Source organism: Perna viridis, chromosome 14, assembly GCF_037379345.1.
Source record: "Perna viridis isolate PV_CMFRI_1.1 ecotype Kerala chromosome 14, ASM3737934v1, whole genome shotgun sequence".
In the NCBI taxonomy this organism is placed as follows: Eukaryota; Metazoa; Mollusca; class Bivalvia; order Mytilida; family Mytilidae; genus Perna; species Perna viridis.
The window spans coordinates 8,759,907-8,825,439 of record NC_142458.1 but is presented as its reverse complement, the minus strand read 5'-3'; the positions used below and the strand labels follow the sequence as shown (position 1 = coordinate 8,825,439).

At 33.3% G+C, this 65,533-nt stretch overlaps 4 protein-coding genes across 7 annotated transcripts; all 4 read left to right on the top strand.

Annotated features, from left to right (window-relative positions):
• The first annotated feature begins 9,833 nt into the window (after positions 1-9,833).
• LOC148598113 (uncharacterized) lies at positions 9,834-28,434 on the top strand. 2 transcript variants are annotated; one of them, XM_088560831.1, is made up of 12 exons: positions 9,837-10,079; positions 10,671-10,736; positions 12,067-12,212; positions 13,176-13,253; positions 14,258-14,341; positions 16,068-16,178; positions 16,538-16,672; positions 17,322-17,498; positions 20,532-20,613; positions 21,170-21,300; positions 21,618-21,857; positions 27,672-28,434. In XM_088560831.1, the coding sequence occupies exons 1-12, from the start codon at positions 10,016-10,018 to the stop codon at positions 28,269-28,271; spliced, it is 1,914 nt and encodes a 637-aa protein (XP_088416957.1). In that variant the 5' UTR covers positions 9,837-10,015; the 3' UTR covers positions 28,272-28,434. The 2 variants fall into 2 exon arrangements, with proteins under 2 accessions (XP_088416958.1, XP_088416957.1); XM_088560832.1 differs by lacking the exon at positions 21,618-21,857 and having other exon boundaries at positions 9,834-10,079.
• Positions 28,435-31,513: 3,079 nt separating this feature from the next.
• Positions 31,514-42,567, top strand: LOC148598112 (uncharacterized). Of its 2 annotated transcripts, none has more exons than XM_088560591.1 (5): positions 31,514-31,647; positions 34,201-34,235; positions 36,687-36,871; positions 38,030-38,105; positions 41,652-42,567. In XM_088560591.1, the coding sequence occupies exons 2-5, from the start codon at positions 34,223-34,225 to the stop codon at positions 41,789-41,791; spliced, it is 414 nt and encodes a 137-aa protein (XP_088416717.1). In that variant the 5' UTR covers positions 31,514-31,647; positions 34,201-34,222; the 3' UTR covers positions 41,792-42,567. The 2 variants fall into 2 exon arrangements, with proteins under 2 accessions (XP_088416717.1, XP_088416715.1); XM_088560589.1 differs by having other exon boundaries at positions 36,669-36,871.
• A 158-nt stretch (positions 42,568-42,725) lies between these two features.
• Positions 42,726-47,099, top strand: LOC148598111 (glycine, glutamate and proline-rich protein-like). The gene is made up of 6 exons (XM_088560588.1): positions 42,726-42,863; positions 44,252-44,314; positions 44,836-44,925; positions 45,371-45,495; positions 46,147-46,312; positions 46,929-47,099. Exons 1-6 carry the CDS (start codon positions 42,809-42,811, stop codon positions 47,063-47,065), a joined length of 636 nt encoding a protein of 211 aa, XP_088416714.1. The 5' UTR covers positions 42,726-42,808; the 3' UTR covers positions 47,066-47,099.
• Positions 47,100-47,239: 140 nt separating this feature from the next.
• Positions 47,240-60,969, top strand: LOC148598110 (uncharacterized). 2 transcript variants are annotated; one of them, XM_088560587.1, is made up of 2 exons: positions 47,240-49,489; positions 57,712-60,969. In XM_088560587.1, exon 2 carries the CDS (start codon positions 57,717-57,719, stop codon positions 59,418-59,420), a length of 1,704 nt encoding a protein of 567 aa, XP_088416713.1. In that variant the 5' UTR covers positions 47,240-49,489; positions 57,712-57,716; the 3' UTR covers positions 59,421-60,969. The 2 variants fall into 2 exon arrangements, with proteins under 2 accessions (XP_088416713.1, XP_088416712.1); XM_088560586.1 differs by having other exon boundaries at positions 47,240-51,355.
• Positions 60,970-65,533: the final 4,564 nt, after the last annotated feature.

Here is a 65,533-nt window from a genome sequence, read left to right as displayed (position 1 = left end):
TCACTATACGTGTCCAAGACGTAAAAGACAGGAGACAGAGACGATCTGCACACACACACACTGTAGACAGGAAGACTGCGGACAAATAACAAAAGCACTATGCAAAATTACCTTCACAAACAAAAACCGACATCTGGTGTTCCAGAAGTGTAAAAACAGATTTTGATCGGTTGTCAATCCAGAAAGACATGAATTCTGAGTTAAAATATTCAACTTCATTTGGGAGATATGAAGATCAAATCATGATGACGATTATAATACTTCTGAAATGTAATTCCAACATATGATTATAAATCCCCTGTCTTAGGAGCCTTTTGTCATTTTCCTCGCTGTATAAAGACTACTAGTGTTGTAATAAAAGTAATGAAGTGTTAGATTTAGCAGGGTTTTTCTATTTTGTGAGACTGTAAATTGTGATCAACAATCGTCTTTTCTTACTGAATCAACAACATTACTGAACATTAATCCGATCCAAAACGTTTAAATTTAAGTATAAGGTCAAGGGTTATTGTTGACGTAGGGTTGCGACCCTGTATCTTGGCATTTGTATTTCTGGAAATTGATTTGCATTATCAAATACAGGTTGTGCATTTTAGATGAGATCTATGAGTTCCTCGACTAGCTGTCATAATGGTCAAAAGACTTATATTTTAAGTAGCAGTCTTTATATAAATCAGACAGGAGGTGATTTATGCATTCTCTTTGATTTCTAATTCAGAAACAGTTACAGACTGTATAATATCGCCTTCAAATACGCGAATCCTTCTTACGAATCCTAACGAATGATAAATGCCTAGTCATTCGCAAGCATTCGTTTTTAACACGTGAGTATTAGTAAATACGGCAGCTCTTAACGACTAGCAGACATTCGTATCGATTCGCGATAGGAAATCACATTTTTTTTTACACTTGAGCAGTTTTTATCTAATTTTCTATCTTTAATGATTATTTTATTAAAAAGAAAAACACTGATTGAAAAAGACCAGTTCCAATGTTCATACTAATTTATTTAGGCTAGTGAGTAATTTAAATAACTCTCTATGTAGGAATCTGCCCTACATTATACCAATGTGTCCTACTTTATTACTTCAGAACACGTGTGATCTTTTGGACACTGCCATTTAAGTTTGAATAACTGTCAATTATGATGACCTTAACCTCTATATTTTACCATCCACCAGTGTGTTCGGGTAGTAGCTTGTACTATATATAGAAGTGATTTACTTCAGGCCTATTGTTAGTTTCAGTTACTTGATTGAACTGAATGCTTAAAATTCTTTTAAAAAGAATTTGATGCTCATACATTGTTAAACTGAGATACTTTCTAGCTAAAGTAGTTTTAAGAGCTTAAACTTATGGTAACATTCATAACACTTTTGCAAAATGGCCATATTTTTAACTTGCAATATAAATGCATGTACCAGTCCTTCTAAGGACCTTCTTAATATAAAACTTTTTTTTATAGTTGTTTAAGAAATGTTGTAAAATGATGATAAATACTATACATTTAATTTTTTTTCTTTGGTTTACAGTGACCGTGTATAAGAATGTCCTAAAATATAAACTGGAAAATGTACCAGTATAAAAGTCTAACAATGATTTAAATGGCCTCAGTGAGATGTAATTACTTGAACTTTAGAAGTTACATTGTAAGGTCATAATTGACAACTATTCAAACTTAAAGGACAAGTGTCCAAAAGATCACACAGGTGTTCTGTGGTAGTTCAGTCGGACACATTTGTAAAATGTAGGGTACATTTCTACCTATTTAAACTACTCAGTAGTCTAACTATATTTGTATTGAAATTGAAACTAGTCTATTTCAACTAGCTGTAACATTTGTGAGGCATTGTTATCCGAGGAAAAGAACCCTGAAAGCATTCGAAAGAATTTTTAGTTAGTTTTTTATACGACTGTTATAAAATTAAATTACAAATGGTTGCAAGTCTTTTTCGATAGTTTTTCGAACGAATTAACACGAAATTTATACGAGTAAATGCAACCGCACTGAAATACTATTACAGTTGGTAAAACCCTAAATCGCACATATTCGTAACTCGTTAGGTTATTGTGAACCATTTATTAATTATGCGTAGAAGTTTCACATACAAAATCGTAATAATTCGCATTGTACTCGCAATTATTATCAACAATATTGTACGTATTTGTAAATTACTCGTATTCAACCGCAATGCATTGTAAATTGTTATCGTAAACGCATCACATTCATTCTAAATCGTAAAATGAGAGTCAACACTGGTACCTTATTGTCAAGCATCCACAAATCAGTCGTAAAAGTGGTTTATTGGCAAAGATTCGTGTTACTATTACAAATCTAATAAATTTGGGGGATTTATAAGGATGCGTATGAAAATATTTATGTATGAAAATATTTATGTATATGAATGAGGAAAAAGATAATTTTAGTTTGTCACTATATAAATTTTGTATAAAATTGTTACTTTGAAAGAGCTAATGCTATTTATTTGGTTTGCATTCATTGATTTCAGTGGGAGATGAAAGAGTAATCAAGGGAACCAAGGTTATAGCGGTAATCAAAAGAATGCAATCCATGGACAAAGACCAGACATGGAAAACAGACATACACAACAAAGAACAATGTATACTTATTCCCCATGTTTCTATATTCAGATAATAGTCTTGAACTGATTGTCTCCAAAAGATCTTTCGAATTTTTCAGGATCCACATTGAATTAATACCACTACGGGAGTAACAAGTGTAGTGGTAGGACTGCAGACCCTCTTTGACAGTGGTAACTATAGAAGTTAAAAGTATTGAAAGAGGTTTGGTGGTACATTTTGCAGATCCAGCTATGAAACGTTTGTATGGATTCTTGTGGAGTTTAGGAATCCAGTACATAGACGGTAAATCACAATCATCGTCCTTGGTACAGAGACCAAAAGAGGAAAAGTAAGGTTTTCTAAAAAATACACATCTGAATAAAATAAGGACTATCATTACGTAAAAAATATACCTTATGTAAACCAAGCAATTGAACAAAATGTTTTTTGTTTGGTAAATTTTTCACATCATGAATCACCTCTGTCATAAGTAGTGTCGTAATTTTAAATGGGCTAGTACTTAAGTAATAATCGTTGTTTCCATCTACCAGCTTCTAACATAAAAAAAAAACAGCAATTCATCATTTGCACGCCCACGTTACGAAAGTGTAACACACAAACTGTGGTTCAAATGAAAAGTCATGAAGAAAAATGCTTTTGCATTGTCCATAGCAATGTCCATTTCCGGATGATGCCATAGAAATGCATGAAAAATATGTGAATATTTCAATAGGACATTCAAGATTCTACTGTTGACTAACTTCACATTTGATCCTTCGTGCCAATTTCACGCATCTTTCTGATAAAAATAGTTTGTAAGTTAATGGCCTTCTTTGATTTGTAGTTTCGTGTTTCTAACAAAACAAAGGACATTTACCTTACCCTCGCACATGGTCCATTTTCCCAGTTTTTTTTTGAGTCCGAGTTGCTCATTTACTTTTGTTGCTTTGTACGTATTGGTTTGGTTATTTTAAGTCCTTTGTTGTGTGTGTCTTTTATCCTATTTGTCCCTGAATTACATTCTTTGATTCCCGCTAGAATCTTGCTTCCCTTGATTACTTTTTCAGTACTAAGTGTTTGCCAAGGTGACTGCAACAAGAGCAAGAATATCAGAATCGTTAATGTTATGTCACAAATGTCACACTAGCAATGTAATACTTTATACCTATACTCCAAATGTGTTAGACCTGATTAAAGAACTGAATACAACAACAGGTAACAATTATGTAAAGCTCCATTTTACAGTGACATTTTTTGGGTATAAATAGACAGATTTATGACTATCTGCTAAAACAGGTTCACTACAGTGTATTATCATTTGTGTGGGACTATTGTTTGCGCACGTTTGAAGTAGCTGTCTTTGTAAGAATCATGCAAAATCTGAAAAATGTGATACACCCCCAAAAAAGGCTACATATTTTCATTTTCATAATTAAGTTCCTTTATGGGTCTATACCATGAAATGTATAATACTTCATTCAATTCTGCCTGCTCTTGAGAGATAACAATCAAATAGGTTCTATTGTATTTGAGTGTCATTTACAGAGTTATCTCCCTTAATTATGAAATCTACAGTGCATTTTATATACAATTTTTATCTCCTAAGAACATGGGTTATATGAAAAACTGAATGTTTAACCCATTTTACGGGTTGTAATGGGGTGTATAGTGTCAGCATTGGAGTCGCAAAAAAGATAGATATTGTGGCCGTTAAAATGGCCACCATCGTGTTTACCCCCGACATGGGTCTCACGGGGTCTACGAAGTCACCGCTAGAGTAGTTAACAAGTAAGAAATAGAAAACGTGAGGATATCCAATACCTTGTATAATCCCTAACGCACGGTTTCAGTGCAGCAGTCTTGGTTATAAACACTTCAAATTAATCTGATTTATTCAACTTATTTTGGTATCTAAACTATATTGTTCCAACTGTGTTTTAAATGTAAAACCATAAAATCCGACTTTGATTTCTGTTATTTTGCAAATATGAGAACATTTATCGGGCATCAGATGATTTTCCCGCAGATCAATATCCGAGGTAATAGAGCAAAAATGTTAAACAATTTGCTTTGCATACATTCGCATTTCACAATTGATTGAGAAATTGCAGACTTATACCTCTTGAGACAGTCAAACATTTAAAGTTTAATCATTTGAGCACCCAATATACATAAAATATGGATTAGATAAAGGTAACAACAATCTACGTCAGATAAATCAAAACTCTGGTATCGAAACTTTACAACCCGTGTTAGAGGTCAGATAAAGCTGCATTGGAGGTTTAGTGAATCTATTCCATAAGCAAGCTTTTCACTAATTCGCAATAATTTCCACATAGCAGTATGAATACTTTTTTGAATTTCTGACATCTTCTTCTTGACTCTACTCATATACAAGGTGGAATTAAGATTTTTGTCCGGCAGAGATATGCATATGCACGTTTTAAGCGGCCGCCTGATTGCAAAATATGAAAGGTACCTGCTGGGCAGAAATTGACAACAATACTTTAAAAATAAACGAAAAGAAAGAAGAGTAGTTTTCTTTTAGTCTTTTCTCCATAAGTGCGTGAAGTTAAAGAAGAATATCAACATGTTTAGTGCGTTATGATACATTAAATAATTTATATTGTTTTAAATATGACTGTACTTTATGAATAATTTTGTACATTGGGTAGGACATATAAATTATTCATACTTATAGTCGTCTCTTGTTCAATTGTCAATTCAGGGGTACCTAGCTTCAATGGTTGAGTTTCCGAATTATCAGCTTTTTCAATTGTCAATTCAGGGGTACCTAGCTTCAATGGTTGAGTTTCCGAACTATCAGCTTTTTCTAAATCTCTTTGTTTAATATTTGTATTGTCCTTTTGCTTATCGTTCAATTCTGTCTCCTTTTGAAAAATACCGCTTACTGCTACTGGGATTGCCAGTAAAGGCATTATATTCCGTCCAAACACCGAAGTATCTTTGACGTTTTTTAACCGAAAGTTGTGAAATTTCTCAAGCTGCTTTATCGTCTTTTGCTTCTTTTCTTGTTCCAGCTTGATTCTAATTGCAGGCATTGTTTTGAGAAATCTATCCGTGTCGTAATCCTGGTCATATTTTCCTGCTACCCAAAGTCTCTTACTGAAAATCCGGACGATAAACATTGCAGTCACTGCCCCACTGTAAACAACAATAACGGCAATAATATACTGCATTGCACCCACGTGGTCATACGGGTTCCTGTCATCTGCATTGTCAGTGCATGCTGTTGTGCTAGTGTCGTTTTTGTTGTCTGTACACATTATGGAAACTAATCCAAATTTCGCAGTTAATAATCAGGCCCAATTTACGTTTTCGACAATTAAAACAGTTATTTTTAATCAAATATTACCAATTGTCTGTGGACCAAGCACGGAGTAATAAATTCGAAATTTGTATCTGTTTGAAGGACCGAACATAGTCGCAAATAGTTTGATGGAAGATTAGACAACCTGAGTTGAACTGAATTTCGTTTCACCATTTAATCCTATAAATAACGTCTTCGATAATAAGTCGATATAAATTATAAATACCCTATTTGAGTAGTCTGTTTACGCACATACAGCATGAACATTAATGTATAAACTCCATAATTAAAGAGTCACAAATGAGTGAAGTCCTCAATATAATGAAATGTTGTAACATGTAATTTTCGAAACTGACATTACAAGCTTTAACTCTTACATTGTTATTTAGTTCCTCTTACTCTGTTTTCCATTTTGACACATCTTTTTCTTATTGAGAATTAAGGTTAGGACGTATTGAAAGCACTTCACAATCTGTATATCTATCTCAACCAATTAAACATGTGTGCATTGAAACGTATTTCATAGTTTTTGTTCATTGAATGATACATGGTCCTTCAACTTATTTTAAAGGTTTAACAAAAGTGAACAAAAGAAATCTCAATAAAGCTATTCATTATGTGTATATAAATTGGATTTATCAAATATATTTTAAATTTCATTAAAGATTTGAATGAAAACAAACCTATTATATTTAGCGTATACCTTTCAATGTAATTCATACAAATATAATTGGTGGCATTATTTTCTATTTATTAAATCCTATCTCAATTTCATTGTGGACTATATTAAAGTAAAATAAATGTTTGGTTGACTTCATATAGACGACCCAATCGAATGTTTACGCCATTGTGTTTAGTGCGAAATCCACTTGAATAAAATTTTCACAATCTTGACTATATTGTAATTCAAAGTTATTCGGGTAATGGTTGAGTTGGATAACCAAAGACTTAAAATAAACAGGTGAGACAGCGCATGAAATATGTAGAAAGGACGAAATGAAAACAATAGTATGTGTGATTGTTACAGTATTAAATTTTATTTTTTTCATATCTAAACGCAGTAAAAATTGCATACAATGCTTATTTTAATTGTGATATTTCAAGAACGGTCTTGTTATTGTTTATAAAGCCTTTAATGTATACTTTGAGAAATAATGAATCAATTAAGTAAATTCAATGCCTTTTCTCCTCCGTAATTATTGTAAATGGTCATAAACTTAAAATTTGAATGATTTTAGACTAGCGTCTTCAATGGAGGTCTTAGAGTTTAAAATTATGGACGCCACATTTCGTATTGTAAGTTATCAATTTGTCACACATTTATTTGGTTTTTTGGTTACGGTGACATCACAAACACGTAACAATAATCGTTTGGGTCAATATTTGGGACTAATAATACTGTCATAATTTAATAATTGAGACTTCTGTATATTGTTGACACTATGCTGCCACGTGAATATTAAACAACGTATTTGTCCAAAATTAGAGATGCAGACCCACAAATATATAAAGTATCCATCTGAACTGCCGAAATTGTGGAACAATCTCTTTTTTATAACGTTCCGAGTAAAGCTGTCTACATATTTGGGCCCTTTTTATCTTGACCTTTTACAATTATGAACGAATAATCAAGGGAACCAAATTTATAGCGGTAATCAAAAGAATGTAATCCAGGGACAAAGACCAGACATGGAAAGCCGAAATACATAACAAAGAACATAAAGTAATCATACATACAAAGTAACAAATGCTAATGAGCAACTCGGACTAAAAACTGAGAGCATGGACCAGGTGCACCGGTAGAGTAAGTGTCCTCTGCTTTTCTAGAAACCCATAAAAAGTCAAGTCCAGGGTAGACGAAACAGGAAAGGAAAACTATGACACGTTGAACAAATCAGTTTTCATGGCACAGATGATTACACCGTAACGACCCACGGGTTCGTGATGACGACCAAAAAGAGTTTTAGATATGCGAAGGACAACATTATCAGTTGTGGAGTTTAAGGATTTGTTTCATTGTTCTTTCAGGAACTGCATTCTCCTTCAAAAAGGTGCATTTTACAATTTGAATACCAAGTGGTAAAATTGAAGTTGCCAGCCTCTCTTATTTATTAATTAGTATTCAGTTAAATCTGCCTAAACCGAACACCTGTATAAAATGAACATATGTATAAACCGAAAACCTGTATAAATTGAACATCTGTATAAACCGAACACCTGTATAAACCGAACACATGTCTTAACTGAACATCTGTATAAACCGAACACATGTATTGACTGAACATCTGTATAAACCGAACACCTTTGTAAACCGAACACATGTATAAACTGAACATGTGTATAAATCGTACACCAGTATAAACTGAACATCTGTATAAATCGAGCACATGTATAAACTGTATAACCGAACACCTATATATACTGAAAACGTGTATAAACTGAACATCTGTACAAACCAAACAAATATGTAAACCGAACACCTGTATAAACCGATCACCTGTATAAACCGAACACCTGTATAAATTGAACATCTGTATAAATTGAACATTTGTATAAACCGAACACATGTATAAACTGAACACCGGTATAAAATGAATATTAGTATAAACTGAACACATGTATAAACCGAACACCCATATACACCGAAAACATGTATAAACTAAACACGCGTGTAAATTGAACTCCTGTATAAACTGAACGTCTGTATAAATCGAATACCTGTATAAACTGAACATCTGTAAAAACCGAACACCTGTATAAACCGAACTTCTGATTCAATTCTAAAGTCCAAAAGGTGGTTTTGTATAGACAGGTTAACCTGTAGCACATTTTACTAACTTTCAATTTGTATTTGCAGATTGTATATACAAAAATGTATGTGGTAAATTTAAAGTAGTAATTTGCATTTGTGACGAATTTAATGTGATGTCCTGTTTCCTTGGTAACAGCGTACAAGTTATATATATAAGGGCGATATTGTAAAATTATAAATAAAAGAGGACAAGGAACTTATTGAAATTGGACGTGAACTATGCACTACTTTTAAAAATCCGTAGTCAAATATCCTAGTTATTTTTGCCAACAAACAAATAATATATATCTCACAGGTGATGAAAGGATGTCTCAACACGAACAAAAATAGCGGTGAAATTATTTTCGAATGTAAATTTGTTCCCTTTACAAAGCCCTTTCGAATAAAATCATTAACGAAACATTTTTGTACAAAATTGGCATGTTTGTTCACAAACGATGACTAACTCCTTACAGTTTAACAAGTTTATGCTCTTAAAATATCTATTACAAATATCGTGGTGATATTGTATAATAAAGACAAGCCTTGAAATTCATTGATATGATTTTAAACATTTCTGTCCCGTCTCCTCAAAAATAATTTTGTAGAATACATCGTCCAACTCAAAACTTAAATGAACTTAAATGAAGCATATTTGACTTTTGATAAACTATTTTAGTACAGGTCAAAACAAAAGTAAGACAACATATCAATACGTGTTGTTTTTCATTCGAGTATAAAAAAACTACATATGAAGATTTCTTTTGGTTCTAATTGGTTTTAAACTATCATGTTAATTAGTCTGTATTATCACTTTAATAATTTGAAATGTCATACTATTTTAAAAAATATTTATCACATCTGCATAATGTTTAGATTGACTTATACCTAAGATTAAATTGAAGCGGTTGTACCGGATTTCCATATTGTGAGTGACAACCACTTTCAAAGTAGTAACAAATTTCAGATCTTACAAATTTATTCTGATATCTTATTCATACTTAGTTGGCCTATCAATAGTTTAACAATCAGACCTATCGATTCATTGATATCATACGGTCATTTATCTTCTTATAATACTTTGAAAATAAAATCAATAGATTCGTTTTTTTTCATGGGAATGTCATTACTTCGTGTTTACGTTGATGCGTATGTGTATGTATTGATAAGCGGGTGATTTTTGGATTTTTCCGTTTAATCTAGTATTTTTTGGTTTTATCATGTAAAGCGCACCTGACCTGTTAAATGGTTAGAATGCGACATTCGGTGAATCGTTTCTATTGTTTTGTACAAGGACATAGAGGACAACAATGTTTCGACCTCTAAAATTCGAACTGAGTAATATTATTTTACTGGTGTCGCTTATTGCAAGGGGTGAGTGTACGCTTTATTTTATATACAATGAATTTAATGTTAGGTGTTCTTCTTGATTAAAAAAAGACAGTTTTGCATCGTAATTAAAAGCATTCATGACATATACCTCTGCCTTTTGAAAAGGTTTCGAATTTGATAATTGGTATCATAGTTTCTGATAAGCTTAAATTAAACAATGAATGAATCATGAAAGGTCAAACTCTCAATAGCAAAAAAAAAAAAAAAAAAAGAAAAAAAAAAAATCCTGATCAGTGAAGGAATGACCAATGGGATTAACATAATAATTATCTACCTTCAACTCATTTGCAGATACATAATGATTTTATCAGTAAAGGTTAATTTTTTTACATTCATTCTAATTATGATGTATTTAAAGGATACATATCGCTTCCGAAGGGAGCAATTTCACATATGGTAACTCTCTAATAAAGTATCTGATATTCTATTGACCTCAAGCATATAAGCAAGATGACGGTCATCCGTTAGCTTCGTCTGTCATGGAATTGAATAGAAATATGACAATTAAGAACTTTGTTAATTGAACCAACAAAAAAAGTTTACACAATGTATTTTTTTTATTATTATTTCCAGTGTCAACAATATGTTCAACACGAAACATTCCCGCCCGATACTCGATAGATGAAGACGTTCCAATCGGTAAGAACGACTTTGAGACAAATGTTAATTCTACTTTACCTCACTTTGTTCAGGAGAAATATAGCTTTATTTCCCCTGATGCGTATACAGAATGGTGATAGGGATTACGAGATTAAATTACTAATACCTTCGAACATCTATATTCTACTGAAGTTTTTTAAATCTTTTTAAAAGCGTTTTTGTATTTCTTTTACTAATCAGTTGACACTATCAACGCTGACTAAGCATGTCGTTTGTAACATTACATATCAAGAAAACATAATGTACCTGAAAACAATGTTACCTTTCCTTGAATTTCACACATTCTTATTCATAAAGATGTTGACTATATTTCCCTTCCAAAGTAGGTAAGGGAGTATGAAAAACTGCCAAAGGCAGTTTTATGGCCAAATTAACGGTCGAATCTCCTATCCCCGAATTTCCATTCGACTGTCACCTGAAACTACAAATATACAAGTTCGAGAAATGAATATGAACACTATACCCTAAATATATGTAAGACAATTATTCAATCATTTCAGGTTAACAATGATAAGGGTGTTTGCCTTTTGGGGGGGAATAAGATGTGTGATAAGGTTATTATAATTTAAATTCATTGACCAGATATGATTATTTTCAAGGAATAGAAATCGTTAAAGGTTGATTTTATACGCGATTTCACTGATCTATATTCAAACATGCCGATATGCGTCTTATTACATATCTGTGATAAATCGAATCCTTTTTACATATAACGTTTTCAAGGCTGTTATCTATCATACATTTTGTTTTTTTTTTAGCATTTAGCTGACAGTTTTATAATTATTTAAGAAATAAATGAAGGTTATAACCGCTTCTTGACATTTTGTATCCGTCTGTCGTCTCTTTAGCCGACGCTGTTAAGTAGTATCAACAATGACAAGGAACGTTACTACGAATTTTGTGAAGATACGGAAAGGATTTCATAAAAGACCCCCCCCCCCCCAAAAAAAAAAAAAAAAATAAATAAAAATAAATAAAATAAAATAAAATAAAACAAAACAAAACAAAACAAAACAAAACAAACAAACAAAACTCTAACACAACGTTAACACAACGTCAAAACATTAAAAAGAGCTAAAATGCTAAAATCTAAAAATCTAAAATGCTGTAAAATAGATCAATTAATACACTCTTTACATCCGGGATAGTGAATGATCATCTAAACCCGGTGATACCCACAACTACAAAGATATTTATTTTTACTTTTGAATGTCGTCCGATGTAATTAATCGGACAATAGTTTATGGAATAGAAAAAGTTGCGCAACATCGCAATGCTAATTTGACGAATCCAATTCGAATTTTTTTAGGTCACACAGAAATATTATGGTCAACAAGTTATGATCCATCATGGGAAATAGAAAAACCTAGTTCTGGGTTTGTTGATGTTTACAAACAAAATGGTACCGATAAATTAGAGTTTTATCTGAATGTAACAGATAGTTCAGATGTTGATGTAAGTCTTTTTAAATAAGATACCCGGCGGATTTTGTCGCTTTAGAATGACAATGTAAAAATGCGATTTAGATTCTATTTGGTTAACTGTGTTTCGTATTATAATAAATTATTTAATTGGTTCATCAAGTGAACTATTTATAACTATTACATAAATTTAAGTGATTGCAAATATTCCAGACACAAATGTTCCAAATGGATCCCTATTTTTTTTGTCCAATGAAATGTAAAGTTGTAAGCTCAATTGACTACGTTGCCATAGTGATGTCATGTGATGTCAAAACTCAAAACCGACTGCGTCGGAATAATACAAGATGTTAAAACAAAACAAAAATGCCTGTAATTATATACTTATAAAATGTAATATATTTCACTTTATTCAGATTATTTTCTGATAGTTCCTTTTCAGCAATTTACACATCATTGTACGCTACTACTGCATGTATCAATTAACATCTTTTCTAAAATTAACTTGGCTTGTTTGAAAGTCTTGAAATTTTATTTAGTGTTTTACTTTGATAAACGAAGCAAAATATAAAAATTTCAAGAAATTTTAATCACTGTATTCTGTGCTGTTCATGTTCATAAATCGGTAGATTAATGTACATGTAACGTTACAATTACAATGTCTCAACTGGAATGCAGCATTGTGCATCGTTAGCAATATATAAGTTTTAAGATATATTTTTTCTCTAGTAATATCGGAAAATGAGTGTACTTTTTAAGATAGAAAATTACATTACATATATTAAGATATTTCACATGAAATGCATGCTACACATAATGCGTTTCATTAACTCATAAACATGTTGTGCTGCGTCAAAATTAAGAAAATGGTAGTCCTTTAGCCTGAATCACAGTTGTATGACAGTATGCTTTTGAAAAAATTGAATATAGAATGATTAAAAATTAAGAACGAGTACTACTTCGAACATTTCCATGGATAATGTTGTGTATATTTCAGAACCAAATACCGTGTGATGGTAGAAAGAATGTAAATTTAACTCTGAAATGCTACGACGGGATACATCGTGTTGCTGAGGTATACTGATATAATAATAATGTATTAGATAACAGATGGATTCGTGAACTACTGCATTTACATTGCAAGTTTTTAACAATATTGAAACTCGTATTATCATAAATTTGGATGTCATATGGACATTCTTGTCTCTATATTATATATGCAGGATAGATTATAACTTTATATATATATGATATAAGTGTTCTACCCTATATCACACCTCTAGACCTATATCGCATACCTTACATCGCACCCCTTCACAGACCATGCTTGAAGTATGTTTAAATAATATGATATAATGAACATGACGTGTCACAATCTGTATCACAAGCTTTAGCAACCATCGACCTATATCATCCCGCGGGCTGGTGGTCCTTTTGGTGACATAGGAGTCTGGTAGATACAGCGTGTGATACAAATTTTGACATGTAATTATCATGTAATTATTATTTAATAACACTGGAACTTGCAAGATGGTATCAGTCCCGGTCAAATCGCCGGTTATTGACCCGTCGTCAATGGTAACATCATTAATATCAGCCTGTCATCAATGGTAACCTCATCAGTAAATAAAGTAATGTTTTGATTGTAAATCGAAAAATTTGTTTACAGATGAAGAGATTACAGGTACATGTGACTTGAAATAATCACAAAGAGTAATTTTGTAATGATTCAAATATGTGATAAAAATCATGACGTTGCAATGTTCCATATTGTCCCTTGCATCAACCCTCGATCTATGATATGGTATGGAAACCTCGTGTTGATACACGGGCCGATACTGAAAATGCAATGTATTAATCAATAAGTCTTTCGATATTTTATTTTAATATTTGACTACTCATTTCGTTGTGAATGCGTCCATCTGTTTCATATCCCTTTTTGCCAAAAAAAAAAAAAAAAAAAAAAAAAAAAAAAAAAAAAAATAAAAAAAAATACATACATTTTGAGCTAGGAACAAATGCAGCTTAGAAACAGTTGACTTCATGAACGTTTTTCGTATGAATTTCATCTTTTTGTAGAAGGTAATGATATCAATATTTACGACAAATGACCACACACCAGAATTAATAAATAATAAGGGACTCACTACAGAAGTTAAGGAGGTATGCTTTCTTAAGTTTTTCATAAGCTTTTAGTCGGTACATTTTATATTTTGTACATTTTACTTAATTGACACGTTTTCATTGGTAATGACGAAGTTTTGTGACCTGTTTCATTACCTGGACTTTTTTTAGCTGACCTAGCCAAAGGCCATATGAGCTATTGCCATCACTTGGCGTCCGTCGTCGTGGTCGATTTTTGCTATTTTTAATGTTATTTATTTAAAAAATCTTCTCTTCTGACACTACTTGACCAATTTAAACTAAACTTGGTCTGAATGTTCCTTGGGGTATCTTGCATAGAATCGATGTGGGGATTTTTGATACGTCGAAAATCATGACCGCCATTACTATAAATAGACTATAGGGGTCAGACAGTCGTTTTTTGCATATATCTCCAACACCATTAGGTGTAGCTTAATTTTGACACGGAAAAAAGTATTCCGCATAATATTCGTTTTAATCTGTTAAGCCATGTTGAAGTTATTGCATCTTTTGACATTTTTTTGGGCTATTTTTAATGTTATTTTTTTAATCTTCTTCTCTGACATTATTTGATCAATTAGAACCAAACTTGATATGAATGTTCCTTGGTGTATTCTGTATAGAATCGATATGGGCACTATTGATCCGTCGAAAAACATGGCCGCTGTTACTAAAAATTGTTAATAAAAATAGAACATAAGGGTATCTTGCATATAATCGATGTGGGGATTTTTGATACGTCGAAAAACATGATCGCCGTTACTATAAATAGACTATAAGGGTCAGCCAGTAGTTTTTCGCATAAATGTCAAAAACCATTTGGTTTAGCTAAATTTTGACACGGATAAAAGTATTCCGCAAATATTCGTTTTAATCTGTTAAGCCAGTAGTTTTTCGCATATATCTCCAAATCTATAAGGTTTAGCTAACTTTTGACACGGATAAAAGTATTCCGCATAATATTCGTATTAATCAGTTAAGCCATGTTGGAGTTATTGCCTCTTTTGACATATTTTTTTGCTATTTTTAATGTTATTTTTTTTAAATCTTCTCCTCTGACATTATTTGATCAAATAGAACCAAACCTGATATGAATGTTCCCTGGTGTATTCTGCATAAAACCGATATAGGGATTATTGATCCGTCGAAAAACATGGCCGCTGTTACTAAAAATAGAACATAAGGGTCAGACAGTAAGTTTTCGCATATATCTCCAGGGTTAGGTTTAGCCAATTTTTTTTAAATAGCTGAAATGATTCTTATTATTAGGACTACAAAAGTCTTAAAAGAAGATGTCAGACGACTTCTTGTAAAGGGGAAAAATGACTTTTTTTCCCCCACAGTTTTCAGTCAATATCTTGAAAACTATGATAAATTAAAAGAAACTTTAATATTTGAAATGATCCTAATGATAAGTCCTACCAGACTTCTTGAGTCAAAATTGTTGGACAACTTCTGGTTAAATTTATTGCCTTTGAAAGGCAAAATTCACCCAGGTGAGGGATCCAGGCTCTTGGGAGTCTCTTGTTTTAATCTAAGTCTATTTTGAATTGTTTTACTTTTATCAATTTGGAAATAACCAAAACATAAAGATTGCCATGAAGTTAGGTGATTTCACTTCTTTAAATGATACTTTAGAATTATATCAGTTCTTTAAATAAGTAATCATTTAAATTAGCTAAATTAGCTTGAATGATTCTTAACCAAATGTAATAACTTTAGTGTGTTTTTATTCTTACCAAAGGATACAAAGATTTTTACCCATATTATTGAGTATGGCCGTCGAGTGAAAGACGAGGATTGTCCAACCCAACTCATCAACTATACAGTTGTTGCTGAAAAAAGTGCTCAGCTGGTAAGTTCTAGAAAAGCAGAGGACGCTTACCCTACCGGTGCACCTGGTCCCTGCTCCCAGTTTTTTTTAGCGGAGTCCGAGTTGCTCGTTTGCTTTTGTTGCTTTGTATGTATGATTTTAGTTACTTTATGTTCTTTGTTGTGTATGTCTGTTTTCCATGTCTGATCTTTGTCCCTGGATTACATTCTTTTGATTACCACTGTTGCCTTGGTTCCCTTGATTACTCTTTGTCATGTGTATGTTTGCCCTATACTATATGAAAAATGCTTTCTTTTTCTAATCATAAAAATGTTCGTTATAAAGATGAGTTGATAATGCTGAATTTAGTAGACTTTCAAAGTTATGCCTTTTTGTTATAGAATGAACGCGATGGAACAAAATACTTTGATATATATGAGAACGGAACATTGTTTCTTAAACAAAGTCTGGATTATGAAAGAATAAAATGTTCTCTAGGAGAAGCAGGCGAATTGTACCTAAAAGTACTGCTAGTGGTAAGTACCAAAGTATAAACAAAATCAACTGATAGCAAAATAAATAAATAAATAAACAAATAAATAAGATAAAATAAATAAACCAAAATAAGAAATTTTAACTATAATAAATATAAAATTATATCTTAAATCTTTACTTAACCATGCATTTGTTGCGGATTCATGTTGTGTTGCGTAACTTGAATAAGTCCAATATAGAAAAAAAAACATATACGTTTATTAGGCTGTATCCTCATATCATCAACATCATTGTCGTGTACATAAACAGTTAATTTGGACATAAATCATTCAAAAACATTACACACAGGCAAAACACTCCACAGCAAACAAAAGTTGTTCACAACTTCAACGTAACAAACATACGTCACTCTCAAAACACGAAAAATAAAGCATAAAGAAAACACAAATTCAAAACGACATTCATAAATGAACTATGGCATAAACTGCTGCATGTGAAAATTAGATCTGTCTAAGTTTTCAGAACAAAAAAGGATTCTTCATATTGATAAATTGTTTTACTCTGTGATACACTAGTTATTTTAATTGAAATTATCATTGTCAACAGTAGTGGTCTCATTGACTACTTATTTGTTTTTAATGAAGATATGAGCTATATGTAATAGTTATATTTCAAACAATTGGTTCACAGGACGTAGACCACGAGAAAATTCCAAGAACTAATACTGGCACAGTGTCATTAACGCTGACAGTTTTAAATGTTGATGACGAACACCCCAAATTTATAGACAACCACTCAGAATGTTCAAAACAGTGTTCTACATGTGAACAGACATCATACTCAGCTAATGTGACTTACGACTATACGGTATGTGATTTGTGTTAACCGCTTTGTGATTCTTTGAACCAACTTGGTGCACTCAGGGTAGCGTGCTTGATTGAATCACATAGATGACTTTAAAAGTGGTAGTCACTGCGTATATGTCCTATAAAGATCTTGGTCAGCTTGACGGACTAGTACAAAGCAGGATCTGTTCGATTGGTCGGTCGTCCAGAAATGAATGAAATTTCCGCAATAGAACGTGAAACCATTATCAATTAATGTGATTCCCGGCATATATTGGCGAAATTAGTTTTCATTCAATTCCATACACTATTCTTATATATGTGAGTATTAGCGTCAAATAATTGATGTTTTTTTGTGTTTTGATTCGGATCCTTCCTGGCCGGAACAATTTTACGATCTAGAGTGTAGCAATTTTGTTATTCAATACGAGGTATAAAATTAGATGGAGACAAATGCTCAACAAATTCGATGCAAGTTATTTAACATTTTTGAAAAAGATGTATTGACATAAAGTGTACTGTTGGCATAGCGTAAAAAAGATACTTAGTTTGACTAGTAATGATTTAAGGAAAAAAAATTGGTTATACACTTATCAATTATAATGAATGCCATCTGCCTGTACTTATGGCACCACTGATTATCTTTGACAAAATGTACCAGAATGCACCTTTTTTATTTATTTTCATTAAAATATATCAAATAATAGGGCAAAATAAACCCCTATAGTAGTTATACTTTTACTCATATAGATATTTGTTTCTTTTTCGTCGCATTGAAATATCAAAGCAATAAGGAAGACCCGCAATTATCTTTCTACGTATCAACTATAGCACTTTACTACTTGTACAGAGCAACTTGTCTAAACCGAACCCTGAATAAACAAGTTACCTTTTTAGCTCACCTGGCCGAAGGCTATGGGTGCTATTGTCATCACTTGGCGTCCGTCGTCATCGTAGTCGTCCACCGTCGTTAACATTTTTAAAAACTCTTCTCCTCTGACACAACCAAACTTAGTATGTTCCTTGGGGTATCCTGCATAGAACTGATGTAGCGATTTTTGATTCGTGAAAAAATATGGCCGCCGTTCCTAAAAGTAAGATTCAGACAGTAGTTTTTTTGTATATATCACCACAACCGTTAGGTTTAGCTATATTATGACATTGGTAAAAGTGTTCAGCATATTGAGATCTATCTGTGGTGAAATTTTCGTTTTAATCTGTGAAGCTATGTTGCAGTTATTGTCTTTTTCCAACGATTTTTGCTACTTTTAATGTTACTTCTTTCAAAACTGTTTTCCTCTGACACTACTTAACCAATTGGAACCAAACTTGGGGTATTCGCCCCGTGCAGATACGGATGTCAAAAGAATAGGCCCGCAGCAGCGCTAAGCTTATCGTAAAAGGCGACTAAATAGTGCTTAGGAAGCCTGGCTAGGGCGCTCTGCCCACAGAGCAATTGGGTTGTGTGCCCCAGGTGGTGGAATGGGGTACCCCTGGCGTTTTACATGCTGGGGTTGTCAGGCTATAATACGGAAAACCTGACCGCAAACCATTTCGTCATCATCATTTCATGTTCATTTTATCATCCATTTCATGTTCATCGCCTGAATATAGCTGAAATATTGCTGCTCGAGCGTTAAACCCCAACAATCAATCAATCATTAGGGTATTCTGCATAGAACTGAAATAATGATTTTTGCTCCGCCAAAAACATGGCCACTGTTACTAAAAGTAGAACATAGAGGTCAAACAGTGGTTTTTCGCATATATCCCCAAAATCATTAGGTTTTGCCAGATTCTAAGTAGGTTAAAGTGTTCAGCACAATGATATCTACTTGTGTCTTGTTGTGAAATTTTCGTCGTTTTAATCTGTGAAGTCATGTTATTGCCCTTTTTGATGTATTTTTTTCTATTTTCAATGTTATTTCTTTCAATAATCATCTTCTCTGACACCACGTGACAATTAGAACCAAACTTGATATGAATATTTCTTGGGGTATCCTGCATAAAACTGATGTGGGGATTTTTGATCCGCCAGGAGACATGGCCCCCGTTACTAAAAGAAGAACATAGGGGTCAGATAATAGTTTTTCGCGCATATCTCCAAAACAGTGAGGTTCAGTCAATTTCTGATATGGGATCAATGTGTACAGCATAATAAGCTCTATCTGCGTTAATTGTTTTGTATTAATCTGTGACGCCATGTTGGAGTTATTGTCCTTTTCGTTTGTTGTCAATTTTAATGTAATTTCTTTCAAAAGTCTTCTCTGACACAATTTGACCAATTTAAGCTAGATTTGTTATGAATGTTCCTTATTGTATTTTTCATAGAACTGAAGTAGGGATTTTGATCCGTCAAAAAGCATGGCTGCTGTTACAAAAATAGAACAAGGGCTCAGTCAGAAGTTTTTCTCATAAATCTCCAAAACCGTCAGGTTTAGCTGAATTCTTTTATTGCTGAAATGATCCTTATTATAAAGCCCACAACAGTCTCAAAGGGACCAAAGTTGTCTGATGACTCCATGTAAGAGTTAATATCTTGAAACTATGATAGATAGAATGCAATTTTCTGTTGCTGAAATGATCCTAATGATGAGGCCTACAAAAATTTGTGGGGATCAAAGTTTTTGTACGACTCCTTGTTAGGGTTATTGCCCTTGAAAGGCAAAAATTATGTTTTTAGCAATTTTCAGCCAATATTTTGAAAACTTTAAAAGATAGAAGGAAACTTTTAATTGATGAAATGATCCCTATGATAAATCGTTTCAGTCTTCTTGGAGTCAAAATTGTCGGACAACTCCTTGTTGGAGTTATTGCATTTGGAAGGCAAAAATTGAACGAGGTGAGCAATTCAGGCTCCAGGGAGCCTCTTGTTTAATCAGATATCGTTTGAACTCCATTCATATCAATGACAGTTCAGTTTGAACCTTTGTTAACCGAACATATTATTTTCTCGAAAAAAGGTTTCACTGTACATATGATTTGGATTAAGTTAATTTAGCAAAAGAAAATTATATTCATATCCTGTCAAGTGTCTTATATGCATCTTTTTCAGGGTCATTTAAAAACAAATCCAGAAATGGTAGCTGAGGACATAGAGAAAAACGGTTCTGTAATTTTGTATTATATACGAGAAAGTAAGAATCATTTGTATTTGTCGATAGAAGATGACCTTGCCCTGTAGTTTTACGATATCACGTGGTTACCAATTCAAATGAAACCAAAACAATACTAGCATACACGTATTTTAGTATATCATTGTGTTTCTACCTTTCATATTAAAAAAAAAGTTTTTGCTAAGTAATCTGTAATCTTTATCGTGTTATTTTATAAGATGCCATAATTATATAATCGAAATCCACCGTTGCATCAATTAGTTATTTAAAACATTTAGCATAGGAAATGCTTATTAGGCGAGAAACCTGGATAATGCAGAAACTTGGATAATGCAGAAACCTGGATAATGCAGAAATCAGGATAAACCACAAACCTGGATAAACTAGAAACATAGATGAATGCAGAAATCAGGATAAACCACAAACCTAAATAAACCACAAACCTGGATAAACCAGAAACCTAGATGAACCAGAAACCTGGATAATGCAGAAATCAGGATAAACCACAAACCTAAATAAACCACAAACCTGGATAAACCAGAAACCTAGATGCACATTGAATCATTTATTGTTTCAGTTTTTCCAACAGAATATGAAGATATCTTTGCAATAGATCAACAGATTGGGACAATAAATTTAATAAGGTCCTTCAAGAATATATCGGAGGATAACAAGGATAGTGACTTCGATGTCAGTGTTGTAGTTCAGGTATGATAATAAAAGTTTTGTTCTTAGATATGCATTAGAAATTCAGATATATTTAGTGTAGCAAGTTTGCAGATGCAAAACCTTAGGCTTTTACCATTGCAGTTAGAACTAATGTCGGAAGCTTTGTCGGAGATCCCTTTCCTGCCTTTAACTGAATGCGTTATGGAGTTGCATTGTTTAAAACCAACATTATACGAATTGCAGATTCTTATTTAGGTTTGTTTATATTTTAAAGAACCATCCCGAAAAAAATGTTCATATTTGTCATCAAATATTGTGCAAGTTGTAGACGCTAGCTTTTTTCTTTGTTAACCTAGGCTATGAGTAATCGTACACAACTTGAAACAAAGAATGTGACAATAACACTAACAGTTAATGTGCCCCCACCGACGACAACGGTTGAGCAAACAACAACCGAAATGACGACAACAGAAGAACTAACCACCACAGAGCAGCAGACGACACCGGAAGTTATTGAAACAACTATTACGCATGTCAAGAAAGACACTGGAAACAACATCAACATTATTGTCATTGTTGTCCCCATAGCTGCTGTGGTATTACTCCTTTTTATCATAATTTTAATATATGTTCGTCGGATTGCAATATCAGCCACGAAGAAAAAGTATACAATGGAATCGAAGAGTGGCGATATTAAGACAAATGGCATAAAGGTTGAAAAAGTGACTCGATAAAATCAATAAGGATTTAATTATCATTCATATACAATACTTGTTTAAAGTGGTAGAAAAGCAAAAAATATACATAATTTATACGATATAAGTATTGAAAATGAACAAAAAATCATGGTAATTTCAAAATTTACCTGAAATTCACATATCCATGTTCAAGTGCACATAATGCACTGCAATTTTTGTTTATCAAGGTTTACATACACAGGCAATCTCAAAACAATGAAAATATTGGGATTTGATTTGACGTTATTATTAAGCAGTAGTCTTTGTAAGAATCATGCAAAATCTGAAAAATGTGATACACTTCCAAATAGCTACATACATTTTTTGTAACTAAGTTGTTTTATGGATGTACATTATGAAATATGTAATTATTCATTCCAGTCTGTCTGCTCTTAGGAAATAATCAACATTGAAAATCCAATACAGTTCTATTGTATTTGAACGTCATTTACAGAGTTATCTCCCTTAATTTTGAAATCTTCTGTCTGTGCATTCTATATAATTCTTATCTCATAAGAACACGGGTTATATGAAAAACCGAATGTTAATTACTGTTTACTACGGCAATTCTAACAAAATATAAAAAATAAAAATATCTAGGCGTTTCATCCATGAATCACATTTTTATCATTCTTAGCTGGAGTGCTACTTAAATCCATCAAATTAGAAAAAAAAGTTGCGCTTTATCGAAAAATAAACGGCTCTCGAAAAAAGGGATTTCGAGTTGTTTGTGTACATTTTCGAATTTTTACCTTTGTGTGTGTCATAAACTTCGCTGTTAACTGCTAGTTTTTATTTGAAATTTATAAAATAAGCAATCGTTTCTCCTTGACATAACAACATTGACTGCTTAAAATGGTTTTGAAATAACATACATATCTTGGTAGATCAGTTAGAATGCAATTTTGATCAGCTATATTGTTTAAGGCCTTTAACTTTTAACTTTTTATTGACCTACTTTAAGGTTATTTTTCATAATTATTTTGTGGGACTTTTTTATACGATCATATATAAAATGGGGTTTCTGAATGTAATATTGCCTATAGGGGCGGAGCGTGAGTAACATCCTGTATATATGTTGTGTACAAATTGAAATTTTGTATATATTATATCATGTACACAATTTGTTTACATGTTGTAACTTGTATGACCCAATAATACTAATTATATCGCGTACAAAGTTTGCCTGTACATGTTATAACGTACAAAAAAAATGCCAATAAAATTATTACAAACTTGTACTTTTGGGTCATACAAGTTATAACAAGTACGATTTTTTTGTATATGTTATAACAAATTACAACTTATACACAACATATACATATGTAGAGGCTTTGAAACATGAATACATCACAATTGTTCTGTTGGAAGTGATATTTTGCACATTAAAACAAAGGCACTGCGGGTGTTATAGAAGGACTGTCAAGTAGTTTGTTATCAACAAAGTAGAAGGTAACATCAGTACAAATACCTCCGTCTACCACATCATATCATAGAGAATAGTATGTAACAAAATTATAAATAGCATGAAATTTGTTAAACCATTGGTTTATAATCTTTACTATCTATTGTTTCCATAAAATGTTCTTAATGCACTCTTCATTTCCATTGCCTTTAAAAAGCCTTTTGATTGGTGGGAACTCTACCTAGTACTATGTCGTCATCTACGTCAATTTCTCCACAGTTCCTAACCAAATAAGCCGTAGATGAAGGAATAAAATCTAAATTTTGACAGGAATCAAATCCAAAATTGAAACATTCATTAATTGTTTTAACCGTTATATCCCGTTTAATTATAGATTCTCTTTCATTATCGAGGGGATTTCAAAATTTCTCTACACGAGGTAGTTAAATTTAAAATGGCGGGAAAACTCTAGCAGAAATTTATTCACCGAAAGGTGGTTAAAAGGTCACGTGCATTTTTAAACATCGGCGGCTTAGAATAGGAGAAATATACATTCATGGCATAGAAATTAATGCTTTCAATCTGAAGGGGCTTTCTTGCAGATGATGATTAACTTACTAGTCCACGCTCCCAGTTTTAAGTAAGCCGCCCGGGTTGCTCATTTTTTATATTCGTGTTATTTTGTTTATTTTAAGTTTTTGGTCTGGGTCTTTCCCATGTCTAGTCATTATCAAATGATTATCTTTGTTTTGAATATAACGCGAATCCGTGTTTTAATGTACCGTGATTCTTAACCCCGCATGGAAAGAATTGGAATTGATTTAACATACGATGGGGACATAACTTTTTATAAGTTTTAACTGGTCTGGAGCTGGCATGTCAGTTAATTTCTAGTAGTCCTTAGTTTGTACATTTGTGTAATTTATATTCAGTTTCTTTATTTCCGTTGTAACAAGGGACTGAAACCTTTTCGAACTGATTTTTGGTGTGTTTAATCGTGTAATATGTTTTTCCACAGTGGTTTGATTTTAAAGTCGGACGGTTGTAATCACGCCATAGTACTTTAACTCCGTCGCATTTTTTTGCGCCTCCCCCAAGTTAAGAATTTCCGGCGTCTGTTTTTCTTGTTTCATTTTTGTTACTTGAGTATATAGGGGCAATTCTTTCGCTGTACCTTTGATATTTTGGGGCCAGCTGCCGCCTGTCCTGTGGTATGAGGGTTTCCTCGTCGTTCATTTAAGACCAATGCTTGACCATGGTCTGACCTTTTCATCCCGGTGAGGTTGTTGTCTCTTTGACATATTCACCATACCTATGCTCGTTATATTCATTAATTTCCTATTCAAACAAAATACGTTAAAATACATCATAGATATCTTGTCAAACTATTTTAAACTCAAACCAATAATAATTTGCATTTATGAAACCAGTAATTTCATAATCGCAGTTGATACCTTAAATGATTACAAATGTAAATCAATAAGGGAAACAAAAATACTAAACATTTATCCGATTCATAACCAATTAATGTCCAAAATAAATCTGGCAAAATAGATATTCCACCACCGGAGCAGCCAGTCAATTCAGTTCACCTGAGCTCTTTTTCAATGACTATTCCATTATTAAAGTCGGCCAGTTACTTTTCCCAGTAAAGAGATTGTAGTTGTTAAGGATCAACCACTTTTCTCATATAAGAAAAGGTGGTTACTAAGGATTTGTCATTTTCCTCAGTAAAGAAATAGTGATTGCTAAGGATTTGCCAATTTCCTCAGTAAAGTTTTGGTGATTCCTGAGGGAAAAAAAATCCTAAATTTCATAGGCATTTCATTTTACAACAGTTACTAATGATCTTATCATTACGATACATAAAACATTAAATACAGTTCCACCTAAGAATCACACAGAAGTTCAAAATTAAAACAACAATGTTTTAAGTTGTAGTTTTAGTCACATTTTCTTTCCCTAAGAACTTTTCCGAATATTCTCAACAACACAAATATATATGAAAGCATAACTTGGTAAAATCATGTAGACTGTAGACATATAGACGAGAATGACGTCATAGTACCAATTAGGTCTATACAAAAATAACCTATGTTGCCCAAAGAGAACCAACCAACATGAAGGCTTATCACAATTCAAATTAAAACGTTTTTTATATTGAATGGGACGGTATCATTACGAATATTAATATCATGTACTGTTTTGAATACTGGTTTAAGGAGGTAGACCTAGGGTAAGGGACAAAACTTTTGGAATCAGTGATATGTTTGTATCATATTCAATTTCACCAACACCTATAAAGCTTTCTTTTAAAACAGAATGAAAGCAATCCAAGTTACTTTGATGCTTACATGTGATTGATGTCAAATGCTGAATACAAACATTCCAATGATTTATAAGAGTTGTGTCCCTTACCTTAGGTCTTCCTCCTTAACCAAGTTTGCTCGGTGGCAATTTTATGCTGCCTGTATGCTTTGCAATATTCTGGAAACAATAAACCGAGGGATTTAGCGCGCTATAATATCTGGTTTACGAAAGCGTTTCCACCCGAAATACCTTTAAAAGTCAGGACCAGTATGATGGTATCCAACTTTCTATTTTGCCTTGATATTGTCATTGTTGTACGGTATTTGCATTATGACGTTTGCTAAGAGTTTATAATTTAGGTAATTTTGTAGTACCCTTCATTCACCTCACACTAAACCGATGTTTTATCAGGTTGTTTTGTGCCGTAAAATTGACAAACATAGATTTTCCTGAGTTAAAGAAAGGGAATTTAACCAATTTCAATTCAACTGTTTTTTTTAATTTGTAATAACGATCAAGCATATTGTGATTGGATGCCTTGTTTATTCATTATACGTAGAATGTACATACTGCTTAACGAATGTTAGTGGCTACTTAGAAACCAACCAATAGAGCGGAGTGTTTAAGTACCAGTCTTTTTAAACGTCAGACAGAAGGTGATTCATGCATGTCAAAAGCCACTCATCAATATCACATTCATTTCCTATTTCCTTCTAAGAAAGAGTTACAGACGATTACATCAGCAGGCTTAGTTTTTCAATTCGTAGTTCTGTTTATGAGAACAAATTCACATACACATAGATTTGAAATGAAATTTGAAATGTATAAAATATATTTTTCTTGCCTAGATTGATTTAAGTGGAGCTGAATGTATGGCTTTCTCTAAAACACATTTGTATATCGATCGAACTATCGTGAAGAAAAATATGGAATATGTAGACAAAATCATCATTTGTTTGATGGGTTATTTTTCTTCAATATGAATCACCTGTATTAAAGGCAGTGTCTGAATTTTATATTGATTGGTACTTAATATCGTTTTGGCGTGTATTATACTCTTATATATGCATATTTATTCTACGAATGTAAGTTGCTTTTTAGTATTTATTCAATTGAACACATTGGGAATAAAGTGTACGGTACGTATTTTTTTTAATTTATGATGGTTGTCACGAGCTCATGCATGAAATTATATCATTCACTTAAGAAAAGCTAAACACACGTACTTAAAATACGAAACAACTACGGAATCTTGATCCAGTTGGATTATAATACAAACAACAAGGACTATATGACTTAAAATATCGGATTATACTTGTTTGATTTTGGCGTAATCACGCCATTCTAATCTTGAAAAGATAGTTTCCATTCAGTCACAAAAAATATCCAATTATGTAAATTGACACCCAGCTCGTTTTCCTTTCACGGGTACATACGCAATTTACGAAATCTACTTCCGGTTCGTTAGTTTCGTCGTCTCAGACAAACAACTGAGTACGAGTCTAAAATGGAACATGAATTTTGGTTTCAAATGAAACTAATTGTATAATGGAAAGTATGTTCTGATAAAATTCCGAAAACTGATGGTCATGTACAATTTTCGATTTTTGCGTCAATTCGTCTGTCATGCATTAACAAAAGGTTTCGGTCACGAGAATAAATCACACAATCTTCAAAGTGTGATTACCGTTTTCACCATACTCTTTAAATCGCAGATATACACAATCACCATGGACTGAACGTTCTCAAAGTAATGTCACTATTTTATGGCTTGCTCTCCATGTAGGCAAATAGATTATTCATCAGGACATAAATAAATCTATGCGTTATATTCAGAAAAAAGAAATGGTTCTAAACCGTACAACAAGGAAAAGATTTTTAGTCGTCCGTTATTCAATAATGTAAGTAAACCATCACCGTGAGTGTACTTTAAAGTTCTGCTTCTTTCCATTTGTCAGGCAAAAAGCAACCGAACCATGAGGTTATCAAAGAATGCAACTATTACCCTCAAAGTAAAGATGCCATCAACAGAGCCTACGCATGCTCACACGACAAATGACCACCCAATGAGCCTTGCTATGATTGTGATCATTGTTATCGCAGCGTTACTACTGTTTTTGTGTGTTTTGGTAATCATAATTTGGAGACTTGAAAAGTTGTGCTTTACAAAGACGAAATACAAAGTTGATGAAGCAAAGGAAAATGTGAACGAGGTAAATGAAGAAATTTTGTTCACTCAATATGCGGAAGTAAATAAAATGAACGAAAACAACGACGGTTTCAACGATGATTCGATTTTTGGAGATGAAATTGAAGCAGACGAAGAAGAGCATGAAGTTAATATGGATATGAACGCTGAAAACGAAACTTTAAACGACGATGGCGATGATGGGAAAGATAATATGTATATAAATCACAAAGCAGAATCAGATAACGATCGTGTGCATCAAGGAGTAGAATATGTCGATCGAACAAGTAGCGACGACGATGAGGATGATTTTATCATCGAGACGTACGTTACAGATAGTGTAGCTGGAGATAACTCTCACCTGTTTTGAACCTATTTTAACCAGATAGACTTTCCCTGACTTTATGTGTTTTACATAAGGTATTTGGCAGGGTTATTGATTTAATGCTAACTGTTTAGGATTTGTATTGCTACTTAATGCTTTGTTTTTTTATAATGAGCATCTGTTACTGAATAAATAACTGGCGCATTTGTTTTATGTTGAAACCTGATTTGAACATTTTACCCTACACTCAATGAAACTAAAAGCGTTGGCCAAAATGAGAGTTCAAGAAAAATAACGACAGATATAATTTTAATTCTATACTAAATATTATCAAAAGCAACAAACAAACAAACAAAAACAACTAACAAACAAACAAAAAATAAATATAAATATATATAAATAGAACGATAATTCACAGATATTAAAATTGAAGCATAAACATAAAAATAAGGTAGGAAAACAAGACATCAAACAAAAAACTAATTCGCTTGCAATATGAATTAAAAAGCTCCCCCCCCAAAAAAAAAAAAAAAAATGGTTGCGACACTAGATACTCCGGAATGGTCGGCATGGCGTGGGATAGAGGCAGGAATTACATTTGAATTTAATTTCATTCATATAGTATCAACGTTTTGCGTTTCATGAAATTATTGACGTCATCTTGATTAGTACAAGTCGCAAAGATAAAATAGTAAAGAATATCTTTATCAGTCAAATAATACAATTTACTTACTAAATATTTATATAACAATCATACATATTGCAAATTTTGATATGATGTACACGTGTCTCAAGGAATAATCCCCTCATCAGCAGCATTAAAACCAAATATATAGGATGATCTTAACCCAAATTTTAATTGTATACAAGAAGTGTTCAAAAACAGAACTATCGAAAAAGGATGCCAAATCCATCACCGTGAGGTTTTACCACGTGCAATGCAAGGTATGAAGCTTCAATGTTGTAAGTATTTTTTAATTGTTCATACTGAAAATTTTGATACTTATTTAAAATAAAATCTGTTATAAGATGGGATCATAAAAGTCTGACTACAGGGTTGGTGATTACTCTCTGAGGTCTTTGATTAATCAGCAGTGTCATTGACCAAGTGGCTATACAAAAATACCCAACATACCAAACATACAATTTGAATATTTCGACATTTTTCAACAAACGGTCGGCATTCCAATGGCAACAAATTGTGCTCCTCTACTTGAATACCTATTTCTTTACTCTCAGGAAGCTGAGTTTATAGTGATCTGATCCGAAAGAAAGAACTTCGTTTAGCTAGATTCTTTAATTTCAGTTTCCGCTATAGATGTCTACTATAGTTAAACAATCTTAGTTTCGGGGACTTGATACATCGCATCTACCCTAAAGAACTTGATATGAAAATACTACAGACACTGTTAAGTCAGCTTTATAACTTGACCTACACTTAGAGATCAGTGGTAGAGGAAAAAATATTGACCAAACTTTACTACAAACGTAATGACTTTTCATTCAGAATTGCCAACTTTCTTTTCATCTGTGGCAAGTTTTCATATCACAAATCATACGTTATGCCAGAGTTTGCCGTAACTACGTAAACTTTTTTTGTATCGCGCTAGAATTCTTACTTAGGCTTTTGAAACAGGGTTATGTTGCTAGAAGATTGAAGTCATCACTACAGAAGTTTTATGGTCGCCATCATGAACTCCTGGATCGTTATCCATCACGACCATAAAAACTGATTTGTTCATCGTGTCATAGTTTTCCACTGGACAAATAAATCAAAAATTCTAGCATTTTGAAAACATCTTCGTCAGTTATTTTATACAGAGTATGAGAAATCTCTACCAAGAACTATATCTTTGTATCTAGGTGTACCATCTTTTTGAAGAGAAAAAAAACAACGATGTATAATGTTTTTGAGTCGGGATTTTAACTGCGTATGGAGAATAGAAGTATACAGTGTAGAAAAATCACAGGTTTTAATGCTATTATATTCTAATAATAATCTTGAATTGATGGATCCGAAAAGATCTTTTAACTTTTTCAGGATCCACATTGAATTAATACATTGTACCACTACTGGAGTAAGAAGTAAGAGGAGGTAAGACTAGATTTCCTCTTTGACAGCGGTGAGCACATCAGTTTTGTAAGAGGTCAGGGGGTACATTTTGCAGGTCCAGCTATGTAACGTTGTTTGTATGGATTCTTGGGGAGTTTAGGAATCTAGTGCATAGACGGTAAGTCACAATCATCGTCTTTGATAGTAGAGACCAAAAGAGAATAGCACAGATTTATGGTTTTCCACTATCTCTTCATCGGAGAGAGTAGTGGCAGTATAGGTGTTATCACTGTTATTATTTTTCTACGTCTACCTTTGATACTAAACATTGGATGTAATACGTTTTGCAGACAAGACACAATATTGTTTTTGGCTTTGTCTGCTGGTACGACAAAACATTTGTCATGTATGGTAAACAATGCTTTTGCTACATCGGGGTCTTTGAAAACTGATGTAGCATTGACACCCATTGAATTACTTAAACTCTCATTCGTTTCAAAATTACAGGACTCACAGCCGTCTCCGACTCTGACAGAGAATCAATGTCTTCTTGTTTTCGTTTTGTCTATTTTTTTTGGTAGTCCTCCACGGCACAAATAAGAGGTTATAGTTCCAATTTGTTACACGTGGTTTGCGGTACGTGGGACCTTTGGAAAGGACCTTACGCAGAGATTCGTTTTCGATGATGCTTTATCTCCCGTAATCAATTGCATCTATACCTATGTTGACAAACGGTAGTGGAAGAAATGATCGTTTTTCTTCATCTTGACCTTTTACACAAACTGGTTTAAACTGGTTAAACCAATATCCACAATAATGGTAACAAGTCTGTATATTGATGAGGTAGGTTCAGAAACAGGAAACCACTATTAAAACCCCCATTACCTACTTTAGAAAAACCCGTCACTTTAAAGTTCCGACTTTTTTTACCGTTTCTTACAATGAAGTGACAGTTGTACCATTGCAAAGGGCAATATGTCCAGAAACTCTGCTAAAAAATCATCAAGCCATTTATGGCCTCTAAGAGAGAACGACAGAGTGAAAGTAGAATGGGACTGGAAACGTCACTTCCTTAACAAAACTGTCATTGGTGCCCCAAGTAAGGTAAATTTTGTCAACAAATGGGTGTGATCAAGAAATATTCATTAGGGGTTAGGTTTCAATCTTCGGAACTCAACCTTATCGATCCGTCACAGCTTTTCAAAAGTAAAAATAGAATCTATTGAATAGAGAAAATGATTTGACATATTATATACGTCTTTTTTCATAAATCAATACATTCGTAATGGATTATGAATTATTTATCAATCGGCAGGATTTCAAAAATCATTTTTTTCTACACATCTGATAAACATGAGAAATATAAATGTAAGTGGTTTTTCATATTTCTAATCTTTTCTGCTTTTTTATATTGGTTGTTTAGATTAATAATTTCTGAGTAGACGATTTATATATCATCAAGGTTTTTATTGTATTTTACGTAAAATCACATGCCCATAAAAGATTTTCGCGCAAAGTATTGACTTCGTCTAAAGGTGTCAAGTTTGATTCTTCTAGATAATTTACAGTCGGTTGACCTTTATTTCAGACCTAAAGAGAACCAAGGTTATAGCGGTAATCAAAATAATGTAATTCAGAGACAAAGACCGGACATGGAAAACAGACTCGCACAACAAAGAACATAGAATAACTAAAATCATACATACAAAGTAACAAAAGCAAATGAGCAACTCGGACTCCACTAAAAACTGGAAGCATGGACCAGGTGAACCGGTAGGGTGCGTCCGATAAATAAAACACGAAGGAAAAAAACTAAGAAACAAAAGTTTAAAACAAAAATGAAACAAATACATTCTCAAACGAGTTTTGGTATAAAAAATCTCCTATTCTGTAGAGTAAAATAATTTCTTACCTTGAAGGAAAAAACTCCTACTATGATCAGTTTAACTGCATGAGTGTCTATCTTAATGACCACAGAGTTTTAAGCTCCATTGTAACTAATTAAATAGATGATATATTTGCAAAACTGGGCTAATACTAGTTCAACAAGGTCAGAGGTCATTGCCAATTTTCACAGCGCAAAAAAGTACATCGTCGCCAAGTACATTGTAATTACAGAAAGTTTAAGCTGAAAATCGTGTATGTTTCTATTACACGAAAAGGTGCATGAGAATATTTAACATATAAGAATGTATGAAATTAATAAATACGACTGAAAATCGAAAAAAAATGAAAAAGATACCGAAGCGTCAGCAGTGGGATGATTCAAATACGTAAAAATCCCGACACATGGCTAAACATGAACACATGAAACAGAGACAATCTACATACACAATGTAGCGAACCGAATAAAAGAAATAACGCATAAAAACTTAAGATAAGTAAAACGAGCTAGACGTCACACCAAATAAAAGCACTAGAAATATTCACTCCCACAAAACTACCGGGAGTGACATCAGGTGCTTCGGAAGGGTAAGCACGTCCTACTCCTCCTGCGCCAGATGATTGGACTGAAAGAAGGCAAATCTTCCACAAACTTAGTTTAGTCATCTCTGAGCATACCCTGAAAAATAATCATAACATGACAATCATAACTGAATGCACATTTGGCAGCGTTAACTTTTTATTAATGTGGTTCCATTCTAAATGCTGTTGTGTACGAAGTTTGTATGTTTTCCGCTGAATAACTTCAATAGGACTGTATGCAACAGGTTTATTTTGTACAAAAAAATCTGCTTGGATTTTATAAGTTTATTACACGAGAAAACAAATTTGAATTTAAACAAAGCTAAAGAAAACAAATACGGCAAAACAAAGCAAAGACCCTGTTAAGCAATGCTTCTCCAATAAACATGTGGTATACAAGAGATATAGTGACGACTGTTTGTTTTGGAGTCAGTATCCGAAAGAGATGACATGTCTACTTGCAGACCTTTGCCTCTTTGAGCTCTTACTTTCATCCTCTTTGTGCCTTCTTGTGCAAAAGATCTAAACAACCCGCTAGTCTTTCCTATGTTTGCCCTTTCCCAGTTGTATCCTTGTGTTTGAGTTCTTTCTTCGATGTTGTCTACAATTGATTATTTTACCAACCTCGTTTCTTTTCCCGCCAAATTTCCAAAATATTGTTTCTTCTGTTATGCCAGATTGATTTTTACTGAAAGATGTGTTCAATCCCTTCCCTTTTTGTGATGTCTTCTTGTTGTAATGTTTTCGTACAGCCCGTCATTTGATATTTCATAAGGTCCATAGGTCACTATCATAGCCCTATAACATATTTCAATAGGTGTTTGTTCTAGATCTTTCCCGAGAAGCCATCATGTTATGATACAACCAAGGTAGTTTAGCTGCTCATTTTTTCAATTGTCTGGTTGTCAAGTATGATATAACACAGCCAAAGGAGAGCACGATCGTCAGTGGAAGCCTCTGTGAGCTAGCATATTAAAAGCAGATTCAGCATATTGGACTATTACAACCCAAACCTTCTAGTCCTAAAATGTATGAAATATATGTCGTAGAATGTAAACCACAATCAATCTATCAATCTCTTTATACAACAGAAACTAAGTCCTGTTCTATTGAAGTAAAAAAAAAATAATGATAAAAATAACTTTTTATCAATTTTCGTAGCTTTTATATCTTAAGACAGACTGATGAAAAGAATTTTGACGTGTCCATTGATATACATGTACAATGCATTCATCTATTTCCGTATATTAAGGTACAATAAAGGAAATACACATGTATATAATTAATGTACAGCTAAAATGAATTCTTGATTCAACTTCAAGTAAAAAATGAGGCGTACATATTAAGTCTACAGATACATGATAACATTCCTATTGCGTCTTTACTTGAGCATTGTAAGAATATTTTTGTCAATGTAAACAGAATATTAATATTTTTATTTTCTTTATTTAATAGGAATTGACGTAATTTGACAGATATGACACTAGAAGGTAACATTATTCTAAATACTCTAATATCATTCTGGGAAATCACTCGTGAAATGAAAAATGAATGAAACAAAAAAAAAAAAAAAACACACAAAAAAACACAAAAAATAAGACCATAATTTATGACAAAAATAGAGGTTACAGTTGCGATCACTTCTAACCACTCTTCGATCATGTTAGGATTCGCTGTCATAGAACAGTTCAAACTGTCAGAAACTGTTCTGACCCGCGACACATACGGTCAGGGTCTGTCAGGACTCTGGACAAGCTCTGTCATAATCTGTCATGGGTCCTGACACACTCCTGTCAGGAACTGTTCTAGGTAGAACAGATGTGTGGATTAGAAGAGTTCCATAGAAGTGTTTCATAAGCTCGAGAATACTTCTCTGACTGAATTACATACAGTACATGTACGTGATTCCGAAAAAAGGCGTGGCACCCGAATCCCGATTTGTACGACGGGAAAGAAGCCTTGCTATGTTTAAACTTGATTTATTTTTTATTTTTTTACCCGACTTTTATGTATGGCATGCAGTACCAACACAAATTATTGCCTACCGTACATGCTACCCGATGACTTTAAAGATATTGGACTGAATTCTTTTGGTTGCAGATCTAGACACCAGTATGATACAGAGTACCTATACAATTCTAAACAGTTTATACAGAAATTTTAGGCCTTTATGGAACTTAAAAGTGTTCACACTCATACACTTCGAAAGAATATGACATTTTTGAAGAACTTTGACTTATGTATATATTCCTTTTTGAAGAACTTTTACTGAAATATATAAGTCGCAATCACCCACTTGGTAGTTATATTACAAAAAAGTAGTATTTTATTAAATAATTTTAGAATCTCTTGGAAATTGAAAGTGCTCGCACTCATACATTTTGCAAGAATATGACATTTATAAAGAATTTTGACTCCAACAAATGTGTCGCAGCCACCACATGATAGTTATATTGAAAAATTGAGCATTTTAGTCATTAATTTTAGACCATCATAGAAATAAAAAGTGTAGGCACTCATACATATGCTGGAATATGACATTTTTGAAGAATTTTGACAGAAATATATGTGTCACAGACACCCACATGATAGTTATATTGAAAAAAATTGGCATTTTAGTCAATAATTTTAGACCATTATGAAAATTAAAACTGCTCGCACTCATAAATTTTGCAGTACTTTTAGAATTGTTACTTAAATAGAGGTGTCACAGTCACTAATATGAAACTAACAATGATTTCAACATTTTCCACATATAAAACCATGTAGGTAAAATGGAAGTGTTCACACTCATATTCGTTGCTAAAAGTGGCATTTTGGAGAATTTTGACCGAAATATTTAGGTATCAGTCACCCATTTACTGCTGAATTTAACATTTTTTAGAATGATTTGTGACCCTTATTTCGTTCAAAGTAGCTTTCAATCAAAAAGTACTCTGTCAATCTTGAACTTCGTGAGAATTACCAAACATTTGAAAGTTATCACTTACCATTTTTACACTTAAAACGGAACCAAAGACCTTTAATTTTATAATTAAATAATTTAATTTAATTGATATCACATGTGTATGACAGGATGTAAACAAATTATACATGTAAACAATGATGATTTTTGAATGATGAGTGACTGGACCGTGATCGACGAAAATTTCAACATGAACGTAGAACGATCGAGTGATAGTGGGATGATAGTCATGACGAGCTCTCTATATACAATTGGAAATTCAATGTAAATTTTGAAATCAAGATACTTTTCCTAATCGGATTAGGTTATTTACATTAGTCACACAGTTTCATTTATAAATTGCGGACTTCCTGTTCTAAATTACGTCACACAGAATAGGAAGATTTAGTGTCAGGAACTGTCCAGGGGTATGACAGCTTTTCGTGTTTTCTTTGTCACGACCCAGGACAGTTTCTGTCAGGATCTGTCATGAAATAGAGCAAAATGTGTCCTGACTCAGGACAGCCTCTGTCAAACCCTGTCAGGATCTGTCAGGATTTCTGTGCTATCTGCTGTCGTAGTACAGAACTCCTGAGAGATTCTGACAAAATTTAAGAGAGGTTAGAAGTGATCGCATCTGTGTATACAAAAGAAATCATAACAAGAATCATAAACATCTTCAATATAAGTCCTTCTATAACAAAATAATTGATTTTGTCAAAGTATATCAGGCATAATATTACTGATACTTTCAATAAATACTCATAAATCGATATGCAGAATATATTACCGCCCTTATTATGAACGGTGAAATAGAAAAAAAAACAAAGTTGCTTCCACATAAATCATCGTAATACGACAAAAAACTGCGTTTATTGTAAAAATCCCAAAATGAAATGCATTCTGTTAAAAGCGTTAGGGGATGTAAAACGTAGATTTGTCAGCCATGCGCGACATAAGAAATAAATTTTATTTTCAGGAATTGTAATGTTTTCAGTGGAGTTCCTCGTCGGCATTGGAGCAACGTGTGTACTAGTCATTTTCTTTGCAAATAAACTAAAACACCGAGACATACCGAAAGACAATGTCATTTTTAAGAAGCAAATGCCTCTTACAAGCAAAGAAGGAAAAGAAGTACCTAGATCCGGTGCAAGTTTAGTGTCACAGAATCCTGACAATCAGGTAAATATAATTAAGGGAAATCAAGGGAACCAGGATTATAATTTTAATTAAAAAGGCAACGACCAAACAAAGAAATAGACTGACACAACAAAAAAAAAAACATGGAATGAATAAATTAACGCGAATAAAAGTAAATGAGTAACACAGACACCACTTAGAACTCGGAGAATTGACCAGGTGAATGGGTAGAATAAGAGTCCTCTGCTTTTCAAGAAACACCCATCAAGTTTTTTTATGAAATGTGACGTCCGGTTTATACGAAAGAGACAGGTGAACTGTGACAAGGTGGACAAATTGATTCTCATGGTGCAGATGGGTACACCATAACGATCCACGAATTCAAGGTATCGGTTGACAATAAAACTTTTGTTGTGATGGCTTTAGTGTTGTAGTAACATCCATGTTTAAGAATACATCTAGAAGGAGACTAGCACGGTACAAAAAGTCTATGTAGTTTCGTGTGATAAAAAACATCCACACGCAGATGCTGAAACGATGTTGCCACAGATGACATGAAAGTTGACCATATAGGTTATTAACTGTTCAAATAAGGGAGTAAACTTAAGTTTAGTTGGACTTCAGGCTTGCATTTGAAGGAAAGTACTATAAAAGTTTCCTAAAAAGAAGAAAACCAGGATACGAATAGTTCTATCTCAAAGTACATGTATATGTAATAGTGTGGACCGAAATGTTTCGAAAAAACGTTTGATCATAGTTCTTACTTTTATAAGCTTGTCTGAGAATCGTGCCAGAGTTAATTGATAAATGGAGTAACTGGACACAGTAAACAAACTCAATTCATTAAACTTGAGGACACTTTATATAAATACGACATACGAAACAGCAGCTAAGTAACTGAGCCTACAAGTAACTATAGAGGACATCATTGCAGTTTCTTTTCGGAATAAGCATAGTCCAGTATCAGATAAATAAGTTGACTCTTCCTTTTCCAAAGTGACACGTTGTGAAGTCTGAAATCCTATAATAAAAATATGACAAAACCTATTTCATGTTTGAACGTGAAGGGACGTCTCACTTTATTGGATGAGACAGTTTAATGGGAAGTACTGCGTTGAAAAATGCGAAAATTTTGAGTATGCAAATGTCGAAAAAGTAAAAAAAAAACGGTACATGCTTTGAATAACTAATTTCTTCCAGAAAACGGATATAGAAGATTGTATGGAGAAGAAACTACTAGAAGCAAAGAAATTTGAAAAGCAGACATTTGCTCTCGGTTGGTAAAATTGGTTAAGTCGTCAATTTATTCATTTTAATTTATTTGCTACATATGGAACGTACCCATAGACGGGCGTTTAGCAATAAGCGACATGCGTGAAAGTTTTACATTCTTCTTCGATAGTTGCCATACCCTGGATTAATTTAGTAGCGTAGAGTTCGAACCATTTCACCAATTTAAAGGAATTTGATAGGAGTTACCACAAAAGTTAAGAATATTCTCAGGCTTAAGTACTTTTCAATGTTTGAGACGCTCAGCCCAGAATTCATTGTAGAAATAGTCCAGGAAGAGCTGTTCGCCTTGTCAAAAAAGACTGATCAAAATCAAGTGGGTGAAAAACAGAAAGTTAGTAATCCTTTTAACAATACGTTTATGCTCTCACATAGCTATCTCCCGAGCGCAGATTTTATCCGCTATTTTGAGGCGTTTTCACGCCTGCTTCACTTTGTACATAACCAAGCCTCTTTATGCAAATTAAAACAGTATAACGGGAATAGCTTCGTAGACTTATGTCATCTGTTTTGTTTTTCACATTTTTATGAAGCCGAGCCTATAGTCTAGTGGTGTGGTTCAGAAAGTCAGAAAACAGTTATAGGTATGCTGTTTTCGGAACGTTTCGGTTCTATTCCGTGATGAAAATTATGATACAGCTTCCGTGCGAACAAAATAATCTATTATACTTCATAAAAAAAATAACAAATTTCTGTTGGATAAGCATTATGTGTTATTTTGGTTTATTCCTTTCTAGCTCCGCCCCTTAAAATTATTGGTAGTTTCGATATATCACCATGATATATCATCCCGGTATATGACCCTAATCACGTTATATCCACTTCTTGACCGGAAAAGCCTATCCTTGTCAGTATGCACACCATTTTCATTTTCATTTAGTTCTTATACTGATTTTTTTTCAAGTTTGACCTTTACTATATCTGTGGAACTGCAACAATTACACCAGAGTTTAATTTCACATAAGTTTCTTCATGGTTATGCAAGTCAAGGATTTTTATATAACATTATTTAACTCTTTGTGCACATGTACATAAAAATGTGAAATATTAAAAGGGTATTCAGTATAATATATACATGTAACACATATTGTCTGCAGCAGAGGGTGATACACCGAGTAACACAATCAGAAAAAGAACATACATGTGTATCATCTTCGACTAATTCTCGTGTGTTACTGTAGTAGTATTGTTGCATAAAGTTTTTCGAGGCTAGCCATACTGGACTCAGGCGTAGCCGAAGTCCAATTTTGCTACCCGAGGACCAATAACTCAGCCAATAAGGAAAACCTTGCCCAATTATTGACTAACTGATCCAATACGTCATGTTGGCCTAGGCAAAGGATAGGCAACGCCGAGGCCCAATGCGATTTGTCCGAGGGCATAATATAGGATCATTAAAAAAAACAACAGTCCCTGACACCCTTATTAACCAGTTGTGTAAAAAAAGAAATTCATTAGTGTATTTGCATAAACTGTAATGATTTCTCTGTATGAATTAGGTAGCTTATTTTCTGGTTAATCTTACATACGTTAGCCATGATTCGATGTGCGTCTGTCAATATGTATAGATGGCGCTCTCGTCAAATCTCAACTTGGCTACAGTTACATACAAACTGTAACATTTTTTTTAAATAACTTTTTATGCATAATTGATAACTATATTACAAAATGCTGGAATTTTAAATCGACAACATATTTGTCCAGTATGATGGACGTGTTTTTCAACAAACGGTCGGCATTCCAATGGGAACTAATTGTGCTCCTTTACTTGCTGACCTATTCCTTCACCCTTATGAAGCTGACTTTATAGCTGATCTGATCCGAAATAAAGGATATCGTTTGGCTAGATCCTTTAATCTCAGTTTCCGCTATATATATGATGTATTATCTTTAAACAATCCTAATTTCGGAGATTTGATATATCGCATCTACCCCAAAGAACTTGAGATAAAGGATACTACAGACACTGTGAAGTCAGCCTCTTATCTTGACCTACACTTAGAAATCGATGGTAATGGAAAACTATTGACCAAACTTTACGACAAACGTGATGACTTTTCATTCAAAATTGTCATATTTCCTTTCATCTGTGGAAACATGCCTTCAGCACATGCGTTCATATCACAACTCATACGTTATGCCAGAGCTTGCCGAAACTACGCAGACTTTTTGTATCGCGCTAGAACTCTAACAAATAGGCTTCTGGAACAGGATTATGTTGCTACAAGATTGAAGTCATCACTACAGAAGTTTTATGGTCGTCATCATGAATTCGTGGATCGTTATGGTGTATCCATCTGCACCATGAAATCTGATTTATTCAATGGGTCATAGTTTTCCTTTCCTCGTTTGTCTACCCCGGACTTGACTTTTTATGAGCAACTCGGCGGGTGTTGAGGACGCTTACCCTACCGGTGCACCTGATCCATGCTCCCAGTTTTTAGTGGAGTCCGATTTGCTCATTTGCTTTTGTTACTTTGTATGTATGATTTTAGTTACTTTGTGTTCTTTGTTGTGTGTGTCGTGTCTGTTTTCCATGTCTGGTCTTTGTCCCTTAATTATATTCTTTTGATTTTTGATGACTATCGGAAGAAGAATACTCATATTGAGCCTGTTAATCCATATTGAGCATTTGTTTTCATTTAAGCTTGTTTCTCCGTATTGGTCCTGTTATTGTTTCTTATTATTATTTCTGGACATGTATTGAATGGACAATTTCAATCATATTTTACACAACTCTTCAGACCTGTCAGACCCGATTTATATAATAAATAATTTACCAAAAGGACTAAGTACGGTAAGGTCCATATTTGAATGGAAATTAGAATTTTTTTTATCATTTAGAATGTTAAGCATACAATTTAGCATATTCACCCATATGTATGATATGAGCATATCATATTTCAAAAATATGATTGAAAAAATCTTCCAAATTTGGAAATCTGCGAATTTTAACCGAATATGCATGCCGATATTGGAACTTTTTGGAACATTTTTGTAATTTTGAGTGCCTCTGCAAACTTGACCGTAAGTTATTGTTTATGATTTCAAAATTCTGCTTTGATATTAGTCCATATCAATCAAGATATCCCTGGGTCACGTTGGCGGAGCTTTTTAAAAAATAACAAATGACATTTTCCAATTTTTCCTCCAGGATGTAATTGTGAAAATTCATAGCCATCTTAAAACAATGTAATCATCCATTTAACAGTGCATATCGCATTTTTGTCATTTATTTATTTAAAAATTATTTTTTCTCAAAATATAAGGCTAAATATGGCCCTTATCGTATTTTATCCTTTGCAGTATCAGCATATTCAAAATTTAACCCTAAAATACCGAGGTTTCATTCCTTGTTATACATTTGGTTATCTTGAAACGTGTGTATAGCACACCGAAATTTGTAATATACAATGTAGATATGAGTGAAATTTTTGTGTTTCACATATGTATATACATGAATGAAAGACAAAAAATATATATGTAGATGGTACTCAATGTATGACGTAATATTGATATTTTATATTGTCAGGTCATAAAAATGAAGAAATGGCGAAAGCAGCAGGAAGTTATAAGAATGACAAATTAAGAAAGACGATCAAGTCTATAGAACTTGCTAAAAAATCCTTTAAAAATGGAAAACGTAATAAGATGGCAGAAATCAATATGTAATGAGATGACGAAAAAAAAAAAAAAAAACCAAAAACAAAAACATTAACAAAAAACAAAAAAACTGAATCTATGCACAATGAAATAATAAGTGTTGTTTCCCATTTTCTCAAATGTCGTCAGTTTTGAAATTGAGACATAGCATATTTGTGAGTCTATAAAAATGTAAAAAATTTTGTGTCTCGGGAATATATGACACAGTTAAAACCCTCGTGACTGCCCTCGGTCAGTCGACTTTTAGTTGTTCCTGTTGCGTTAATTTTGCTCCAGGTCTCACTTAGCAATATGGTTCGTGAAAAATGATGAAACGAGACATAGGCGGTTGAAAAATACCGAGAACATGGAAATATGGTGCTTATCGTCAGCAAAGACAATGAATAAACACAAGCAGTGGCGGATACTAGGATTTACAAATTGACATGCATATATATTTTTGATTTATCCTCACACACCATGGTGTCCAAGAGGTGTACAAAAAGGGGGTAATTTTGTGATTTTACATTTATATTCTATTGTTTTAATAAACCAAAAACTAAATATTTACTGAACTATTTATTTGACAGTTTTCATGTCAAAACATACGAAATTATAACAGTTTTACCGACAATTCGTAAAGGGAAGACCGGCCCACCCCATTAAATGAATAAATGCCTTTGACAGTTGATTAGTTTTCGGAGTTTGTCATATTGAAATGTTACAATTTCGACATACTTCACAAAAGCTTCCAAAATAAAGTTTTAGACTGAAACATTTAATTCACCATGTTCAATGCTTTTTTTTTAAATAGATGTTTTGGAATAACCTAAAATAAAATGGATCACAGTCACGAATCGCTTAACATTGAAGGGAAACACCCTGAATGTACACCAATAGACCTGAATTTAAATGGCTTTATATATTTTTAAGTTCTATTTTTAAACATGAATACAAACTACATTTACAACTGATTATTATAGACCGTGTCAACTTCCTTCTTCCGCTATAAGTGTAGATTTTAAATTTTGTTTCTGACGGCGAAGAATGTTGCTGTATTTTCTAATTTTGCTGATTACTGCTCCAGTTGTCAAGAACCAAAGTGAGTAAATGCAGTTTATTATTAAGATGAAATTAGATTTTATAATTTAACGTCTATATACATTCATATATTCTTCTTCTTTTTCTTTGTAAGCTATTTTAATAGGCAGTTGCTGGGTCTTGCCCAATGCGCTTCTTATAAGTCGTCAGCCGACAAAGATCATGACCATTCAAATTTCAGGGTCCGTCCTTCTGTTTATCTGTCATTGAACTAGTTTTTTATTCCACATCTTTTATTTTCTTATAGGGACAACAATTCGATTTTAATGCTTACCGTATTTTCCCGTCCTTTTTTATGTACTCCTGGTTCTTGGCCATTTGACTTGAAATAAATTCTGATTCGATCAATCCTTATCAGCACCCTCCCACTTAACAGACATCAAATGGCTGCTCTGAAAAATTATCTCTGAGGATGTTTCAACAGCTGAAATCTCTATGTGTTCAATCTTTAATCTATCTATTGAATGTTCCATTCTCATATAGAATATTTTTTCTGGTTATAAAATGAATATACTGGTGGAAACGTTCTTCCGTATTTAATAAAAGGAGGATTCCGAGGACCAAGCCCTCTCTATGCTCGAACACTTTTGTTGATTATAATCACTTGAAATTACTGAGTAAAACATGGTTGGCTCTTAGCTGTTAACAGACTAAAAACAAATAAATTGAATTTCAGTGGACATTTCCTGAGGGAATTTCGGCGCCACATTTTTTAAAGATATGCACAGAGCGGGTCCATGATTTAGGTTAGATGGTTTGGGAGGGGGGGCTTTTAAGGGTTATAAAGGCCGGGCCGATCGAAGCCGACAAGAACATTTGTCGGGTATAAATTGAGAAAGAAATAAAAATTTCGTGCAAACAAATACCCCCGCATCAATTTAATGGGGAAGGTGCTTACGCCGAGTCTGTTCCTATGAATCTGCACCTAATGCGTGAATAATAAAATGATTCATTTAATTAATTGGAAAGAGAGAATAAACAAATTTTATCACGTGGACTGAAGAACGCCTAGATTTAAGTGTGCGGAACAGCGTTCTTGACTCAAGTGATACTATTTTGGTTATTCACGATAAACAATTGATTATCCTATTTATTATATAAATTTTCTTCTTTATTTATCGATATATTCAACATGCATTTTAAATTATGTGATCGGCAGATTGATATCAAAACTGTGACGTTTTTTTGCGGGAGAAAGTGCGAGAATGAAATTACCGTATTTCACAGTGTGAATTATCAAAATTTATTACACTGGGAACATTCTATAAAATACTGTTATCTATATAATAATGAATAATAGATATATAAAATTACTTATTCTCGTTCTCTGCATATTTCTTCACGAATACGTTCCATATGTCATGAAGCTGGCTTTTCATTTTTTTACAGACTACAATTGCTATGGAGACGTGACAAAGCTCAACCCGAAAGGAATGGCTCCTAAATATGGAGGTATGTATTTTTAGTAACTAACAGGTCATCTGGAAGAACTGATAAAATTAATAATATGTGATTCGTACTTGTTTGTTTTTCCTTGTAATTTATGTCCCGACTTAAAACCTATCATAGCTATTACCCCTGGTCCTGAATTAGAATGTTTTTTTTTATCATAAAACACGAGCACTACTTGTTACAAATCAGCGAAGTTGTTTTCGTTGTATTCAACACATTTGCATATATAGGTGGAGTTAAGTACTAAGTGTGGCAAAGGCTTAAAGCCATGAAAATGGCAATTGCTTCCTCATGTTGACTTGTTTTTATTTTGTGGTAATACTATTAGAAGCCTGTAAGGAAGTGTATATCTTAAACTTCAATGGGATTTTTTCTTATGTGAACTGGTACACCTTTTTTACTTTTAATTATTGTAATATTGTTAGTTAATAACCCTACTAGACACCTTCAATTAAATTTCAAAGGGTTGCCTCTCTATGTAATCTGGTATTTACGTTTTTTTTTCTTTTTTTTAATTTTAGGGTTAGAAGCCTCTAGGAGGGCCATCGACCAAGATATTGAGGAAATCAACAAGAGGCTGTCATATTACGAGAAAGCTGCGACACTCAACTGTAAGATTTAAACTTCTAGACAAAAAAGTTAGAAATTACATCAAAGGGTGACTTCAACTGACAACAACAAAAACAGCAAAAAATCAAAACAGAAAACACAAGTTAGCTGTGTTCATTTCTGCAATGGCAAAGCCTCGTCGGTTTTAGCTCCTTTTGACTATTGCCTATTGCGATAGGTGTAAAATTGTACTAAAGACACATTGTGAAATAAAACATTTATCTTTTTATTACGCAATATGTGTTATACTTAGTCGTGTGCGGATATGATCACTTTTCGATTACAAGTAAGTGGACGGTTCTGAAACCACGTGGGATTGCATGCAATTCACGTTTCTTGGTCTGTAAAAAAAATAAGTGTTTTGAAACTTCAATCAGCATCATAAAATGTTATTTCAGTATAACTGCAAGGATACTGACTTAGTTTATAATTATTTTTCCCTTTCAGGTATCCATCCAGCAGTTATTGCTGGTATTGCCAGTAGGGAATCCGGAGCTGGTAAATACTTATACCGAACAAATGGTTGGGGCGACTTCCGGAATGGAACTTACCACGCCTATGGTATCATGCAGGTATATTTTTTTGTCTATGAGATCAATATATTAATTTAAGTTCGATATTTTACATCTGAAATTAAGAAAATCGGGACAATGTGCATTTATGAATGCCCCGTTTTTATATCTACATTTGTATAATTCTAAATAAAAAGTGCTGAATTTTTGGTCCGCTTTTATTTATTTATTTGGTCATTAGACACATATTTATTTATGCCACCATTGCACATCGTAACTGAAGTTTAACAAGACATAGTATATTCACCGTCTACAGGGATGGGGAAAACATCCATTCGGATTGATCGACCCTACCGTCAACCCATTCTAAATTTACTATTGACAAATCGGTGGCGTGCTCTCTCTCATTTTAAACAAATACCACCCTCGCTCCTATATATTAATGGGACGACATGAATTGTGGCTTACATAACCTTTAACGAAAATAAAAATACACATTTTTTTTCCTGTGTTGGAAACTATTCTTCACAGTCAAAAATTATACCTATAACCTATTTACATGTACGTTTTATTCCTAACAACAGCATTTACGATTTGTAATGGAAGGAATCGAGAAAATGTGCTATTATATATTAAAAAAAAAATAATAAAAAACTAACAAAAAAGGCACCTGCAATATTTTCTCAGTTCTCAGGTTTGCAATAATTGCAGTGCGACATCTATGTAGATCCCTTGCATTACGTCGGATTGAACTGTACAACTTATCCCTGGTCCAGCTTTGACCATATAAATGTGCAAACCAAGTATGAATTGGTACCTTACATTCAGGCTGTCAGGAAGAAATTCCCATCGTGGACGGATGAACAAACACTTCAAGGTAAGCAATAAAGCGACTGACCACCCTCCACTAATTTCGGTACTGTATTTGAACTAAAGTAATTGGTTAAAAGAAGTAGTTGTTACGTTAAGGTAGTAGACATGGGGTAAGGGACACAACCCTTACAAATTATTGGAACGTTTGTATTCAGCATTTTACATCTATCTCATGTAAGCATCAAAGTAACGTGGACTAATTTCATTCTGATTCAAATGTTACTACTGACATTACTACTTGAATAATTATACAGCTGATTTTGTCAGTTTATAAAATCAAAAATAACGGCGTAAATAAGTGTTTCGTTTTGAATACCATGGACTTATGGTAATTGGTTCTTGATTTTTCATTCCGATTACGATTGCAGATGTTATTCTGAAGTGGAAATATTTCTTGAAAGGTTTGCAAAAATGTTCTGAATGGAGAAAATCATGTTTTCACAATTATTTAATTACTTAACATGTGTTTCATAATGCGTCCAGCGAGCTCCTCTGTTGCATTCGATATTTCCACGAGAATCGAGAACGTACATGTAAAAGACTAAAAGAACAAGGGGACTGCGTTCATTCTTGATAAATCATGGTTTCACGGTTTAATTTTCTTGTACGGTGTTTTGCAGGAGGAGTCGCAGCTTACAATTTCGGTGTTGGTAATGTTAGATCATGGGACCATCTCGACATTGGAACAACACACAATGATTACAGTAATGACGTCATAGCGCGTGCGCAGTGGTTAATCAAACGATATCATTGGTAAATAAATAATAGGGGTTTTCCTCCAGAAATTAAAAGGATTTTTTTTTCACTTCAATGTTATAGATTGCTAACAGACGATTAATGCTAGTCAGTGAAAGATTTACTATACACTTATACAGTTAAATCTGCCTATACCGATCCTATATTTACCAATTTCTGAACTAACCGACACCCTGTCAAAACCAGACACTTTTTAAGTCCCTCTGTATCAGTTTGAAGGTACTTTAAATGTATGCTAATTTCCTTTCTTTCACTTTCCATTAAGCAAATTAATAAAAATGATTCGATTGGAATCGATGTTTATAACATCATCATGTAGCAATGGGTCAATAGTAAGCAGATGATAGAAACTTTAAGAAAAATGTGAAAGGGAGGTGAGTCAGGATACTGTAGATAAAATATACAATGTTCACAAGAGTGTTATTTTTTATTTTAATACCTACCGATTTGGATGAACTTATATATTTGTTTTTTTTCTGATTGCCTACAGTTAGTTCGGCATAAAGCATTAAAAAAAGAAGCGTTTTGTGTTAAATGAGACGATTGTTATATTTTCATGTTTCTTGGCATGCAGGTAGACTATCTTAGTCATGAAATTAAGTTTGAATTCTAACAGTTATACTTTTTCGACCCTCTTTGACATTGCAATAGCAAAAAAAAAAAAAAAAAAAATGATTAGTCTACTTCGCTGAGTTGAAGATACATTTATGATTGAATGGTCAGAACAGGTACATCATGTCATGTCACAAATACTTCCAATACATGCACAAACTTTCAATGAAGGATGAGAGCAAAATAGCCAAGTAAAGTGGTAGACGGAAATCAGGTCCCATGTATACGGAACATATCAGCAAATACGAACTAGAATCTTTTAAGAGGGAGTCCTTATAAAATCAGGCAATTAATATGATTTGAGTGGAACAAGGTATATTTTATTCCACTGATATATTTTGTTCTAATGTAATGTATACATCATATTCATGTTCAAATAGTATAAAGTTTGTTTTAAATCGACTATGAATGGCTTAGAAAATGCGTTTAAAGCATTTTTTTAAAATGAATTTGTGATATGAAATAGGAGAAAGTTTTTAAAAAATAAAAATTTGTCATTTGTCACCCATTTCTTGTTTTTTTGGCATGGATTCCCTCTTAATACCCTATTTATATAAGCCTCCTCTGCTTTCCTATAAACATCCACCGTGTAGCTCATAAAATCACGCCCGGGGAAGACGAAAGAGGAAAGAAAAACTATGACAAGTTGAACAAATCAGTTTTCATAGTGCAGATGGATACACTGTAACGATCCACGAGTTCATGATGACGACCATAAAACTTCTGTAGCGATGACTTCAATCTTGTGGCAACATAACGCTGTTCCAGAAGCCTAATTGTAAGAAGTCTAGCGCGATACAAAAGTCAGCGTAGTTACAGCAAGCTCTTGCATGACGTATGAATTGTGATAGGAAAACTCCTTTCGCATGTGCTGAAGGAATGTTGCCACATATGAAAGGAAAGTTGACAATACTGAATAAGTAGAAATCAAGTTTGCCGTAATTTTTGGTCAATAGTTTTCCTTTACCATCGATCTCTAAGTGTAGGTCAATATATAAGGCTGACTTCACAGTGTCTGTAGTATCCTTTATCACGAGTATTTTGGGGGTAAATGCGTTATATCAAATCCCTGAAACTAGGATTGCTTAACGATAATACTTCATCTATATAGCGGGAACTAAGATTAAAGGATGTAACTAAATGATGTTCTTTCTTTCGGATCAGATCAGCTGTAAAATTAGCCTCATAAGAGTGAAGGAATATGTCAGCAAGTAGAAGATTGTTCCCACTGGAATACCGACTGTTAGTTGAAAAACTCGTCCACCATAATGGATAAATATGTTGTCGATAAAAAAAATCCTGCATTTTGAAAACATCTCCTTTGGTATATTTGGAAGATGCTTTGGAATTATTTTTACAAAGTATGAGGAATCTCTACCAAGAACTACATATTTGTATCTAGGTGTACCATCTTTGTTGGAGTAACAATGTAGAATGTTTTTGAGTCGGGATTATATACAGAGAAACGTGCACCACGAACCCTTCACCTAACATCAATGGAAATTATATGCAAAGGAGAGGAAAAGATTGCCTTATAGAATGCATAATGCATATAATTTCCATCCTAACGCATTCTACATCGTCTCTGTTTCATGTGTTCACGTTTAGGCCATGTTTGCTTACGTATTCAGAATTTTTGCCATTATAGCCTGACTTGTATGCTGAGGTATTTCCGATGAAAATGGTGGGTTAAACCAGATTTGATAACCCTAAATCTCATGCTTCCATTCCAAATGGAGACCAAACGATGGACACTGTTCCAGAGTAAAAATGTCGAACTCGTCTGAATAGTACACAACAAGACGTAAGAAAGGTAACCAAATAAAAATCAATATAACCACAGTACCTCAACATGTAAAATTTGCAAGTTACGAGGGTTATAGCAACGGTCTTCATATCGTGAATTAATAAAAACAGCCTAAGGGATAACAGGAGATATTTCCATATTATGATACCCCTATGCATTAACTTATATTTCAAGCGACCATACGTGATGAATGAAAATTATTCATATATCGATTGACTATGGGTACCTCAATATAGTTATTTCGCTTGATGTAACATAAGAATTGTTAAAGAGATTCTTCAGAGCATTTAAGATAGCATAAAACATAACACACCCCACGCCACAATCAATTATGCATGGTCAATTTATATTGATCACCTTGTATATTTGGTCCTTTTAGATTCCGAAATATATTGGGACAGGAAATAATTTTTGAATAATTTCGTGAATTTATATCATATTTGATTAAAATTATTGCACACCTATATTTGTTCAATAATGAAAATATGTATCATTATAACTGATGATGAACTTCATGATTGTATTTCATGAAAAAAACTGAATGTATTTTGTAATGCATATAAAAAAATATCACAACTATATTTCAAGGATTTTGTATTATCATCCGATCATCAGTAGCCCGCTAGTATATTTTGAAAGTACTAGTTTCTTAATTACATATATTACGTTAAAGATGCATATCTAAAGTACGGGAAGTTTTTTAATGTCAGTACTTCTCTGTCTAAGAAGCAGGCAAACTAATTTTGTGGCACGTGAAGAAAAATGAACGCAGATGTTTTATTGAATTATCCATATAAGGATTTATACCTCATAAGCTCCATAAATATCCACCAAAGTGTTTGTAACGTTTGCCTTTTTTAAGATACTGATAGGTGACATTTAATTAAAATGCACTATTGGTTTATTTTATTTACATTTTTGAATTTTACATATCTGGTATTTTGCCACATGTAGTGAAGGAAAATATTATTCAGATATCGATTGACTATTAGTGCCTCAATAACCGGTGTCGGTCGGGGAGCTGTGATATTGTCGCTGGTCTAGCGTATACCATGGAAAGTTTTGATGAACTTAATCCTAAGATGAAACATAATCTTTTGGACAAAATACTACTTTAAACATGTAACAAATTTAAAATGAGACATCTATGTAAACACGCCATTAAACTGAAAATGCATATGTGGTGTACAAGTTGTACACATTGTAATTTGTATGAAAATTTTGAACAATCTGCAAATACAAACTATAATTTGTACAAAATGTTCACACAAATTATAATCTGTACCAAGGTATAATTTACACTAAACACATAAAATGCTCAGATCAACGGTTACACCTTTAGTTTTTATAACAAGTATGAATCATGCACGTAGTGAACATGGGATCATATGATAATATTAAAACTATATAATGTAATTGGGCCTTTTAAGTTCTGAAAAACATATTTGTTTTTTTTGCACTGGTAAGAAAACGAAAACAAAAGCAAAAGCAAATACCCCACAAAAAAACCCAAAAAAAACCAAAAAACAAAACATAACTATAAACAAAAACAAAAAACAAAAAAACAAAACAAAAAACAAACAAGAAACAGAAAAAAAAACAAAAAAAAAACAAAAAAAAACAAAACAAAACCAAATATTAAAATAAAATATAAATAAATAATGGAATAATATGTATACAAAACAAACAAAACACAAAAATAAGATTTGAAAGGTTTACGATCATATTTGTGTGTTTATGTGACCAGTAATCCTTTGGCCATATAATCTTGTTCCCGTCTCGTCTATTTACTTTCCTGGTACAAAGTATAAACGCATTTGATAGAGAAAGGTTGACTCGTTTATTCTTACTAATTACTAATCAGCTGAAAAGGTATGTTCAATGTAATTACAACATGTAAGTCAAATTTAACATAAGACGCAACTTAAATATATCAAGCTGTTTTATCTGTGATTATCAACGTCGTTTTAATACAGCAGTGCTAAACATAGATATACGCCCCTTATTTTTCAAAGCTTTGTTGGCTTAATTACTTTTAAGCTATTACGTTTGTTCAATCACATAGGTTAGTGTATAATAAATTTATATTGAAAGAGTAATCAAGGGAACCAAAATTCTAGCGACAATTAAAGGAATGTAATCGGGGGACAAAGAAAACAGGGACAACATACACAGCAAAGACCACAAAATAACCTGAACTATAAGTTCAAAGCAACAAATGTAAATACACAACTTAGACTCAACTAAAAACTGGGAGCATGGCCCAGGTGAACCGGTAGGGTAACGTCCTCTGCATTTCTTGAAACACCCACCGAGTTGCTCATAAAAGTCGTCCGAGTAGACAAAAGTGGAAAGGAAAACAGTGACACGTTGAACAAATCGGTTCTCATGATGCAGATATGGATACACCGTAACGACCCACGAGTTCATGATGACGACCATGCAACTCTTGTAGTGATGACTTAATCTTGTAACAACATAGCCATGTTTCGTTAACCTATTGTACGAAGTCTAGAAAATATACATACACAACAAAGAACATAAAATAAACAAATCAATACATATAAAGTAACTAAAGTAAATGCGCAACTCGGACTCCAATACAAACTGAGAGCATGGACAAGGTGGATCGGTAGGGTAAGCGTCCTCTGCTTTTCTAGAAACACCAACCGAGATGCTCTAAATGTCCGGAGTAAACAAATGCTTTACAAGGAAAACACGTTTGCAAGCCCGTTGGTTTACACACAGTAATGAACTGGTAGCATATATTTAAGTACATTTTTTTTACTGTTGAGGCTAGGCTCTTAGACACTTCGGGGACACAGGAGACTGGGCAGATGGCTTATGCACATAAACTATTACTTAATCTAAATCTATATTGATGGAGAGTCCAGTGTTTTTTATATGTTGTTTTGGTCCCGTGTTTTTTTTATATAGTTGTGGTCATTTTTTTAATCAAATTTGACACACGGTAGTGAACACTGCGCATTGTCGGTTGTGTGACTGACTTTTATACAGTTTTCTTCGGCCGTATAATGGTATCACCTTGTAGTCGTCTGCGTCTTTGGCGTCTATTAACTTGCGATTTAATAATTTACGATAATTTTAGTAAAACTCATCAGATCTTTTTGATATTTAAGACATCGTTCCTAGTGACATTGCGAAGAGCCATACAGTTTTTACATGTTTTTGCCCCCTCCCTCTTTGAACAAAGGTGCTAAAAGGGGGAATTATGTATTAACATTGGAATTATGAGTTTATAGTTGATTCGAACTTGATGATTCAGTTATCCATGTGCTCCTTTCGTAGTTCTATTTTGTTTCTGGATAGATTTTTTTTAACTGCTTTTGAGTTATTGGTTACAAAATTTGACCACGTTAAAAAAATAACTTTAAACATTTTAGTCCGATTTTGGATTTTTTTTATAGGATTAAGGTCAGACCCCAAAAAATCCAAATAAAAAACGGATTTCTTACGAACTCGCTGCCAGCGTTTGTTTTATCACATTCAAATACCTCTTATGGTTTTGAGTTTAAAGAGCCGTAAAAATCAAGTATTATGGCATTTTGATATTGGTTGGTTTCCATCTTTATTTGGGACGAATGTTAAAGGGTCGACTATGATTTATTTTTACAGTAAACCCTCCTCTCGTTCTTCGCAACTATTCCTACTCTACTGTTTTTCCTGATCTAAAATATACATATGTTAGAATTAGAGATTGCCTTCGTAAATCTTAATTATCCTGTCGGGACAGCCGCATCAGTGGAATTCTCTAACACACGAATCCAGATATTTGACGTCCATGGTATGAAATATCTGTGTATGATGGCAAATGGCAATAAATACAAGAATGAATATTCAAGTAGCAGTCTTTCTATATCAGACATGAGAGGATTCATGCATATCAAACCAACCTATTCACTTCAAATTTTACCTCAGAAACAGTTACAGACTACATAACTAGTCTTAGTTTGTCATACGGTTTTTTGAAAATATGTCTTTGTTAAATCGAAAAATTTGTTTGTTCGGTGGATTTTTCAACCAAAGAGAGTTTCTATTGTATATGGATTGGTTCTTATTTTACGTCAAATAATAACACCACTACCATTCCAAATTTCTTAAGACCAAAGAGTGCGATTCACAAAGTTACACTTCACCACTGATGGTCGAACCATAAACTGCTCTGTGAGAGAACAGTGACTAAAGTTAAAGAACAAAAATCCTTGATAATTGAGACAACTTATACTTGTAGTTGAGGTGTATATTAAAAATACGATATCTGTAGTTTTCTCGCAGTATGATATAGTATTTTTTCGCCCATCCATTTAATAGTATATTTGTAAACAAAAATGGGCTATGAAGTTCTCTTCCTTATTGATAACCTAGAACAAAACTGTGAGCAGTGCTCACTAGATTGAAATTCCCACTCCCCCATTTGACAACATGCATCTTTTGACCTCTAACTTGATTTGGAACCAATTTCATTTTCTAAAAAAGGGATACAATGGTTATCTGAAATACAGATTCTGTGACAGTTTCATAAATTCCTTTCAGTTGTGTAGAATGATAATTTTGTGTTTGTTGATGCGAGTCCTAAACAAACTTCAAATCAAAATCGGAAAGTAGAATGTCCAATAATTCAGTACTAAAAAAAATCTATTTTTAAGTTGAACAATGAAAATGTTCTAAAGATTCTGTGAAAATTTTAATTAAATCCATGAGGTGGTGTAGAAGAAATTGCTGGTAAGAGGTATCCCATATCCCCATATTCATAAATTCCAAAGTCTATGTTTTGTTATGTGAAAACCCAAATTGATTTGGATCGAAATATAAAATTCGGGTGCACAATGTAAATATGTAATGAGAATTCTACGGAAGTTTCATAGCATTCCATTCAGTAGTGTAGGAAGAGTAACGGATAACAGATGGACCCCATGTGTAACGGAAGAAAGAAAGGAAGAACATCCATCATTTCACACCCCGTGCAGGACGGGGTGTCAAAAGAATAGGCCTGCAGCAGCGCTAAGCTTGTCGTAAAAGGCGACTAAATAGTGCTCAGAACCGTAACCGGGGGCTAGGGCGCTTTGCCCACAGAGCAACTGGGATTTGTGCCCCAGATGGTGGAATGGGGTACCCCTGGCGTGTTACATGCTGGGGTTGTCAGGCTATAATACGGAAACCTGACCGCAAACCATAATGGTGCACCGTGTTAGGAAAGATGCCATGTTCCTCGCACGTTAAAGAACCCTACTGTGGTATTATCCCGGAGTAGGAACCATAAGGCTCCGCCACAGGCTAAATTGCCCGACCCTACCCACCTCTCCCTATTCCAGTGGCAATCAAAATTTGTCAACCCCATTTTCCTTGTGTCCCATCCCATTTTTCATTTCATCATCATTTCATATTCATTTTATCATCAACTTTATATTCATCGCCTGAATATAGCTGAAATATTGCTGCTCGGGCGTTTAACCCCAACAACCCATCAATGTAATTCTAACATATATGTCAAATTTAACATTTGGCAAACGTGCATATCAAACTGTTTTATCTGTGTTTATCAACGTCGTGTATATAAAGCATTGCTGAAAATAAGCCATACGTCCCATACTTATCGAAGTTTTGTTTACTTAGTTACATATATGCAACTACATTTATTTATTCCTATTACTTGTTATATATATATATATATATATATATATATAAACGTCTCAGAATGTGACGACTCTATTCGCTACACTGCTCCATCCGAACAAATTGATACAGGGAAGATATATACATGTATAGAAAGGTCTGAAAAATTCCCAACGATGTTAGAACTGTTAAATTTGCGATGCAAATTTTTGGTCGTTCCCTCTGCGGGACTCGAACTCGTACCATTGTGACATCTACGGCAACACCGCCTGCACTAAGTCCAGTGCCCTAGACCACTCGGCCAGCTAGGCTATATAAAATATAGCTTTCGCTTGCCGGGTGATTCCTCCATGTAGGATTAATCTAGGGCTGTAACTTAGTACACGATGTATGGTAGTACGGGACAGTTTATTTTAGATGTTATTATGTAGGATAGAGGATCAAATTAATGATGCATGTCACAACAAATCAATATTATACAAACGTCTCAGAATGTGGACTTAGGGCGGTGTTGCCATAGATGTCACAATGGTACGAGTTCGAGTCCCGCGGAGGGAACGACCAAAAATTTGCATCGCAAATTTAAGAGTTCTAACATTGATGGGAATTTTTCAGCCCCTTCTATATATATATATTGCTTTAAAACAGGTGTAATGGACACTTAATGTGATACATTTCCAGTACTGGAAAGACAGAGAAATCATTGAAAGTATATGATATTGTCCTTTCAAGTTTACATTTATTGTTGTGATCTCTGTAATTATGTAATCTACCTTTCTCGTACAAAGTACAATAATTTGAAAACAGTAGAATTACCTTTAAATTTTATTATACACCTACAACAGATTATCCAAGGTAAGTTGCAGTATAACTCAAATAATAACGAATAAAATAGGACACAAATGTGTGTCATAATTTAAAATTTTCATGCTGATTAATGCATTGTGTTTTTATGTATTTAACTACTAAACTAAAACACCCTTGCCATTTCCCCCGGTTCGTTAGAAAATGCGATGAAAACCGATTAAGTTATTGATGTTGGAATTCTGATTTTCTTTTGTAATTAAATGCAGCCTAAAGTATCAATTACATGTAGTAAACAGCATATGTCTATATTGAACGTTTTAGTTTATAATTTTTAGAAATATTGAATTTCATTTGTATGTACGTGTGTGTCCTACAACTTGATATGTTAAGAACCTGAAAAGATAATCGGAATCGATTCTCGTTTTTTCTTGAAAACACACAACCAACAAAGTTGGGGTATGTTACCTACGTATATTTTAAAAGAAATATCCAACCAACCGTAATACCTGAATTATACAAAAAGGAAAAGGAAACATAATCCAAACAACATCTGTTGATTTCCATTATTAAAATGACCCCCCCTCCCACGTCTGCTTTCTCTATAATTAGGAAAACACAATTATATAGACATGATTTATTGAACTTTACGTTTGAGTAACCTTAGGAATCAATTTTTGGAGGGAAAGGCTATTTAAAAAAAAACTTGATTTCGGCATCGTTGACCCGCAATGGAGACCGGATTACGCAATCGAGATGGGATTACATAATCGAGATGTGATTACGCAATCGAGACTGGATTACACAATGGAGACCGGATTACGCAATCGAGACCGGATTAGGGGTCAACAATGCCGTATGTACATTTGTACCACCTACTACATTCATACACATTCGAAATGTACTAAATAAATCAATCATCAACAAATGAACTATATGAATCAATTGTGAATCTAAATATACTCTTCTTTTCAAATCAATGAATGACACTTTAAAGAATGTGAGATTCATTACATATTCGGAAATAAGTTTATTAGCATGTCTGTGAAGTATGACCAAGGACTATTTCATGCAATTAATAATTACAATGTGATATGAACATGAACTTACGAAGTTCAACACGCGCTGTGCATCAATTTTTGTTTTATTCTTGGTAGGTGTCACATGCCGATTGGACATATATTCAAAGGCATAAAGACAATCTATATATCTAAGATAAACAAAACCAAAGTACCCCATTTTTCATGGTGTGTATCTTTTAGTCGCAAGAATGACAACAAAAAGATATCTCTGTCATGAGCGATATATCTAATACACTGCAAGGGTAAATGAACTGACTCCACCTCGTTTTAGGAATGAACCACTCCATTCCATTTGAAATTTTTAATAATCAATATAAAATCGCCATTGTGAGTGAATGCAAATTCAACAGCAATATAATGAAATCATTATTTCAGTAACACATACTAACTATTTTTAACTTTTATTTTATTTATTTTATTTTATTCGGATATCACTACAAAATATAAAATGATAACTTTTTAGAAGAGGAAGATATCAATATAACACAGATGTACCTGATTCATGCTCCAAGATTGGTTGGTTTGTTTTGGTCAATCATTTAGCCTACGTACTGGCATGGTTAACCGTATTGTCTCCAAGAATATTTTGATCAGGGAAATCGATTTAACATTGCTATGTACAATGTCACCTTGTTGTACTCATTCGGTCAAAAGCGTCAGTCTAACTAACTCCTTCGTCGTCCAAATAATCGACTGCTTTTGTTTCAGTAACCATGGCAACAAGTGGTATAGAAATTTCTTGTGATGTTTGTCAACAACAAGACTTAACAGAAGCAGCAACTTATTGGTGTCGACAATGTGAACAAGGTCTCTGTAATGCCTGTAAAAAAGTCCACGCATTCTTGAAAGTGACGAAGCACCATAGTGTTATAACGGTGGAAGATCACAATCAACTCCCCTCTTCAGTTGTTGCCGGGAAATGCACATGTAGCGAGCACGACCTACCATACAATCTGTACTGCAAGAAACACGAGCAGCCATGTTGTTCTGCTTGCTTGAAAGAGAAACATGCTCAATGCGCCGGTGCAGATATTGAAACTTTTGCAAATGCTGTCAAAAATATAAAGTCTTCCGCTAAATTTGGACGAACAGAAAAGAAAGTCGTCGATCTACATTCATATTGTGAGTCAGTGGAATCATTTTGTAAAGACACTATCCAGCATATAGACAAAGAAGTAGAAACATGTAAACACAAATTTAAAGACGTACGGAATAAGTTGATCGACCATTTAGACACGTTAGAAGGAAAACTGATTGAGACATTGCAAGATGGCAGTGATAAAAATAAAAGAAACACGAACAACGTCCTTACCGAAATACAAAATAAAAAGAAAAATGTACAATACATGAAGGAAACTTTTGAGAAATTGAAATTATTTTCTACGGAGCAACAAACTTTCTTTGCGATATCTGAAATAGATAAAGAATGCATCGGCCATGAATTATTTCTTGACGAAATATTGAAAAACGATAAAATATCAAGACCCAACTTCTCTCTTGATATGTCGAATATAGAATATGTCATTCAAGAGCTATCCGACATCGGAACATTGAACACCAAAACGAATTTTTTCACAAGCTCCCTGAATGTACTAAAAAAAAACGAGGCGCAATTACATGTAGTAAATCGTCGACCAAAGTCGATCAATGATTTTCAACTTAACTTAAAACACAATTTTTCGTTGCAATCGCAGGTTGGTAGTTTTCTAAATTCCGGTGTTATTACACCTTCCGGTGATCTGTTATTGGTCAGTTACGACACGAAAAAACTTATCTCTTGCAAACCTGACGGAACTGGTTTTCAAACATTAAAACACTTTGACAACAGTCCAGTAGATATTTGCCTTGGTGAAAATGTTACTTCCGTGATTGTTGGGTTTAATGAAGACACAGCCGAAGCATTACAAGTTAACCTGGAAACCCGACTAACAACCAGTCTCGGTCAAAATGCTTATGGTGTATACTATCATAATGGATATATATATGGAGCGAGAGTTAGAAATAAATCATTATGGCACTTAGATTCTAAGAGCAAATCAATCCTGGAAACTGTCTGTCTAAAACTACCATTATTCAACTTCAACATATCTGCAAAAATAATCGTGTGTTCTCATCTCGGGGATCAATACGTAGCAGCCTACAACTGTGAGGGTAGACTTATTTGGAATTTTTCACATAATAAATTAAAAGGACCTTACGGAGTTACCACAACCAGCGATGGCTACGTATTTGTAGCATGTAGAAACTCAAATAATGTTTGGTTATTTTCCATAGACGGAAGTAAAAGTAAGATTATTCTAGAAAATGAAGATGGTTTGAATCAACCACGGGGTGTCCATTTCGATGAAGATAGGAAGGAACTTATATTTACCTGTGATTATCTTGGAGATGTATTTTTGTACTCTGTTGATTGGTAAAAACTAAACTTTTAAACATTATCTGATAAGCAAAACTTAATGAACCAACAATATAATTATGGCAAATCAATCAAACAGAATCAGACTGATATCTGGTTTGATCATAGTATACAATTTGTATAGTAAAAACTGCGAGGGAAAGCATGAGAACTGTAACACCTTCTTTTGGAAAGAAGTGTTCATAATGGTCTTAAAATCTTTAAATAGTGGTATTTATCATTGTAGACAAAATTAACAAAACACTGCATATATGATAAGCCTAATATAATGTTATTTTGAAAGTTAAGATAAGGTCTTTCACAAATTTAAACGTCTTTTAAAAATGGTTGTAATGCTCCCCCCCCCACTAAAAAAAGAACAAAACAAAACAAAAAATATCCCAACCAACACTCATTACATTTTTTCTTAAGCTTGTGTAATGGAAGATTTAATTAACTGTCTTTGTAAGAATCATGCAAAATCTGAAAAATGTGATACACCCAAAAAAGGCTATATATTTTTATTTTTGTAACTAAGTTGTTTTATATTCCTCACATTATATTGTGAACCGCTTGAGTACTCAATCGAATACTATAGATATTACCTTGGCTAATTGAAAGATGATAATTTTTGCCCTAATTTTGCCTTTGCTATTCTGATTTTCCTTTTTGAATATTCTTTTTGCCTGCAGTTTATCAGTTCAGTACTTTTGTTATTATCATTTATGTGCACCTAGAACTGAAAAAAATATTTGATAATATGTGTATTATAATAAATCTTATACAATGTAGTAAACTAATTTTCACAATATTCCACATAATATAGTGAACTGCTTGAGTGTTACAGATCTTTACTTGTTTAATTATTAAAGATTATTGAAAAGATGGTTGTGAAAAGTAAAATATGTATGTCATTAAATTATCATTAATGCTACAGTTATACAGTACAAGATAACAGAAAAAATAATGCCACCATCTTGTGAACACTTGGTTCCGCTCGCTGATGCTAGTTGTTAGAGAAAGATTGTCTACATTTAGAAGTCGCTGATCATATTTGAAACAGACATTTGTTTTATTTGTCAATTGTTAAATTGAGAGGATCGTACAATTTTAGAAATAATCCATAACCTTGAAAACTCAGATGTTCTGTACTGTAAGCAGTAAAGATACCAAACATTCAGCTCGTGTATGTTGGTTAAGAGAGGAAATGTATTTTGTTACACTTGGAAGTCGCTGGTGATATAAGAAATTAACATTTCATATCAGTTTGTTGGATCATTGACCGTAATTTTGTTAACTAATCCATTACCAGAAAATCCTAACCCAAGTAAATCGTAGAGTTATGTAAGACATCGACATGATAAACGAAATTATTTGAAAGAAACTTATCAATGGAGAGACAAAAACTCCATACACTTTGGAAATCTTACAGAAAAAAATCGTCTCTATCCATTTTGAGCACCCACTTATACTTACACCATTGAAAAAATCTTGTTCATTTAAAGTGCATGCGATATGAGCAAAGCAAAATACGAGAAAGATATAAAAAATCTTGTTTTATACCTTTATTCTGGGGAAAAATAAAGAGTAAAAAGTACATATTCAAAATTGTTTTGGTTTTGCTACTTTGTTTCGCCTTTTGCATGATTCGCTTACCCTACCGGTGCACCTGGTCCATGATCCCAGTTTTTAGTGGAGTCCGAGTTGCTCATTTGCTTTTTTGTACTTTATATGTATGATTTTAGTTACTTTATGTTCTTTGTTGTGTATGTCTGTTTTCCATGTCTGGTCTTTGTCCCTGGATTGCATTCTTTTGATTACCGCTATAACCTTGGTTCCCTTGATTACTCGTACAAAAACTAGCTCTTTAAAGAACACATGTACCATTAAAATGCGTAAAAAATATAAAATAAAAAAGAAAAAGGTTTAATACAATCAACCAATCGATAAATAGATATCAACCGGGTTACAAAAGTACTTATTTTGTTAAAAAAAAAAAATTAAAGTATGACGACGAAATGCTTGACATCATTTGAAAGTTTAATCTCTATCAGGTACCATCCTAAAGTACATGTGTAACAAAATCTACATTACCGAAATCTGGAAAGAAGTGTGGTTACATGAATGTTTTCCTCATTTTATATTTGTTTTTGTTTTTGTTTTTTGTTTTTGTTTTTTATTTTTTTAAATTGTTGGTCTTTTTAGAGTGTAATGGTTTTTTGTTGTTTCCGTTTATATCTGAACGACTGGAGGCCATGTGTCCATACATTTTGGGACGGGACGATTATATAATCCAGCTCTGCCGACTGTCTACATATTTAGTAAATTTCACGTGAACATCACGTTAATTTCATGTTGAGTTCACAGGAATATCATGCGAAACTCAATTTTCATGATTTTAACATGAACAATATTTGACGGTGTATCCGGTATTACAAAAGAAGTTTTAGAACTATCATGTCAAATATAAACGTTTAACAGCGTGGCGTACATGTGTAACGTGTAAAAAAATTCTGAATGAAAGTTCACAGTACAAATATAAGGTAAAATCAAAGAGTGAAACAATTTGTCATCTCTTAAAGCATTATACAAAATTTCATATATGAAGTATTTACAGCATGACAATAATTATATAATAGCGTTGTTTTTTGTGGTTTCTTTTTTCCTTTAGTTCAAAAATCATTACTACATATGTAGATTGTATAAATAGTTTTACGGGTAAAAAGAGTCGCTGGTAAAAAGTACTGTATTTCCTATTCTAGATAAAATATCGGTATTGAAGCTTACACAATAAAGTGACTATTGAAGATAATCTCATTAGTGCATCGATCGCATGTGCGTATTTTAGACACTGGTTTATCTGACACATTTGTTTTTTCCATTTGCATACTGAATCCACAACACTTTCCATGATGCTTTAGTTGTTTATAAAGTGTAAAAAAAAAACGTCTGATCTAATTTTGTGCTAAACAGCCAAAATTGCCACAAATGCAAAGCATATTGTCTGCAACTTATGATTATCATATGAATTGAGCGCAATATAATAATCATGCGTTTTGATTTATTTATGATTATCTAATGTTTATTATATGATAATTACAAAAACACATGATTGTCATGTGCTCCTAATTCACAGTTAACATATGGGAATCATATGATAATCAGATGGTTATCAAGCATAAATTATCATATGGTTGTGTAGTTGTCGGAGATTGACTCATATTTGTAAAGTTTGACAAAGTTAGAAATGTTTCACACTCTTTAAACGTTTTATTCTTACCAGTAAGCATTATTTTATTTGTGCATGCATGCTTGTCATTATCTGTTCAACTCTGTTGATGCTGCTCGGGCGTTAAACCCCAACAATCAATCAATCGATCAACTCTGTTAAACAGAATGAGATGCAATTTCTTCAGCGTAAATTGATAACCTAACTTATTTCACTGCGTTTCGTGTATACAAAATGAAATAATAACTGACTATACAAAAGCATGTACCCAATTAAGTTCTAAAAATGATAGATTCAGTAAAAAATAGTAGCAATGTTAGCTCATAAATTTTTCAGTTTACAAAATAAACACTATTCAGTGTGTTCTAAGATATAACTATCTTTCAAGCAATTATTTCACACCATTAAATACATCGTGGTTTGAGTTAATTGACATCTGAACTGTGCAAGTGTACAAAATTGTTGAATTTATATACGATTTCGTGATTCTAATATCTTGTTATCACGTTTGAATGCTAAAGGAAACGACTATGACAACATTCTTATTATGTACATTTGACGACATTCTTACATGTACATTTGACGACATTCTTACATGTAGAATTGGTATTTTTAGATGACAATTTTAAAATGTTCGACAAACTACCAAAAATTATAACATTATTTTTGGTAATTAATTAAATAATGAAATTTTAATGACATTACAAAGGACTCTCGTCAAATTCTTTTTTATGTGTTGAGTCAATATTCACTTTAATCTCTTGAGTTTCTACTTCACCGTTCCCTTATGTGCTTATTTCATCATACAATTTATTGCTTACTTTAGTCTCATACAAATTCTCATCAAAATTGCATTTACAAGACTTCATACATAAGTAAAAATTATACAAAATAACACTGGCATAAAATAATAGATAATGGTATAAGTAAATCTATCTCTGTTGATGACATGCATTGTCAGCCTTTCTTAGCTCTCGATTTACTATGCTCCCAACGACACAAAAAAATGGAACTAGTAAACTAAGGCTTTGAGGTTTGAGATGAAATCCAAACTAGAAAAGTAAAATGTTTTCATATAATCATATAATTCAATATTTTGAGTATAGATCAACATTGTCTACATCTGGTCCATTGTCTGTAGTGTGCTTAGTGTTTGACACCATATTTTTTTAATATGATAACTGATGAAAATGACACCAGACAAATATGATTCGCTACAATACGCAATGACCTCATGCTTCTTATTCATAGAACGGAGACTATAACTTTCCGTTAATGCATGGAAAAAACTTCTAATTGTAAACAAAACCCACTAGACCTGCATAATCCAAAAATCTTTCTAAATCGGATACTTTTTATATCAGTTTAATTTGCTTTTAATATTGTTTAACCAGAGATAAAAATTGAAACCGATCTTAAAATTCTAAAGGAGTTCGATTTAGATAGGTATTACTGTAATAGGAAAAAACAGTTAAGAAATCAGAACAAAAAGAAACAAACACAAAACAAAACAAAAACAAAAACAAATAACGAATTAACAAAAGTTTTTCCTTGAAAACTATTGTGCCTATCTGATATCTAACCTTATCTTCTGTTAATGTTTCCCACATGAATGTTTTGACATGAACTTCATTAAAAAAGAAAATTCGGGAAAATGTTTTGTTTTGAAGCTTTTCAGGTCAAACGTCACAAAGTAATGGCAGAAAGGCGCTGCACTGAACAGAACTCCCGCGAGCTGTTTCATGTATATTTTCAATTTTCTAAGTAAACCAATTTTAATCATATATTTAAAGGAAAAAGAAACTAACTGAAAGTAACAACAGAAATAGAACACTTTCCGCCACGCTTTAAAATCTCTATCAAATGAAAGTTGTAATAAAATAAAAAACAAAAGTTATTATGCTTGAATTGTTTCCAGAAATTAAAACAAAACCAGGAATTCATGTGTTTTGCACATGTGCACCATTTTTATCCGCTAAAGCATTTGAACATGAATACATGATTTATGAAATGTCGGCAAAAATACCAAATAAAAAAAAGCCAAAAAGAAACCAAAGCGTCTGCCATTGGAAAATTCAAATACGTCAAAATCCCAAAACGTGACACGAACGTGCACTCAAGAAACAAAGAGGATCCACATGCACAATGCAGCGAACCGAATAAAATAGATTGCATATAAAGACTGGAGATAAGGAAGACAAAATGTAACACAAAAATTGGCAAATCGTTTAATTAATAAGCATACAACTTAGATGCATCTATGTGAGTTATTAATAGATGCCTCACTTATTAGGGGCGAGTAATGTTTGGATCGACTTCTCTGTTCACCTAAAGATTCGTTTGTAATAATCATTATATAAACAGAAACATACATAAACATCAAAGGTAAGATTAGTTAGAATATCGTAATGTCGGTACGCAGGATTGTTAAAGCACTTCGAGTGTATTTTCTACCACGTAAAATAATCATAAAATGCAACAATATCATCAGCAATGTCTACGTCGTACCGCTGTGACATCTATGGCAACACCGCCTGCACAAAGTCCAGCGCCCTAGACCACTCGGCCAGCTAGGCTATATAAAATATAGCTTTCGAATAGGCCTGCAGCAGCGCTAAGCTTGTCGTAAAAGGCGACTAAATAATGCTAAGAAACCTAGCCGGGGGCTAGGCGCTCTGCCCCATAGCAACTGGAATGTGTGCCCCAGGTGGTGGAATGGGGTACCCCTGGCGTGTTACATGCTGGGGTTGTCAGGCTATAATACGGAAGACCTGACCGCAAACCATAGTGGTGCACCGTGTTGGGAATGATGCCACGTTCCTCGCACGTTAAAGAACCCTGCTGTGGTATTCGATAGGAGTAGGAACCTTTGCGCTCCGCCACAGGAGGCTAAATTGCCCGACCTT

Excerpts from the sequence above, each read along its gene's own strand:
- LOC148598113 (XM_088560831.1), top strand. The coding sequence starts at position 10,016 with ATGTTTCGACCTCTAAAATTCGAACTGAGTAATATTATTTTACTGGTG. Across the intron at positions 13,254-14,257 it reads GGATACATCGTGTTGCTGAG|AAGGTAATGATATCAATATT; the intron begins GTATACTGATAT and ends ATCTTTTTGTAG. Across the intron at positions 20,614-21,169 it reads TTTGTATTATATACGAGAAA|TTTTTCCAACAGAATATGAA; the intron begins GTAAGAATCATT and ends TTATTGTTTCAG.
- LOC148598112 (XM_088560589.1), top strand. Across the intron at positions 36,872-38,029 it reads CACAGAATCCTGACAATCAG|AAAACGGATATAGAAGATTG; the intron begins GTAAATATAATT and ends AATTTCTTCCAG. Across the intron at positions 38,106-41,651 it reads AAAGCAGACATTTGCTCTCG|GTCATAAAAATGAAGAAATG; the intron begins GTTGGTAAAATT and ends TTATATTGTCAG.
- LOC148598111 (XM_088560588.1), top strand. The coding sequence starts at position 42,809 with ATGTTGCTGTATTTTCTAATTTTGCTGATTACTGCTCCAGTTGTCAAG. Across the intron at positions 42,864-44,251 it reads TCCAGTTGTCAAGAACCAAA|ACTACAATTGCTATGGAGAC; the intron begins GTGAGTAAATGC and ends ATTTTTTTACAG. Across the intron at positions 45,496-46,146 it reads ACGCCTATGGTATCATGCAG|TGCGACATCTATGTAGATCC; the intron begins GTATATTTTTTT and ends CAATAATTGCAG.
- LOC148598110 (XM_088560587.1), top strand. The coding sequence starts at position 57,717 with ATGGCAACAAGTGGTATAGAAATTTCTTGTGATGTTTGTCAACAACAA.